General features: G+C 40.3%; 1 protein-coding gene across 4 annotated transcripts; it reads right to left on the minus strand.

Moving 5' to 3' along the window:
- Positions 1-11227: 11227 nt before the first annotated feature.
- On the minus strand, positions 11228-46871 carry opa1 (OPA1 mitochondrial dynamin like GTPase). 4 transcript variants are annotated; one of them, XM_026194566.2, is made up of 31 exons: positions 46692-46871; positions 45825-46149; positions 45625-45721; positions 45392-45499; positions 44234-44287; positions 42699-42781; positions 40920-41063; positions 39555-39608; positions 39362-39466; positions 38993-39079; positions 38507-38620; positions 38201-38281; positions 38022-38096; positions 37862-37933; positions 37531-37630; positions 37296-37426; positions 36813-36885; positions 36161-36233; positions 35958-36073; positions 34595-34659; positions 34307-34383; positions 33313-33478; positions 32157-32309; positions 31866-31974; positions 31497-31576; positions 31143-31283; positions 30923-31039; positions 30621-30714; positions 29888-29998; positions 12989-13062; positions 11228-12901 (listed from the first exon to the last, which is right to left on the minus strand). In XM_026194566.2, the coding sequence occupies exons 1-30, from the start codon at positions 46718-46720 to the stop codon at positions 12998-13000; spliced, it is 3099 nt and encodes a 1032-aa protein (XP_026050351.1). In that variant the 5' UTR covers positions 46721-46871; the 3' UTR covers positions 11228-12901; positions 12989-12997. The 4 variants fall into 4 exon arrangements, with proteins under 4 accessions (XP_026050351.1, XP_026050352.1, XP_026050353.1 ...); XM_026194567.2 differs by lacking the exon at positions 44234-44287; XM_026194568.2 differs by lacking the exon at positions 40920-41063.
- Positions 46872-55841: the final 8970 nt, after the last annotated feature.

A 55841-nucleotide genomic window follows, 5' to 3' on the forward strand; every position in this document is an offset into this window, starting at 1 on the left:
TGAACTGAAGTGAATTAGGAGTCTGGCAACATCTTTTAATCAGCTGCTAATTCAGTCCTGAGTCAACAACTGGAGGAAGTACTGTGTGTGTTTGTGTGTTTCTCTGTAATTGAATAGCCTGCTACACTCCTCCAAGACTCTTTTTTAGTCCTATTTCCAATTAGAAAAACTAGTTACACAAAAGCTCTTCTGATAAACATAACTGCAGCAACAAGCAATATTTTTTATTTAATTTTTTTTAATTGTTGTTAAACAGTAAATCAAAATGAAACTCTTGACTCTCATAATTCACTAAAGGCTATTTCTGATTCTACTGATGATTGGTAAGGAGACGAGGAGAAATTTTATATTCTTGAAAACATCCTCGTCGCCATCGTGGCAGAGCTCGTCTGTGGCTGACTGCTTGTCACGCGGTGCTGGCCAGAATGAAGGAGGGTATCGATGGCATTTGAAAAGCAGCAGAGCGCTGTGGCCAGTCTGACCCTGTCATGCCCCGTCCTTTCAGCACAAGGCCTTTCAAACGCAGCTGGACAATAACAAATGTCGTCCGGCCTCTGAGCCGATTAGGAACCGGACCAGCCACAGAGGGACAGCGACATGGTCTGACCCCAACGAAATCTAACAACACCCCTCTTACTGACCCATTTGGGGGGGGCATAGGGGCCAAGGTCAGCGGCCAAGGTGACCTCTGATCTCCCGCCATGTTTGGACACGTCCACACACAATGCGTGGCCTAAAGCTGGTGATTAGAATATGTGGCGATGAAGGCGGGCAAGAGGGCTCTGAACTGTTGCAGGCAAGTTGTTTGCATCTGTGTGTATGTTGTTGGCATGGTGACCTGGTCAGTGGACCTCAGACCACCGGACCTTCGCTGAAACCCCCTCCTTACCTCCCCCTGATGTGCAGCTCTTGTCTCAGGTCTCTTTGTTGCAGGGCCAGGAGGGAGGAATTACACCAGGGATGATCCCGTATTACTGGGCCTGCCTGCCTTTCAGGTTGGGCTTAGTTTTGTTGGCTGGCTTTGGTCTTATTCTCCTCGTAGTCTTGCCACCAGTGAGTTGATCCCTTTGATGTCCCCATACACTGACCACCAGATTGCAACAATTCCCAGTTTATCCTTGCACAAACCTGCCTGGACTGTGTGTCAGGGACACACAGCACAGAGGGTGAAACTGAATCATTATTTTGTACATGAGGTGAAACTTTGGCTTTTACTACAATGCAATTATACACAGGACATGTTGACAGGAAGTAATTCTTCAGTAATAAAAAATATTTGATCATAAATCGTGTTTATTGGGCTTCTATTTAAACTCCAGTCTATATTGTAACATATACATACATACGTATTATTGCAACAAAAACAAAAATGAGATAAAAAAAATAATGCAGTTGTTTATTTTCAAATCATCTGAACTCGTGCCAGCATCCAGTGATGATGAAACTTTCAAATGTAAAGATGGTGAGTTGTCCACTGTGTGGACAAGTTGTTGAACAATTTAAGAGCATTGTTTCTGAGCATAAAATTACACAGAATTTAGGGGCTTGATTGGTTGCAGTGCTTAGTAACTTTAAAGAATTAGAGAATCGGATAAACTCGGTACACAAGTGCCAAGGCCAGAAACTAATAACCTGAGGAATCTTCGGTTCTCAGATGACGCTGCTTTAGAAATGAAGAGACATAATTGTCAGTGAAGACACTTTGTGCCTGCATCCACAAATGCATGTAAAACTCTATCATTAAAAGAAAAGGAGAAGAACTTAAAACAGCTCCAAAAATGGTGCAACCTACTCGAAACCTCGAGCTCATTCGAGATTGACTGGTGCAAAGTGGAAAATGGTAAATGTAGTGATTCTCATGTAAAGCTTTTCTTCTCTACTTGAGCACTCAAAGCGCTTTATGCAACATGCTTCATTTACTCATTCGCACATATTCGTGCAAGCGCTTCTTTTCTATGCCTAAGTGTTGTTTATCTAACATTCACACTCTGTTGAAAGCAACTTGGGGTTCAGTATTTTGCCCAAGGATACTGTGACATGCAGGCTGGAGCACCCCGAGATTGAACCACCAACTTTCTAATTAGTAGATGACCTACCTACACAGTTTTCCCTCTTTCTCCTGAGCTAAAGACACCCCAAAAAACCTCTCCTGTGGTATGATGTTTCAAAATCTGAAGCTGTTTGTAGAAATCCTCCCTGGAAAGGAGACCCTGAACACTTGAGGAGCTGAAATTCTTTCTCAAGTAAGGAGGGGAAACACTTTAAGGTGCAAACTACAGTAACAATAATTGAAACATGTCCTTCTTTTAACTGTCACTGAATTCCATTTTTGTTGACATTTTGCTCAGCATCCAAACTTTTATGAAGACGCTGGTTTTAATTTGCCATCATATTCATGAACAATGTGGATAAAATCAAACAAGCATGTTTTTGATACTGAGGTTTACACTTCGCCAGCTTTGCTCTTCCTCGTCTTATTTCGTTTTCTCACCATTTCCTTCTATTGATCTTATGTTTTAATCAAGAATTATAAAATCCAATACCACTTTCTTTTTTGTGTCATATAAAAAATGTAAAATCTAGACTAAGCCGTTCCTGATCTCAAATCAAATCAAATCAAATCAAATCACTTTTTATTGTCACATCACATGTGCAGGCACACTGGCACAGCACATGCGAGTGAAATTCTTGTGTGCGAGCCCCACAAGCAACAGAGATGTGCAAACACAACAACACAAACGAGCAAAATACAAGAATGGCCAACCTGAAACTAATAAATATATGTACAATATATAATAGTGTATGCATTTCTGGATGTGTATACTAAATATTTTCCTACATGTGTGTGTGTGTGTGTGTGTGTGTGTGTGTGTGTGTGTGTGTGTGTGTGTGTGTGTATATACACATTTTTACAAATTAAATAGTAAAAAAATAAAATAAAATAATAATAATAATAATAATAATAATAAAATATATAAAATATACAGAGTTGAATATGTGCAGCGCCCCCTGCATCCTGTAGCTGGCCCGTCCATTTGGACTGTATTAATCTGCGACCCACAGCTAACCCCTCACCTGGCAGCGCTGTGCGCATATGTAGGAGGCAGTGTAGTGAGACGCCTTGTGTGACCAGTGGTCCATACAGGGTATGTGCGTGTTTGTATGTTATTGTGTGCATGTGTGTCGCAGTGGAGCAATAATCGCTGGGGGTCTCGCTCTAACGCCCCTGTGTGTACTCATTCAGCACAGAGGTCGTGTGTCAGGGGGTCAAAGGGTCTACTGGGGGGAGGGGGATGTAGTGGTTATCACTGGTGGTGACTTGGGGGTACGAGGGCGGCGAGTGGGGAGGGTGCAGAGGGGGTGGTCGGTGCACATGCCTCAAGGTAGATAGACTATCTTAATTGGCCTCTGGAGATTACAGTGTGTGTGTGAGTGCTCACTGTCTGGGAAGATAAAGCTGCTGTATCTCTATGGACATGAAATAAGAGGATAGGATGATGATGATGTGCACGTAAGTGTGAGGAGTTTTTGTGTTTGTTAGCAGAAATGTGTTTGGGCACAGAAAACCTACAAGTGGACATCAGCTGGATTCAGCTGGAACACTCGAGCTTATACAAAAGAAAAGAAAAACTGACTTGAAACAAATGAGCAAAACAAGAAAAAATGATCGATCCAAAAAACAAACCTACAAAGCAAATAAATGGAAACATTTCATCTTTGGCTCATCAAACCTTAGTAAGACAGACGGATCCCCAGTGTTGGTGTGCGTGGCTTTCAGTACTCTGAACACATGTAGGAGATCCTCAGATCCTTACACATAGCAAAGATGAGGCAAAGACTAACACATTTCTCCTTCACATTCTTTATATCTCGTGTTTTCTGAAAGCAGCTGGCCTGTGTGTGTGTGTGTGTGTGTGTGTGTGTGTGTGTGTGTGTGTGTGTGTGTGTGTGTGTGTGTGTGTGTGTGTGTGTGTGTGTGTGTGTGCACTGCTATGCCCGTGTTTGCTCAAGAACAGTCAGTCTTGTGCCCTGTGACCACATTATCCACCTATTAAAGTCCTTATTTACCTCCCTCCTCTTAAAAGGACAGGCCATGTCTGGCTGATAAAAGGCTGCTAAGTGTGTTTCTCTCAAGGCTGGAGAGACGACGACGACTACAGTCGCCGAGTGTTGGCAGAGCAAACATTCCTGAGAACTCAGGATTACATATACACACACACACACACAAACCCAGGCAATGGCTGATAGAAATGAAGGTTTAATCTAAAGGAAGCAGACTTGTTAACAAGCACATGCAAACACACTACATGCAAAGAACTACATGCATTGATATCATTGTATCTTTTTGCTTGTTTTAATCTATGAAATGCATTGCATTGTGGGAAAACATTAAGGACAAACATTAAGGATTTTGCTGGTCTTTTGACAGTGAGTGAGTATGCAGTCAAGATTTGGGACATTGATGTTCTTTATGTATATTAACACCAACTTAAACTGATGCACCCCACGCTTAAACTCCATGAAAAAAACCATACTCACACACACACACACACACACGGCCTGTAGTTGTCCAGCAGTATTACAGCTGCTCTCTAGCAACAGTCAAACTCAGTGGGCGCAGAAAAAACTTGACTGACTGGTTCAATATTTGCTGGTCCAGAGAGGAGGCGTGTGGAGGTTGCAGGAGGTCAGGAGTTCAGCGGGGCGAAGCGTTGACCTTTCAGCTCTGACTCGACTGACCAGCAGGTGAACAAACAGGAGGATGATCGAATGGCACAGAGGTGGGTTTTACTTTGACAGTTTAGTTTTGCAAGATGCATGGGGAAGAGGGGGCGGGGGCCAAAGAAAGGCACAAAAAGCTTAAAGTTTACATTTTGAAGACATCCCTGACAAACTGCGATCAGACAATGAGAGCTAAAAGTCGCACACACAGAAGAGTGAGGCAAGTTTATTTGAAAATACAGCAAATCAACACCACACAGTTTTGGCGTCATGTTCAATTTAAACAAACGTGCCTTTCTCTGGGCTGTTCGTCATTCGGTTCAGCATCCTGCTGAATCCCGTTTAATCTCATTTTCAGGTCTCATTTGTGCAGAGGTCATGTGAAAAAAGGTGTAAAACAAACGCGCAAAAATTCCTGACAACACTGAATACGTAACGTGGCAATTCTCTTGTCTTAATCCGGCGTCATGTCAGGCAGGTTGAAGTCCAAGTATTCTGGGAAACACTGAACCATTCACGTAACTTAAGCCTGTTTTTTACTGTTAATTCCCTGAACACATGTAAAACAGGCCGGGTTGAAAATGCAAATCTAATTAAAAGTGTAAGCTCAGTGAAAATGAGATTAGGACTCGGTGAAAAAAGACAAAAGGCGCGCAAAGTTGATTACTTTACCAAAGGTGTCGTCATTTCTGCTCGGCTTTAATGCACTAATGAAACAGAGCCTCGCCTCAAACATTCACATTCAGCCACGCTCTGTGTTTGCGTTTGGTTTTAGTGCCTGCTAAGATACTATTGATGGCCAGTCAAGTAATGTCACCAGACCGTTTTTGGTCTGCCCTCACTATGGCACTTAGACGATGAAAGCCGGTCCTCAGCGTCCCCCATCCTGCAACAAGTGCAGTCCCCTGCCACTGCCACTGTGCAGGAGGACTGATGTAAGTAGTGTGGACAGATACAATTTCAGCCTGGCAACACAGCCAGGATCTGTCAGCCCTCCCCTCTGTTTACCTAAAGGCTAAGGCTGCTGAGCCCAGGCCTCACCTGCTGGCCTCACTGGTTGCCATGAAGGCTCACATAATCCCACTAAGTCCATGCAAGCCCAGAGCCGCTTCATGTGCTAAAAGCTCCACATCCCTCCCTCTCACTAAGACCTCCACTCGATCAAGAAACAGTTTGTGGGGTGATCGGTTTTTCCATGGCAACTTTGCATATCTCTATTCTGCGGAGGGAAAGTTCCCACCCCTCTGTCACACACACACACACACACACACACACACACACACACACACACACACACACACACACACACACACACACACATACCTCTGCCCTGGGTTTCAGCATTTCAGCACTTAGCTGAGCCTAACTGCCATGAATATTTGAGGTGGGATGTTCCTGAATCCCTCCAAAAGCGTCACTCATTAAGACTGCAGTCACACTGTAAACTCAGTTCTTTATAGAATCAGCTACAAAATTAGGACAATAACTTGTAAAAATTTTACCTTCATACTGTGAAAATTGTCTTAGTTTACAGGCCCCTGAACTATATGTGGATTGGTTGAATTATATCTTAAGTTTTCTTTCCTGTATTATTAAACCTTTATAACATCACAAGTTCACAATAGAGCCACATAAAAGGGCACATTTGATCTCTTTAAAAAATGCAACTAAGTCAATTTTACTCAAAGTTCCACAATCTAAAGCTACAGTCTCATCTTTGTTCAGCAAAATGTTTCTTTAACCATCTTTAGGCATCAATCTGATAAGAAACACTGTATCATAGTTTCAATAGTAAAATAGTAAATCTATTCAATTCAATTCAATAGTAAAATCGAATTTAATTATTTAACTATGATGGCTTGGAATAACATGTTTGCTTCCTTAATTTCAAGAAGTGCATTTTGGGTAAACTTTAAAGGGTCGTATCAAGCATTCAGCACAATCACTCATCGGTGTAGCCACCTAATCACAGAGACGCCATATAAAGGCACGTGTATGAAGCAGTCTTGTTTTTAAATAAAATGCTGTTATACTAGTCTGCACACAGAGTTCAGCATCCGTTATGACTGGATTTGTCTCTTCGCATTGATTACCCAGCAACAGAAGAATTAGACACATTTTTAATACTACTAAAAAAAATAAGTGATTCAGATGTGAGATAACCCTTTGATGTGATACTTCATGTTACGGTTTGGGGTATGTTTGTTTCTCTCACACAGCTGAGCCTGCGTGTGGGTTGGTAGGAAAATACAGGTCGGCCTGTGGGGATTTATTCATGGGGACCGGTTCCCCTCGACAATGACCTGATTCATTTATGACGTCCTGCGCTGTGAGACGATGAGGTCATTTCATGGATTCTTTCGGGCGGGATGTCAGACATGAATGGTGAGAACATGCGGCGGACCTCTGCAGCGCCACTCCCGTGGACACACACACGCTCACAGATACAGGACCACCACGGGATTCACATGGTCGACCTTCGTGAGCTCAACATAAGCACAGAGCGCTGCAATAATTTATAACTGGCACAGAGCAGGAACCGGCTCTATCTATGTGTGTGAGCCTGGGTTGTGACAGGGAAGGTCAGTGACCTCTATGACTTGGCTAAAATCCCCATGGGCCTAATTCAGCTCTGGAATGGACCCCACAGAGCAATGGGAAGATGGCTTCAACATAATGAACACAAAGGCCAATTGTGACGCTATTCTCTGCAGGGCAGAAAGCAGCGGGCCCCGGGGACAGTAGAAGGTTTGTTGGTTAAATCAGAGGAGGAAGCCTGTTGCTTCAACAAGCTTCTGATAAGATTCATCAGCAGTGACTCAACAGTGGCCGTTTGTCTCCTGGGGCACAAAGTGTTAGATTTACATCCACTGTTTCCACTGAGGGGCTGATAAGTGCCTCCCATCAGCCAAATCAGTGTCTTTTATGTATTAATAGTGTCCCCTTAAATTTTACAAGTAGCCCGTCATGCAGCGAGACTAACACAGTGTTTCTTGTAGTATATTTCCTATGGTCTGTGGAATAAATTGCCATTTCTTTAAATATACTGTAATTTTAGCATTTTACTGACTGTTATTGATGTATTCAGATGTTAGGTGCTACAAAAGCAGGATTGGCCCCATTCATCATTTCTTATTTTTTTGCATATTTATCACACCCAGATGCTTCAAATCACCACATTTTTATATTTGACAAAGATAAAGAAAAAAAAATCAGACTCAGATTTATTGTCATTCAATTATTGACATTATATCAACAAATAACCGATTCTTTAGGTCTTGGCATTTTCACCAAACAAGAGGTGAAATAATTAGCATAAACACTAGAATAATCTTTAAAAACAAAGCATTAAATATGCCAATTTAAAGTAACGAATAATCCTCATCATGCCATCTGACTGGTTACAAATTCATTTTGCAACACGACTACAACAACATACCGCCAGAAACATGAAGAGCTGTCTTTACTGGGAGACTGTGACTCCACCGTTATGGATGTAATAATTGAAAGTCCTCTGACTTTGCCTTGCACAAAATCAATAGAGAACAATTCATTGAGCAAGCACAAGAGTGGATGTCTTTAACCCTCATCCACCAGAGGATGTTTTAAATCAGCAGACATGTACAATAAATTCTGAATTTCTGCCTCTCCCTCTGAGTCAACCAGCAAGCCGATAAGAGAGGAGACAGAAAGGCGAGAACAAAGTGGGTGCTGCCAACAAGAAGGCAAACAAATGCTAACACTGCTGCTACTGCCAAAAAACGCCCATCCCCACAACTTATTACCCTTTTCTTGGACTCATTCAAGGTTTTCATCATCTGCCGAGCCACCACACCCCCAGTGAAAAGGCCCTGAATGTGTCTGTATGATTAGATGGTGGATTTAAAAAAAATGAAGCAACAAGATTGGGCTTTTCTTTTTCTGCAGAAAGACTAGAAATGAAGCTTTGTGCAGGTCCACTGCTGTGGCACATTTGACAGGTCTGGCCTGACTGCTTTTGTGTCAGCAGCATAAAGGGGATTGAGAGAAAACACAAACCGCGTCACTGTGCTGTTGTGGCGCCTGGCTATTAGTCAACGTGACGGTCTTTGCAGATGCTAATGGGTTATAGTGTGTCCAGGCCGGCCTCCCTCGCTCCCTGAACATGGCTATCTGATAGCACAAAGGCCTTCTGCTGAAGGTTGACTTTTCCCCCTTTCTTTTCATGACTGCTAGAGTCATTAGGCTTTTTTCTTTTTTTTCACTTTGTTTTTAAGAAAACAGCGGGATATAATAGTAGGACAGAAAGAAGCATTTTCATGTGTAAAGCCTCAGGTGATGGTTCAGAGGCTGATGCCCTTTGAGTAATGCAAGGATGCAATAACAACCAGGCTCTTGTGAAAGAAGAGAAAATGCCCAGAAGTGGAGGACCTCTGGACTCTGACTTATTAATCAGGCAGAGCCTCTCCCTGCTGCCTCGGGCTACAGTGAGTTTCAGTCTGATCTGGGATAAGATAGCAGCCTGCAGAGTTTGTTCAAACCCGGGCCAGGGGCTTCACTCCAAACAGCAGCAGCCAGCTTTATGATAAAAGTACACAACATGATAAATCCATACATAGAACACATAGACGCTTCATCAAACAGGGAAGTAGCAAGCTTGACATCACCCCTGACTTGTTCTGTCTTCAAACTTCAGGCTGAGTATTTTTACTATTGCCACGAGTGTGCTTTTAAACCAGATGTGATGAGCGTGGGGCAGATTTGTATGTCTATATGATATTCACCTGTCAGCCACAAGTAGGCTGTTTATTCATTTCATTAAATTTTCATTCAATAATGAATGAAACTAGTGATTGAGACCACAAAATTATCAGTAAAGCATTTACTGAGAAGGTAAATAAAAAAAACATCTGTCTTTTATATACGGTTCATGTTACAGAGCAGACAAACACTGAAGGTTCAGACAGATGGAGTCTCGACTCTTAATATTTTATTACGTACACCTTGCTGGTACTGGACTAGATCCCCTTTACCTGCCTTCATTCTTCATGGTGCAACAAGATGCTGGAAACATTTCTCAGATATTTTGGCCCATGTTGACATGATAGCATCACACAGCTGCTGCTGCTTTGTTGGACATCTTTCATGAGATGCTCCTGTTGTACCTCACTCCAAACAGGCTCTACTGGTGTGTGATGGCTGCAGCTACAGCCATACAGTGGTAATATCTACCAAACATCAGGGTGTTTTTTGTCTGCTGATCAGCCACCATTTATTTCCCCTTTGTCTCTTTAGGCAGGTCTGCTTGTTTGAGTTTGTATTATTGGGTGTCATCAGCTTTTGAGTAGAGTTCTGTTACTTTGACCTCTTCTATGGGCCCAAGATTTAGATTTCTCTGCATAATTTAACCACGTTTGTGTTTGGGTTAAACAAAAAGACGGTCCATCACATGGTGACTGTGGAGGCCATCCGAGTACAGTAAACTCAGTTTTGTAACATGGTGGTTATCCTGCTTTCATGTTGTTTTTATGCTTAATTCTGCCATCTGAATGTTGCAGTAGGAAATCAGACTCAGAAGAACAGGCAGCATTTTTTCTTCTTTTCCCTGGTTTTGGTGGCTCTGTGTTAATTGTAGCCTCAGTTTCCTGTTGTTAGCTGACAGGAGCGAAGCCTGCTGTGTAGCACATCTGCATCAAGGTTTGCCATACTGTGCACTGACAGATGCCTTTCTGCATACTTTGGCTGTAACAAGTGGTTATTCCAGTTAATCATGTCTAGAGTTTCTGTCATGTGATTGGCTAAATAGATATTTTTATGAATGTGCAGTATAGGTGCACCTAAAGACTGACAAGAATGGAAGGAAACTACGTACAGTTAGTGTACTGGAGGCATTATAAGAGAATCATAAAGAATTCTGCCTTAAACTCATTGGGAAAATTTATTAAGAGCAAAACAGCCGAATGAGATGACAAGAGGTTCTAGTGATTCTAAGAATTTACTTTATTTCTCTGTGACCAAGGAAATGAATGATTATTTAAATTGGAATAGCAGTTTGTAGGACGCTGAAGTGCTGGTTAATACAATACCCCCTCCACTGCTGGATGGCCAGAACAGCTGCTCTGTGGATTAAACTGCAAGCTAATAAGCTCACAGTGATAATGTTCACATGCAAACAGGTAGACTGCACAATTTTAGTTTACCCGTTAGTCTATTAACATTAAAACAACCTATTAAAGTTTTTTTCATGTAATTCAGAAAATCATAGCAGCACAAAGCTATCACGAGTCACCCAGAAAAAGCAATCATCTTGATGATGGTACCTTAAACAAATCAGAGGGTCACGATAGTATAATTAGTCATGTTTTGGATCCTGAATATAAAACTGTTATGTCAGTGTAGACTCACCTGAGTAGCATTGTTAGAGGCCACTAGCATGAACCAGCAGGCAAAACTGCAAAAAGCTTCCAGCGCTGCAAACATCGGTTTAACGCTGACATGTCATGAAACAACCAAACAAACGAAATAATGATTTCTTTATTTGTCAATTTTATTTTCAATTTGTACTTTTAAACACAATTTAATAAATAAAGCACAGCGGATGGGATACACCATGCAAACATTATTTTCTACAACATAAAACACGTTTTTGAACCAACTCAACAACTCTGTTACACAGTTCTGCGTTCAGGTGCTGTACATGATAGTAGCTCCACGACTGCCCATTAAGTTTTATATTTTATCTTTTCCCCATGTACAGATAGGAAGGAAGGAAGAGGAACTAACACGGTCTCACCACCCCCCCCTTCAGGCAAATATAAACAGTTTTCCCAGCTTGGTACAATGAGGAGATGTCTACGTGGGTGATGGAGGTGCAAGATAAGAGGGGCTGAAGATAAGAACGAGGAAAGAGCAAAAAGACTGGAAACGAGTGGCTGATGGGAGAATCTGTGATTTGACCAAAGCATTTAAAATCTTCCCTTCCTCTTTTCTTCTTTGTGCGCGATCAAATGCTTAAGCTACAACAGCATAAGGAGGGGACAATCGTGCCTGTGCTGCATACACAAACATTACCGCGAAAGAACATGAAACCTGGTGTAGGTTGGAACCAAACCCACCCTGAGTGACTGGACACTGGACCGGGATGGACTAGGCGAGTCCACAGAAATGTGCGATAACTGACAGATGATATCAGCTCTGATCTTTCAAAGGTTATGTAACCTGTTGTGTTTGTTTACTGAAAGCGCCTCAAGCAAACTGCAGAGGTCTTTTTAGTAAGGTGTTTACATTATGCTTAAGGATTCTAAATTAATTCTTAATTAATTTAGAATACTTGTTTTTGTATTGCACAAACCAAGAAACGCCACATAGACAGATCTGCATGGACTCAGACATTTGAGCTTGGAGCTAAATCAGGTAATTGTATGCAAATACTTAATTTTTGCTAATTAAACTTCAAAAGAACCAAATAATAAGAAATAAAATCAAAGTGTTGCATTGTATATTGTATATCATATCCTCTTAATCCTGCAAAGAAGTAGTATGCAGTATTAATTGACTATGTTCTGCAGGTTGCAGAAGGAACACCTAATTTAGGGGAACATATAGCCTGCATGGAGAATCCCCTCGCAGCACAGAGAGACAACGGTAAGTGCTTTAAGTTGGAAGTGCAACCAAACTAAACCAAGACTTGTTCTGTGCCTACCAGCCTACTAACTTGGCATGTTTTAGGAGCACCAGGTGAGACAAAAGGAGCCAATGGCAATAGGGTCTCTCTGTACACAGATCAGTGAATACACACCTGCATAATTACATATACACAAAGAAAACCAGGACATAACGTAAAGTGGAAAAGAAATAAGAAAGTTGGAGATAAACATGTACACAATTTACTCATTTATTGAAAACAAGCGGTCAGACGTCTGTCAGGACTCTGCAAGCTTCTTATTAGGTTTGGGCTCCTGTACAGAAGTCCCTCTGGTCACCCCAAGAAAAAGTTACAAGAAAATCGCAGAGAAAGCCTGAAAACTGTTCCTTCATCTTATCGCTCTGTGCAGGTCCGTCTCTCCATAGGTGTCCGCGGGGTGGAGGGGTGGGTATGATGTGTGTGGTGAGTGTTTGGGGCGAAGACAGTCATTTACAGATGAGTCGTCTTTGCTCAGTGCATTTCTCTGTTGTGATCCAAACTTTATTTTCAAGAGCTCTGATAACAACAAGAATATAAGACGGGCTGCGTTTAGTGAACAGGGCATCAGTTTGGTTAGGAGCTGACAGTTACAGAGACAAATACCTGGTTCATCTATTTCTCCTTGTGAAGAGCTTCTATGAAGGCTTCAAGTTTCTCCTGGATCTCACGAACTTTCTCTGCAGAGAAGCAAACGGTGGGTTTGTTAAGAGAACAGAATCGTCAGCAAACACAAAATTAGCTGGCAATAACTTCAGTAACTTTAAAATTGTTTGTCCTCCACTAATAAAAGAAACCACAGAGGTAAAGTTAATATATTACTGGGAACACGTCATACTTTTTAATCTCCGAGGACCTGGCGTCCATGTATGTGGACATTACACTTTGGGTTGTCTAGACCAAAATAATAAATTTTGCTCTACAAGGGCCTGATATCCACTTATGAGGATGTTATACTGCCACTGTTCTATTGAAATTTGAAGCAAATGTCCTCCTACGGGGATCTTATTTTTCTCAGAAACAAAAATGAGGTGAAAAGAAAAGAAAAGAAAAAAAAATAAAATCACATCATTCTTTGTTTTTACATTCATCAGGTCCCAATCAGCCCAAATAGCAAAGAGAAATTAAAAATGCATGCCATGAAAGAGTTCAGGTCTTAGGAGGTTAATAACACAGTAAAGTAACATGTTACTGTATGAAATTGAGTAATTAAAATGACCTCCTAAGACCCGAACTCTTCCACGGCATGCATTTTTAATTTCTCTTTGATATTTGGTCACATTGGGTCCCAATGAATGTAAAAACAAAGAATTACCAGAATTTTTTTTTTACATTATTTTTAAGAAAAATAAGAGCCACATATGAGGATATTAGTTTAAAATTTTAGAGCCTTGTAGAGCAAAATTCTGTATTTTGGTCAAAATAACCCAAAATGTGATGTCCACATATGGCCTGGTCCTAGGAGGTTAAAGTTACAATTATGTTGTTACTTGTGTCGAGTAGTTCTTCAGTTATCAGCATGTCAGGCAGACAGAAAGCAAATAAATAGAATGTAAAAAACAACATGAGCTGATTTCAGTTCATGACGATGTTATAATATTTATTTATTGTGATTTGCCTGCCACAGAGAAAAAACCCCACTTAAAGTTTTGTACATTATTTTTACAAGAGCACAACAATGAAGTTCAAACTGCATCCAGGACAGAAACAACCACATTATTACTGCTAACACAAACTCAGCTCTTTGCAACCATCTGCACAGACAGCATGCTAACACAGAGTGACCCAAGAACCCAGAGTGATGCTGAAGCTGACTGTATGCTGACACCAGCCCAGCAGCCAGAGCCTGAACTTAACATAACAAAGGCAGTGATGACCAATCTGGACTTTAAGCCTCCGTTTCTACCTGTTCATGTTTCTAAGGTAGAATCACTGTGAAGATTGCTTTGAAGTCTCTCTGTGAATGTGTTCATCTTTGCGTTGTGTTACTGGCTTTGTGTTCATACTTAAATACTAAGAGAAAGTACGTACGTGTCCTCGTTAGGATGGGGATTTGTGTTGGCGTGTGGAGATGTGACCTGAGATTTATACAGTGAACTGGTAATTATGCCACTTTGGCTTTCAGATCATCGTACATGTGAGGAACATAACAGTAATTAATGAGTTGTGTGACGAGTAATTAAATAACGTACTGCATTACTGTTAAAAAAAAGTAGCAGCTAATGAATTCAGCTTTTGTTGAGTAATACAAGTTATCTGATTTGTCTTTCTCTGTTACATATACAAAAACTATAACTATGTGGACAAATACTGAGCTTTTATTTGCTTGCAGAACTTTACTGTGATTTCCTGTGCATCAGCCAATTTTCTTTAAAAACTGAGAATTTGATTTCTGCAGCTTTTGCAGTTAAGAAAACACTAAAATGTCAGTAAACAGAACCAGGATGAGGTGGAGGTTTAATAAATCTGCTCTCATTCCTGTGATATACCTCTACAGTTAGACACTTCAACACATTCTCCACCAATACACCAGATGGTCCCCTCTGACAGTGACAGCAAAACCTCAAGGCAGGCCTCCTTCGCACATCATGATGACGGCTTGCGTACCCATTCCCGGTTAGCACGGACCACATCAAAGCTCTCGCTCCCCCTCCCCTTTTAAAAAAAAAAAAAAATACTATGTACCTTCAGGGCAGACACGAAGAGAGACACCGTAACAACAACATTTCACATCAATGGGGGTCTACTGAAGAAATAGTCACTCACTTCTTTTCGTGATTAAACTCCTATTGTCCTGAGACTGCGTAAGACGAGCAATCCTTCCACCCAACGTGTACTGTCACACGAGATGAGCGAGCCGTCTAAAGCGGACTTAATCGCTGATTAAACAGTGGTGGAAGGAAGTCTGCGGGCCAGCGCGGGAGAAAAGGAAGCCGTGGCTTGCGATGCCAGCTGTACCTCCAGGCCCGGCTGGCTGGCTGCGCAGCTTCTCTGTCACCCTTGTTAATCTGTCTGGATCTCCCCCAAGCACAAACTCAAACATGAGCTCTGAAAAACAAACTAGCAGTGCACTATATTGATCAGTCAGCGGCAAAGAGATCCAGAGACGAACCATTGTCGATTGTTTTCCTACGAGGCAGGCCGCAGAAAACACGGCTTTTAAAAGACTTTTAAAGAAGATAAATCACTGAGGCTTGGACCCCGGAGCGACAGTGACCAAAGTGTCCATTTCACATCAGTACAAAAGTGATAACTGCGTGCGTGCTTTGCAGTGAAACTAAATATCACACTCAGGCGCTTGTTTGCAGCCCCCCCTTTGAAGGGAGCATGGCTGCTTAGGTATCCTTTCCTTGATTGATGGGAAGAGAAACAGTTGTTGGGAGAGATGAAGGCACGCCCACACTTATGTCCTACAAAACTGAAAACTGGCAAAGCTGAGAAGTCCTGGATTACAAAAATAACCTAAAAAAAAAAAAAAAAAAAACAGACACACACACACACACACACAGGTAGGCAGAACTGAGAAAAACTGACTGACAGCCAGAAAAGCTTGGCTGTGAGACGCACACACCACCCAAATGTCTTGAAAACCAGCAAGCGCTGCACAGTCATGTCACCTCCACCTTTTTTCACCTTCCCACACATTTACCGCTGGCAGGTGGCAGGGAAAAAAAACGAAGGAAAAAAATCCCCGGCCTTTGATACTCCGTTAACACACTCGGGCAAAATGGCAGGGCGTTAGGGGGAGATTACAACACCTAATGGAGGCATTAAAGGGGGCCTGTCGAGGTGCACGCTGACAAGTCGCTGCAGCAGGTGTGGGGCTGAATGAAACCTAAACCTCTGGTATGCCATTCGAACACGCAGCGCACAACAAGGCACGGCTCAAAGGCTGCTCGCAGAGTTTGGCTTCACAGGCTGTGTGTCCTGACCACAGGACAACATAACTCAATCCGACCCAATAAGAACGGGATTAGCAACATCTGTCCGACGTGAAGAAAGAGATGGGAGTTATGGGGTGAAGGGGGAGGTGAGGGGGTTTTGGCTGGTGTCAGGAAAGGAGGATACTGGCTGTCAGATCATCAAAAACTTGGGAAATCCCCTGGCTCAAGCTTCAAAGCTTTGCAGTGGGTTTAGATGTGGCTGATGATAAGGTGCTCTATAGAGCTTCAGCATTTCAAATATAGACTGCTTAGCACAGGTCAAACATTAAGGATCCTTTCCAGCTACCAGGCAGAGATGCTGAGCTCTGCTAGCTCACTGGAGGCAGCAGTGGTCTAGAGGTGAGATTAGGGGGTTTGCGATAAAGAAAAGACACTAGTCTAATTTCCCGAACCGCCTGAGAAAGCTTACACTGGGAGGGTGAAATCCACTCTTCTATAACACCTGCTGCTGAGGCAACTGAAAACCCATCACTCATCCAGTGGACCACAGTATTATCTAACTCCTATCAAGTTAAGTAGATGTCATTACTATTCAGGTGTATTTAGAGAATAATAGTGGTAGAGAGCTGCTGAATGCAACTCTTTTTCGCTGCCTTGGGGGCGAAACGGTAATTTGCCGGTCACCATTATATTTTGGAAATATTCGACAATGGCTTGTTACTGCATTACAAATGCTATTCAAACTTTATTTTAAGACTCTGACATCTGGGCCTGTAGGGAAGCTGTCAGAGCTGGTTTGGTTGATTATGTTGTGAAAGGGTTACAGGCTTCACGCCGACAGTTTGTTTACTCTGTTACAAATTCATTGACGGGTTTGTAAACTTAAAGCTTTTACCTGTGATTCTGCTTAATGTTTACGCAGAGACAATGTTCAGCCCGCTTACTGGTCAGGACGGGAGCAACAAAAGTAAACACAGGAAGCAGGTGCTGTGTTCTGGACTATTGGACAGCATGAAGAATTTACATTTACAGCTAGTTGCTAGCCCATAGAGATCTTTAGCTTGCCTCATCCCAGAACAAGAAGCTGTTTTTAGCTCATACTTACAATGTACACCTGGTAGTTGTTCAGATCGAGGTCGGAGCACGTTCACACCATAAACGAACCGCTCCGGAGACCCTCCGAAGGGTCTCAGTGCGGCTGTTCTGGTTAGCACCCGAGTGTGATTACTGTCTTTACCTCTACGCAAATGAACTGCACCGAAGAGGAAAACAAACCAGTTCGATTTAAGCAGACTAAACACCACAGACGTGAAAACACCTGACACATGGAATAGCAGGAAAGCACTCTGATAAAACAGGCTGGTTGCTTGTAAAGTTAGATCTGTGTAAAAAAACCAAAAGCATACATGAAGTGTAATGGCTTCAGGTAGACTGTAGCGGAGTTTGCAGTAAAGCAAAACGTTGATTTATGAAGTAACTTGCTGTAATTCATCAGTTCCACTTGCAGCCATGCTCAATTAGCTGTACATCAAATAGCCATATATATTTTATTTAGACTAGATGTAGATCAAAGGAGCAAAGCCCATTTACCATTCTCTTAAAGCAGGATGCTTAACGACTTTAAAATGAGCAGCTTTCAGGAGCCCAGGAGGACACGGGTGGATGTGAATGGCATCTTTCAGAACAGCCAATATTTTCTGTGGATAGAAACTGTGAGGAACAGATATTTATTCCCTCCTTTACCATCTGTTTGCTACCAAAGGACCGGATAAAAAAAAAAAAAAAAGGCCACAACAAGGCTTTCTTTTCACCGTCCTGTGGAAACGCAACAAAAAAAGTGGACAGAGTCACCATTGCCTGTTCCACACTGAGCAGTGGGAGTAGCGATCTAAAACTCAATTTAAGCGCCTGTTTACCTAAGAGATGAGCCTCAAAACACATTCATTCAACCGCTCACCCCTTTATCTGGTCATGAATATTCCCATAATCCTCTGGCCTCTATCCCAGAGGCCCCTTCTTTAAGATGCTTGGTGGTGTGTGGGTTACCAAGTGTGGAGGGACTGGCAGACTAAAAGAAAGACAGGGGAGCCTTTTCCGTAAATCCTCTTTTTCAAGGCCTTCCCTCGGCTGATCTCCACATGAAATGATATCTCATTCACTCTCACTCTGTAGAAACCCCTAAGCCTGCCATGGCTGAACTGCTGGCAGAAGGACTGATCCCGAAAGCCTTTAATTGACCTGTAATTAGACTGTGTGGCCCTGCTGGACAAGTAGCCACCACAGAGGAGAGAGAAAAAGACCTGGGGGAACTGCAACTTACTGTGAAGAAGGAGGGGAAAAAACCTAATCCCCTTCCTCTGGGATGTGGTCACTCTTCTTCATTCAATGTGAAAGGGAGGGAGCAGTGAAGAAAAGATGGCTGTCGTGAAAAAAGTGGCGACAGAAAGATTTCGCTGGATGAGTTTGGCGCCAAGGTTCAGGCTTCTTTCGCATGCCGCTCTGACAGGAGAGCAACAGTTTGCAGAACGGCCACTGGAGAGAGTGGCGTGGGGGCTTGGTTCCTGTCCCGGCCTGTCATCATTCACGAAGAAACTTTTTATAGCTCATGACTGCCAAGGTCATAGTGTAGGTGGGGACAGCGAATATTTAACTCTCTGGCCTTTCCTTCTCCGAAAGCTGATCTCTTAATGTAACAAACAGAAAAGCCATTTTCCTCAGCATGCTATTGCTTGATTTGTCACTAAATCTGGATAGTCACGCTATAACAGAAACTGGTCCATGGGAGACCCCGGGAGTGCCGGTATGTCAACAGCCCTAACGCCATGTCAGTGACAGAGCAATGAATCAGCCCTCGCACTAGAGTCTCTTATCTAGAAAACAGATGCCTGTGAGAACGCAGTTTAACCTGGGGAAAGACACAGAGTGGTCTGAACAGGTCAAAACGTGGGGTCAGCCAAAGGGCAGTCTAAATAAAAACAGCAAAATGCTTTGAAAAGAGCCAGGTGATGACTGCTGGTCAGACTTTTAGTGCAAAAGATTGTAAAACTGGGGACAAATTTGGAATAAATTTGCATTTTCGATGGCTTTAACTCTACGGTACATAACAGACATATTAAAAATATATCAGGAAATTCTATAAAACAAGTCTGAGACAGTAAATCTGCTCATGACTCATGGTGTAAATCACAGCTCGTCAGGAGTAGACGTTTTCCGAGACTCACCTCGTGCAGTCAAATGGAGGCCAGTTGTGAGGCTAAGTGGCAATCAATCACGAGGATCCACATGAGCCCGGGGATGTGAAGCAGAGTCTGGCTAAACTGATATCTTGTCATGATTCCTCAAAGAAACTCCCCTGCACTGAATCAGCCACAGGTGTGCGGCTAAGGTTAACTGCCAATGAACTCTGCATTAAGCACATGCAAGTAAGACGGGGCCAGCGTTCCTCATCCCTTTTCCACCCTCAGGTAAATACATGCTTCCAGCTGCTCTGGACTCCACACACCTTATATCGATATAACACCGGAAAGACAGAAAACGCCTAAAATACCTTTGAGCCACAAAAACTTGGTAACTTAGTGAACTGCAGGTGTTTTACCTGCAAAGATGGAGAAAGTAGCACCGTTTCCTCTTTTAGTTTACAAGTATTCTTGTAAAATACGCTGCTCGAGAATCCCTTTCATTTATAAAAAAACACTTATGCAAACCAGCCGGCATAATAAATTTTTTGGAAACCTAATGATTTCATATTTGCGCCTGTTTAGTTGGACCATTTCCTTGCAAGCTCTCCAATCAATCCTACATTACTTTTATAATAGTATAATGGAAACAAAATGCATCATATTGGCAACAAATCTCTCGCATTTGCACCACATTTTTATTTTGCTATACTGCAACACAGAATCCACAACAATAAAAATCCATTATAAAAAACAAAAACAGAAAACTACACCATGTGCTGTTTTAAACTGCCTACAAGAGAGAGCGTATGGTTTTCCTATTACCTCATTTTAAACAGCACCTGATGTCAGAGCTTGGTGTGTGCATGTGTGTGAGTGACACGGCGATCAGTGGGAATGGCTCCCCGGTGGCCAAACTGTGCTGGGAACATGTGAACAGAAGCCTTGCTTTTCCCTCCCATCACCACACATCTTTCTCTTTCCTATTTTCCCACACTTAACTCTCTCTTTCCCTGAGGGGAATGAGAGATGGCTTCACAATCTCCTTCATTTTTCCCCCTTTTTTTGTTTGCATCACCACTTCCATCATCACCTCTTGCCTGGTTGTCATCTAAAGCACGCAGCTTTTTTTCCTGCTTCTGTAGTCCATTTGATTTATTCACAGATCTTCTATCTAGGGAGGATATTTCCAAGCAGACAAACGGGTGTTACGACGCTGTGGTCTGAATAATGCAGTCCAAAGATTAACAACAAACTGAATAACACTGGAGCTGTTTTAATGAATGAAACTCAATTTTTTAATCTTGTACTGCTTGCGTTTCTTCCTCTTTTTCTAAATTAAACGGTGATGCAAAGGTAATTAAGTCCTCTGTCTAACCCTGTTTAAACAAATGCTCATGACTAATGATCAGCAATAACAACAGCTTGTCAATCATATGATGGGCATGCCTGTGTGTGCACAAGTGTGTGTGTGCAAAACAAAGATTCCTGGTGCTTGACATGGGAGGATGGATAGATGGATGCGCCAGAGTGCAGGAAGGAAGCGAGAAGTCAGCGAGGAATAAAGGGGAAGAGACAGATGATGGGAAAGTGGAAAGAGAAACAGGTCTTGACTTTGGTAAACGGTGGCAGCTGGCTGGTGGGAGAGCTTTGATAACAAGAAAAGAAAGAGCACAATGAAAGAGAAACCAGTAATACACAGCAGTTGGAAAAAACTGTTGATGGTATTATAGCTGGAAGTAACAGAAAGGAGACTTGAAGAAACAGTTAAGCCGAGCAAAGGTAACGAGGGAGTAACTGAAGAAGCAATCCACTTTATTGTGGTAGGAAGTTCAAGCTAGACAGTTTCAAAAATTACCTTGAAAAACAAGACAAGACGCGTTGAAAATCAGTTGGCATTTATGTAAAGATAGCTAGTCTTATTAACCACTCAAAACGCAATTGTGAACCACTATTCATTCACACACACACACACACACACACACACACACACACACACACACACACACACACACGGAGCTATTTGGAGTTCAGGAGGAGGAGAGGGGGAGCTGGGAATCAAACCAACAACCTTTTGATTGCTAGGCATCCTGAACAACGGCTGCTCTCCGTATGACAACAGCAACAATCAGCGAATATTACGGGGAAATAAAACTCCCTCTAATAAAGCAGATATTATGGAAAAACATCTTAGTCTCTCTTCACTTGTACTTTACTGAACAAGTGAACAAAGAGAGCTGTCAAAATGTGGAAAAACCAAAAAGGATTTACAGATATCTGATTGTGCCTCACAACAGAAAAGCAGTAAGTCCCACAACATTTACCAAACAACATGAAATGAAATACACAAAGTACTGCTTCATATTTGCCAGTGTTATGACAACTTCTAGATCTACTGTTGGTGTACTTGATGCTCCCAAGGAGAAAATGAATCATCTGGCAGTGACTCTGCAGTCTGAGGTTTCCTTCTTTGTGGGGGGAAGAAAAAAAAAAAACCTACTTGTAACACTAATAAGACTCCCGGTTTACAAAACCACACTTCTGACTAGTGTAGATGCATTCAGAGGCAATTAGAGTTAAGGCAGGATACCACAAACAGCTACACACGTCTGATTGGTGATCAGATATATACAAAACACAAACGTAGTACACACAGTACGTGGGAGGTGACAAGAAGCTTTATACTATGTAGTTGCCAGTGGACCAAAAAAAAAAAAAAGCTTTGTTAATAAGTGAGGACTAACATTTAAGAAAAAAATAGGAGTGCAGAAAAGTCTGTCTGCAAAATCACTGGTCACTGTAGAGCATGGGTGTCAAACATAAAGCCCTGATACCGAACTTCGTCTGACAAAGATGAATCCAGCCAATGGGAAGCTTCAGAAAAAGGTGAAAGAGGGCATACAGTTTGGACTTTTAACTTTTCACAAGTTTTACAGCTTTTCCTACTGATGACCTCCCCCAAGGCCATTCATACTGGACCAAAGTATTTAAGTAATAGAGTGAAGTAATTGATTTTTTATATATTAAGATATCTCAGGAATTAAATGTGTCGTTTAACTTATTCACACTGTCAGAAGAGGGAGTCAGATCTGGGTTGTGGAGGCAGCAGTTTAAACTCAAACATTCCTCATCCCAGCCAGCTGAGGGACATAATCTCTTCAGCCTTTCCTGGGAATGCCAGAGGGGAGAGTCCCAGTTGGACATGTTCAAACCCCTCACCACACACATTCTGACAGTTCCTAGACAGACGTCTGAACCACTGCAGCACGGTCCTTCTGATTTGCTGGAGTAACAGCTCTGAGTTCCTCTCTCTGAGCCCAGGCACCGTTTCTGCTGCTTGTATCTGTAATATTGTCTTGGTCGGCCGTAAAAAAACCCCCAAAAAAAACAAAACAATATAGTGGCAGCTCTATCTTCAAACAACTTATCAGTACAGAGGCCACATCACTGCAAACACTACACAGAACTGCCTGTAAATCTCATGTTCCACTGTACCCTTGCTTCTGAACAAGACCCTGAAACAGTTGAATTTGTCCACTTGGGGCAGCAACTCATATTTAAACCTGAAGTGGGCACTCACCCTTTTTCGGTTGAGAGCCATGGTACACGCTGCAAGAGTGTGAGCTTGTGGTTGCCATTCAATGAAGCCACCAGGCCCACATCCTCAGCAAAAAAGACAACCCGAGATCCTGAAATCTGGAAGGTGCTGGGTTTCATGAATATAGTCAGTGACAAAGGGCAGCCCTAGAGGATTCAAACACCCGCTGGGAAAGAGTGTGGAAATGCTGTGTTCTGAATGCAGTTGTACAGAGATTAAAAATTATTCATGGAAATTTCATAACTGGTGAGTGTTTTGGCCAATTCCTTGCTGGCTGTGATTTGACAACTTGCAGTATCAATAGCATAAAAAGTATGAAACCGTGGTAGAATCTGCTGAAATGGGAAACTGTCGTTCAGCTGTGGACATCGTGGCAGCTGTGTTTATTGTAAATGTTCTCATTCTGAATAAAAAGACACCTCTGACCGTGTGCCATTGTAGTTTGACATAAAAACATAGTTGAGGAAAAAGCTAGTTAAGCATCTTTAATGATTGTTTGTGTGCAGATCTGGAAATATGTCTAATTCTAAACAAGCTTCAATAGCAGCAGCATTAATTCCTAATGAATTATGACCTTAAAGTCATAAAGAAAAGCAACAGAAGCACCGCAAAGCTTTGTACAAGCAACAGCAGCAACAGCATGCCACCACCCTCTGCTCCCCTCTCTTCTGAATGAGGGAACATGTGCACACAACACCTTAAGATGATACGTCATCCCTTACAGCAGGGGAGAACAGAGGAGCACTTCTCAATGAGCCTTCCCTAATCACTCTGGAGGAAGCTGCTCAAAAGAGGACGAGGGGGAGGAGATGAAAGGAAACGAAGTGAGCGTGAGGCTGAGAGGGCATTCCGCTGAGCAAGCCCAGACAACCACAGCCTCATTGTGTTCGGCTTCCACGCGAGAAAAAGGAGAAAGTGACTGCATGTGCAAACACGCAAACACTTCACACATTAGCACTGTTTTCAGAGCACCTTCTGTTGACACCTTTCATTCCACGACCCTCAGCTAACCCTCGCGTCACAAAAGCTCAAATCCATAATTTTCCACACGCTCTTGCATTTATCAGAGCCAATGAGCCTGCTGCTGAGGAGATGAACTTAATGTAAAAGGTTATTCGGTCCCAGGTGTTCATCTGAATCGACCCCTCCCAAAATGTGTCAGCAACCAAAGTGTGAGACTGATTGATTTTGTTGTCCAAGCAGCGTGAAATGCCTAACTTCCCGTGTAGTGACAATCATGAGCTGTCAACATGGATTCAAACTTTAAAAAAGGAAAGAAAGACTAAATGTGTTTTATCATTTCTCCTCAAAACAGTCAAACACATTTGTGGTGAACACTGTAATCAATTATTCAGAAGTTTTACGTTTAAAGCAGAGATGCTCAGTCTTGTACAAAGGAATAACAGACAATAAGTTCACAAAAAAGATATCAAAGAGTGATCAAATACATTTAGAAAAATCAAAAAATCCCCCCCAAAAATCCCAAATAACAGATCCCAGAGTAGTCATGCATCGCTAGCAAAGCTGAGCAATACATTTTTTTGTGCTTAAAAACGCCACTGCAGCATGTTCATAGATAGAGTCTAGTCAGTGTTCTGTTAATGGCTTATTTAATGAGTCACAAATACACAACAGTGGCAGTACAGACTTACTGCAGTTTCATTACTGTTTACGTTCAAGTTCTGCCATGATGGCTAACACTGGATTGGTGGGTCTACTGTGACTTTTTGAGTTGGAAATCGAGTTGAGGGGGGCGTTGCAGATGAAAATACCACCTGGGAACTTGGAAATTCAACCGTAATGACCAAATCTGAAATATATTATTACAAACAACCATGATCAGGTTTTAAACTCGCCAACTAACCTATTAAAAATAAATAAATAGGGATGTAATACTGTATGTTGAAAAAACCCATCCATTTGTGGAGAAATATGAGTTTTTAATCTTGGGACTGAAAATATTTTGGGGAAAGTAGAAAGGAGGTGCAAATGTGCATTTCTATTTATATATTCAGGGACCAGTGCACTGTGTGCACGTTCTTCAACAATCTGACAAGGTAGATAAAAAGCCACCAATGTGGGAGTGACTGCTGGAATCTGCTCCTTCCTGTTCCAAAACAGCCAAACTGGCTCTAGGAAGAAATAAAAAACTGTTCCACCTTCCATTTACACACCGGATTTCGATTTGTGGACACTGCAAGCAAAGCAGTATCTATTATTGTATGATCTACTCTGCAACATAAAGCGCCTTGAGGTGACCGTTGTTGTGATTTGGCGCTATATAAATAAAATTGAATTGAACTGCAGATGTGTGGTGAAATAACGAGTCTGCATTTATACTAATAATAGTATCAGATGATTTTTTTTAAGTATAAAAACGCATGAATACACATGAAGACACATGAATACACTAAACTCAATGTTAACATAAACATTAAACACCAACTCCTTGAACAGATCTGTGTGTTACAACTGACAAATATCTCACACAAAACAAAGTGCTGACATAGAAAAATGGTGCAAACTCACGACATTAAATACGACATTCACGGCTTGATAAAATAAAAGCAATCCTTGAAACAATGTGGTACAGTGCGCTGTCTATAATCAGCCACCACAGTAGCTCTAACAAGCACAGACACATGCAAACACACTCAAACACATACACACTGCACTACGTTTCTATGAGGGTCAATGAAGCAGCCAAGCGACAGCCCAGTGGTCTCCTAAGAGGGCTCTGCCTGCACATTAGGCCTGGGCTTTGCTCCAGAGACGGCACTGTGCCATACAGCTGGTCCGGCACACGCTGACAAACACACACACACCCCCGCTTTGCAGCGTACTATTAATTAACAGAGTTTTCATGCTCTCCCTCACGCACACACCTGACCTGTATTTGTAACCTGAGTGATCGTAGGTCTGTCTGCGAGTAGGGGCAAATACGAGTTTAACAGCAGTCCACCCCTGGAAGCGCATTTCTGCTTTTAAGTGTGTTTATCTTTTCTAATGTCTCCCATCTCTCCCACTTTCTCTCCTCTCTAACCGGAGAGGCTATAAAGGTGAAGGTGAGCCCTCCTCTGAGATTTGCCCATTGTGTTTTTCTTTCCCTCTGCCAAGGGAGAAAAGTGATAGACAGGATCAGGTGGATAGATTTTAACAGAGGCAGTGAAATAGGGTCAGAATGACCCAGGGAGTTGGAGCCAGGTTAAAAAAAAAATAGCTGGATCAAGTAGCCTATGGTATCAGCTGGCTGACCTGTGGGGTCAGGCCATAGTTTGGGCCTGAGGCAATCTGACCTGTTGTTTCTAAAAGGTCTGGAGAATGAAGGAGAAACGATATTGCAAAGAAAAGATGATTTCATCATTGATGGAACTACATTGAATAAGGCTGTTTCACACAGATGCAGACAAAAAAAAAACAAACAAAAATCTTCTCCTGTCGAGAACTGCATGTTTCGGAAGGAACCATGTGTGATTCCTATCATGTGTTCTTAAATGTAGTAACCGCCTGATGTTGCTAAAGACAGATTTAGGGTCTCCTAACAGCGGAAATGTCCTTAAAAGTACAAAGTAATCACTACCTGATACTTCTAATTAAGAATGCTTAAGTTGGGTTTTATTAATTATGCTTTGCCATGTCCAGTTACTATATTTGCACGAGTGAAAAGCTTCTGCAAAGGAAACCTTTATGATGAGCCTTTCAGTTAAAAAAGGAACCAAAAAAAAAAAAAAAGAAGAAATCTTTGCCCAGAGGAAATTGAGGCATGTCACCAACTCAGCCCATAAGCCACGTGGTTCAGTCTAGACTCAAGGACCCACATACCCACACACTTAGGTCTAGGCTGTGTTACACCGAATGCCCTGCGCAAAGTGTCCGACAACTAATGACCCAGATCCTCCACTCACCTACTAACTCAACCTGACAGACTGACAAAGCTCAAACTCTGGAACATACATTTTATTAGCAGGAGGAAAAGAAAAAAATTGACATCACTGTAAAATTAGGGCTGCAAAAGGGCGGCGTGCTGTGAGGTACATTTCCAGCAGACTGCAATGTTAGGCTGGAATGTTAGTTATGAGTTACAACAAAATAAGTGGTGTTATATTTCAGTCGGCAGTAGAGATAGGAGTGAAGGGAGTGAGATATGAGGAGTAAAATGCAATAAAGAAAACTGCATCTCATGGTCAGTGGTTCATGGTGACTCACAGAGCATTTTATTCTGTTTACATTTACGTTCATTATACCTTCAAATTACAATAAACAGATTTGTTTTTCCTGATGTCAAAATTCCCATCTGACCCTCCAAATGATGGCTGCTTGTATTGATGCAGATTTAAAGAGTGAAGCAAACACTTCACTACAAATAATTCATAAAGAAACAAAATAAATGTGTGTGCATGCACAGGTGTGGTCCTACACTACATGGTTTCTTAAGAAATTCCAGACACACTCCTACATCTATTAGTGAGGACAGTCTTTCCAGATGGAAAGTGGGGATGTCATGTTTGGAAAAGTTTATGGATCCACTTGCCTTATAGAATTTGCAAGGCCAGGCAGGTCTAGACATGGCTGACGGTGTGTGGAATGGAGAGGGGGCTCTGTGACAGAAAAACCCTCAGCAAAAACCTCCGTGTGTGTTTCTGTCTTCTCTGAGTGCCTCTTAATGTAGCATGACTATGCCTACTTAAATACTGTACATGTGGTCTGCTGTTGTTTACATGGAAGGTAATAAAAGCACTAATGTGTTTTTGACAATCAGAGCTTACATGCAACATATGAAAGTCAACAAAATCTAAAAGAAGTTGACAGGAGAATGATTCCTGCAAAAACTGACTTCACTCTAATGTGTGTATTTGAGGCACGTATTGTTCTTTAAACTCTGAGATCATGCAGGCATTTGCAGTGTTTTAACACTGTGCTTTGACTTGGATTAAATGTGAGAAAATTACAACTTAAAGGCAAGTGTGTCTAAATTGTTGTGTACTTCTGTGGTGACAGGAACAGTCATTATGCATGCGCATGCTCGTGTGTGTGTCACAGATACTTCTGAAATGGCAGCAAGCCATGTGTGCCACTTTGCAAACACAAACTGCTTAGCAAGCAGAGCTTCTCTGAATAAGACCAATGCTGGAGAAGACTCATTGCACCAGCTTTTAATTAAGAGCCTTCAAAAGGCTGACAGGTAAAAATTAGCAGATATATCGGTCCACCCCCGAGAAAAGTTTCCCAAAACTCACTTACAGAGGAGATACAGCACATGTGCACTGCGTCGCTGTAGGAACAGAGTGTCTTATTTTGTAATTAACATCAGTACGAATTACTTTTGAGAACGAGTCATTTTATTTGCAAAAACATCTGTGCTTAAGCAAGAGCAGTTTCCTCAAAATTACAGAAGGAAAGGAGGAGATGGGTCAATCATTAATAATCAGTTCTTGCTAGAGTCCAAGTGAACACTTGTGCAAAATTTAAAGGAACTCCCAGTAGGCGTTGAAGAGATTATGTGCACAAGATTAAAAATTTCTTCTGGGGTTGTGTCAGGAAGGGCGTACCACGTAAAACACAGCCAAATTAAACGGGCAGAGCTAGGCGCTGTGGTTACCCCTTATCAGATTGCTGAAAACAGCTGCTTCTTTTTTTAAATAAAAAGTATAAATTTAAATACACTTCTATTATTTAGCTAATGTCTTAATTTCTTTGCTTATTTAAGCTTAATGTGAGAGCATCTATGGTGCGTGTTGTCATTTATATTAACCTACTGTTACTTGATGACGACTGATATAGATGAATTAACCTCAGCGATTTCTCCAACTCTTTTTAGTTTTAAAATGAGAAGCAGTTTTATTAAACTGAACTATTGCCTGAGCTCCTCTCCATCTCTACTCCTCAAAGACTCAGCATCTCTTTTTATATCCAATCATGTATTTGAACCTATTACTAATTCAATAAATTAGTTCTGAAATGTTCCACGTGATGCGTTTTTAAGAAACACAAAACTTTTCTGGTCTTTTCTGTTATTCTGTTTCCCCCGTTTGAACTTCTCATTGCTGTAAAAAATAAGCTTACATATAAATAAATATTCCTTTAAATAATGTTCTTCTGCTTGAACAATTCATTTGTACGTCTTTGTACATTTTTCAAATAGAAACAGCTTTAAATGCTTTACAAATATTTTCTGTCTGCTTTTACCTACTTCTTAGAGAGCATCCTATTTTCTAGGCAACTGAAAACAGGCCTTTTTAGCCGGCCTGTACTGTTAGCTTAACTTAAATGCAATAATACTGCCATACTGGACTAATCAATATAAATTCCTGAAGCATCACTGCCACCTACTGATGACTCTAGGATTTTATAGAATGGATCCACGTGCTTAATATAACGTAGTTGACCTGAGTGGTCAAAGTAAGATATGCATACAGTACGGTGCAAAGGTTTTAGGCAGGTGTGGGGAAAAAAAAAGAGAAAGTTTTCAGCCGAGTTCCTTCAAAAACTGTGTGCAAGTGTATCAAGAAGAATTGATGCTGTCTTGAAGGCAAAGGGTCGCTACACCAAATATTGATTTCATTTAGATTTCTCTTTTGTTCATTCACTGCATTTTGTTGATTGATGAAAATAAATGATTAACACTCATTCTTTGTTTACAGCATTTTTTTTTCTTACCTGGCTAAAACGTTTGCACATTACTGTATATAATATCTGATAGTGTAGTAGGTTAGCATGCAAACTACTGTGACGTTGAGTTAAGAACTGTGAAGCTTAAATAGGAACAATCAGACTCAGCAGGTGTTTCTTGATAGCCTTTGTGTATCTGCAGTGTATTTTCTGCTCTGCAAGTGTTTGTGTGTCTTACTGAGATCCTCAGCCAGCTGGACTCGGCGGCCAGTTATGAGTTGGGTCTTCTTTTCCATGTCTTCTCCAAAGTCATCCAACACTTCCTTCACGTTTTTCTCCAATCGGCGCACTGGCGAGCACGGACACAGAGACAGATACACAAGAAACAATAATAATCAATGCCTGGCCCAACAACAATGAAATGCACTTTTCTGTCGATCTTTTGTTTTGATGAATCAAGTTATGAAAACACTTTATAATAATTAAAAAGACTCGGAGAAGGACTGTCACTCTCACATTTGTCTTTACTTTATAGATAATCTGGATAACTACTGGAACCTTGCTAAAGGATATAAAAATCACTAAGCCCAACAATGAAAGTGCAGAGACGACTTCAGTCAAACATTTCTAACCAACAGTGAAATCTGATCTCAGTATCAGCTTTGGGGATGGCGTGCAACTAGATTCACTGCACTGCATTTTTCACATGTTTCACACAAAGTACCACTGATGGAACAACTTACTCCACCAGGAGGGAAAAAATCAAAAGGAGGAAGTAAAATTCCTGCCAATAACCTGTTGGTTTTACAAAAAGATACAAGAAAAACAAACCCACAGAAATGACAACTACAAGGCTGAAATCATTAAAAATAGAAGGTTTGATATTCTATAGTTTTACCTTTGTTCCATAAATAGCTACAACTGCTGTTATGGAAATAACATAGCCCCCAGCCCCAGTCCACAGTGCTCACCTTCAGTGTTGGTAAGTTGCTGTCGTAGAGTGTTGGCTGTTATAACCAGCATCCTCTGTATCCTCCAAAACAGCACCACATCATTGCACTCCAACTGCAGAAACAAACAGGGATATCACATTTTTATTTTTTATTTTTGGCCTGGGACAGACACAAATCAAGGGTGTGTACCCGCTAGGTCTTCCGCCTTCAGTACACAGGGTGCCCCAGAGTAAAGTTACATTTTTTCCAAACTAACCCTGACCTCAGGTGAAACTGCATAAATACATAAAAAAAAATAAAAGACAACTCTTTCTACTTACCTCAGAGTCAACAAAGTGTCTCTGGTAGTAGTAGAAACCCCTCTTGCAGAGGTTGCAGTGTGACAGTGCCTTCTGTAAGAAGTGTCGCCGATAAAGCTGATGCCACGTATCCTTGATCTGAGCAAGTATGGAAATATTTCACCAGTTAACAGAGGCCAAACATAAGTGCCAGGTATTGCTGTTACAAAAAAAATGTTTGGAATAATCCGTTCCATCTCACCAGCATCGGGTCAACTTCTACACTCCGTGCCTCCAGGTTCTTCCGTACTGTGGTGACTTCATCATTAGCCAGGTAAGCCGTGTGCTCATCGTGCAGCTTCAGCAGGCGGTCCAGCTCATTTTTTGTTTCATTCCGAATATGCTGCAAGGTTTAGAAAAGCAAGTCTTCACTTCAAGGAGCATTTGAATGTAAAATATTACATATTTATATGTAAGCTCTACAGTGTGGATGGAATTAGACCATTGTGTAAGGTGATAGCTTTTATTGATCTTCCACTTCACAGCTTCAAAGCTCCTTATAAAAACTACTGCACCATCACAACTATGACTTCTGAGGAAATCCTGCAATTCTGACCTGATCTGGTGTACGATTCTTCCAACTCAGCCACCTCTCCTTCCAGTCTGGGCCCACCATGTCTTTGATTACTGATTCAGCTGCAGGTCGAGAGCAAAGAGCAAAACAGAACAAAATTAAATCATACGTCAGAAAAAACAGCATGCCTCATTGTGGCAGCAAAAGCACCACAAAAGCATGATCACCTAAAACCTGGTCAGGACAGGTGTGTGACTGATGTCTGGGACAAAAGTAAGAACCTGAAACTGTGTTGATGTGATTCCAACTAAAAACCAAAACTACAAAGAACCATAAAAGTCTACAAATGTTTTTGTGTGGTTAAGACTGCGAGGAGAGTTTTAACATATGATCCTATCATAGCCAACGTACTGTCTTTGAGGCGTGACTGCAGGGTTTCCTCCATGAACTGGATTGCTGCATCCCACTGGGGCTTGTCTGTGATGGAGCGGTCTTCGAGGGCATTGTGCTGAATCACCCTCTGACACAACCACACACAGAGGTACAAAAAACACATTCCACTTGTTAGCATCAGTGCTTCTTTGCATCACGACTACATTCTCTATGCTGATGGCATCTCATCATGAAATTCTGTCTGCTCTGGGAGCTTCAATAAACAAGTGTGCACTTTCTGCTTGTGAGGGTATTTTACTGTGTGTTTACCAGGCTGTCCAGGGCCCTCTCATTCCACTTATGCCTCTTGATACTGTCATCCTTCACAGCCTCCTTCAACTTGTCAAAAATGTCATCCTGGTCTTTGCCTTTGTATTCAGCCATGAAGCGGGCAAACTCCTCCTGCAGTGTCTCCCAGGCAATCTGACAGGGGCAAAGTATGCAAAATATAAGGAGGGAAAAGGGGCTATTAGAATAAAGCCACTGCTGGATTTAATTGTTTTTACAAGTTCTACAGTCTGTGTTAATCGAGTTAGAGTCAAGATACTCATAAAAAAAACAACACACAGCAAAAAGAAAAGAAATACTAAACAATAGAATATGACAGTGAACTAGGGCTGTGCGATATGACCAAAATCTCACATCCCGATATAAGACATCTATCGTCCGATAACGATATAAATCACAAAAATGTAACATTTTTTTTGTAAATTCTGTGAATCTCTGGCGGCTCGACTTGCGTGAAATGTTTCCAGCTGGGCGTTGTGTAGCTGGAGTCGAGTTTTTTAACCGATGCATGAAACGATACATTTTTAGACATAAGTTGTAACGGCCGCCGTTTTCTTTGTGAGTATTTATTACACGGCGTGCTGCGGGGAAAAGCCTGTTCTAACGTTTGAGTCTAAGGTCTATTTTTTAGCACCCGACGGCTCTTTTTTGCTTCTCATCCATAAACTCTGCATACTCTTTCACGTGATTCAGTTTATTTTGAAAAGTCTCAACAGGATCTTGAGCTTTATTGTGAAAGGTTTATGTGGAAAATAAACAAGCGGACACGTGACGCGATGGAGTTACCGTTGTTGTTGCTAACGACAACGCATAAATACAGGCGCTTGTCTGTCCGTAGTGTGGTTATATTAAATATAAGAGAAAGAGAGAACTTTAAGAAATTAATATAGCCACTACAGTGACCATCAAAACGAAAAAATATTGCAGTAAACAGTTTATTTTTGCGACACCACGAAACAAACGATAGCGTAAAATTAAACATAGACATTTTTATATCGTCATCCGATATATATCGTTATATCAAACAGCCCTACAGTGAACTCACCAAAATGTAATAAAAAAATTCTTAAAATAACAACAATCACTTTAACTGAATGAATCATGATATGAGCTGACTAATAAAGCAAGTGTGCTGCACCTCCAGTGCTTTGTGCGGGAGCTGCTTGTCAGTCCACTGTTTGAGCTTGATGTCTACAGTGGTGTTAAAGGTACCAGAGTCCATTGTTTGGGCAGCAGGCAGGTAGATGTTCTCAATTACATGGGTGGAAACACGTTCCCACAGCTTTTTCTGTAGAATAGATTCCCTACAAGAAGGAAAAAAAACAAGTCAGTTCTGAAAGAGATGTGCGCCGACTTGTACCAAACTTTGTAGCTCAATAACTCTAACCCATGTTAAGATCTTGAAGATTTGGATTATCACTTTTAGTTACAGATAGAAGACAGACAAAAACACAAAAAGAGTGCTTTGGACCAAGGTGTCCAGCTGAGTGCAGTTAAGTCGTCAGCCGGAGCAGGAAAACAATGAGCAAAGAGGGACGCTCGACTGTAAACTCCAACATCTATACTATGACCCTGTTAAAAGCTAACAGCATCCACACTCTCCACAGCGACGCAGAACAAAACCCAGGATTCCCCCGAGTCCCAAATCCCGCTGAGACCAGGGAAGCGTTGCACTTATCTCATTTATCATAAACGCACAGCCATATTTCATTAGGTCCCCTTTTGTTCCAGCTAGCACTCCTCACTGTCAATAAGAGCCATTTCCAATAATGCTGGCTGGCTGCTGGCTGGCTAACAGGGCCACCCCTGCTCCTGTCCATGGGCCATTCATCAGATTATTGATCAGAGAAAACTGATGCCACGCACACAGGGGATTCCCACAACAGCATGCATAGATCTCATTTAAGCAAGGTTTTACTCATTGTGGTATTCACATACAGCTACATGCAGACAAAGATCTGCTTTTTAGCTCGTGGCTGGTTAAGTACTAATGCACATTTTAACACTGCTCTTTCCCCATAACATGAAATATCATTCACCTCACAAACAACTAAAACTAACAAAGTCACTGAAATGATGGTGAGACCAACTAAAGAATAATAAATCATGATGTTAGTTCAAGAGGAACTTACCAGTGTTGTGGAGTCACCTGACTCAAACTAATAACTTCATCCAAGATTTCATTTTTAGCCTTTTCAAACAGTTCATTCTGCAAAAAGATTAAATACTACATTAAAAACCTTTAATGTAATTTTAAATTACATTATGCAATTTTAACATATTAATAAACTCTTATTTCTTAAGGACATTTTTTTTAAAAACACAAATGTAATTTATAAAATATCCATCACTAATGAGCAAGCTTGCTTTTATAAAGAACTATGTGAGAGTTCAAAGAAATGGCTGTTTGTGTTTCCTACCCTGTCCAGCTCTCTTAGACGAGGGTAGTTGTTCTTCCATTCTGTCTCCAGGTTGAATCGTGAAGCTGGTTAAAGCAGGGATCATCAAAAGGAATATTTAAACAAACATTTTCAACTTCAATATGAACAAATTTCAATCTTACGTGGTTTAAAATCACTGCACACCTGAATGACCCACAGGAAATAAACAAATAATCCTGATAAGAGAACTAACTGGTAAAAACTTCCATAACGACAGTAATGCAATTGTTGGTTTAGTGATAAAACCTCTAAATAAAGAGCAACTACTGTTATCATCGATTACATCCACACAGTTCTAAAGAGGGACCATCAGCATTCAGACTGGATGGATTGTATGAAAACTGTTTTGTACCTGATGAGGGTCACTTAGTCTGAGATGTTGTGATTTAATAAAATAGTAGTAGGTGAGACAGTGTGCAGAGGCTATAATATATTTTTAAACAGTCTTACACATGAAACGTGACATTATAATTTTAATATAGACGGCAAAATCATAAAGCTCCAACAGACCCTAATCATCAAATTATCTAGTGCTCATTCTTCTGCCTGGCTGAAACTGAACACTTAAATCTTTCTTTCTTTTTCACCATGGAGATTATGCTCCATCCTTTGACAGATCTCGATCATCATCAAGCAATGAGCCTATACAGAGAGAGCCTGGCCTTTTCTCACATAGCATGATATGACGGCAGCCTTCAGTCACCAGATGGTGTTTATTCTCTAATAACAGGGGATGAGGGTTTTGCACACTTACTCTCCCTAACTGGTCTCTGGGGAGGAGGGAAGATGGGGCCAATCACACAATTTTATCAAAAGTCAGAGTTTTACCTCTCGCGTATGCACACAGAGACACACTAGCACACTGAGCTTCTTGCCCCTTTCCACAGCTCCCTATCCACAGTGGAGATTAGGCTAATTGCTGGTTTGTGGAGATGTGGTGGCGCCAAGAATGGAGGATGGAAGCTGGCTGCATGTGATTTGATGGGATATGGATCGATGCTCAACACAATGGACCTATGGGATGTGAAGTCTCATGGCCATAAATCTCTTATGCTGTTAGCAATGAGCTTGAGACTGTCTAGACTAATTGTAGTTGGAAGTCAAGACAGAGGGGGTGGAAAAGTATGGCAGAGTGGCTGAGGAAAGCCAATATAGGGAGACTGAAAAGAGTAAGATCAGCTACTCCTTTTACTGTTAATCCTAACATGCCTATTCACATTATTAACATGCACATCACTGCAAACAGATCTGACCATATAAATGTTTCATTGCAAACAACCAATCTATATGAATCAATTGGTTCTTTATAGGATAAAATTAAATGCTGAAGGTGCTGTCATACCTTTGAAGACATCAGCTTGTTGCTCTACAGACTCCCGCACCATCTTCCAGAAGCAGTCAGCGACGGCCAGACTCAAGTTCTTTGTAGTCACCTGGTGAGCTTTCAGCATGCCGTCCCTAGTTGTGCACACAAATTATTTCTCAACTCTGGAATTACTTATTTGATGAACTTTTAGAAGCTGCATATTAGATGGTATAACTTGCCTGAGTAACCTAGAGTTCTGAAAGAAGTCCTCTTCATAGTCTTTGATGGAGTCTATGCTTTCAGCACTGCTTCCTGGACACAAGCAATTAGCAATAAAAAGTATGAGCAAATAATTTAACATAAATTAGCGACTATTCTATGCAATGCTGTGTGTTACATAATGTATTTCTATCAAATAGTGGCCGAGTCTTTTATTTAGCCCAAAGGCAGAAGGCCTTTATTTGAGAGCAAGCTTGTACTAAATGTAGCCTTCATTTAGTAGAATACGTGTCATGCTCATGTAGGAAGGCTTGCTGCTCTGCTCCAGTTCGCAATTTAAAAATTACTGCATTTGCATTACTGCATTTCTCTGAATGCATCACAGAAAACAATGACTTCCTTATGGCAAAGATGAATGAGACACCTTGTGATTCCCTGCACATGTTCTTTGTTTTAACAGCAGGCATCCCTGAATGCTTTCTGCTTCCCTCACACAGGGAGGGTCATCTACCTGGCTACCTACTTCACCTGCTGTTTAGTTAAGCTAAAGTGGAGATAAAACATTTTAAAACAAATTTCTCTATGGAAATGTGACATTATTGACCTAAAAGTCATCATTAAGGGACACAAAAATAAATGTAGCATGCTGGAGTTCACAGTAGTGGACGTCACCTTTTCCTGTTACAACAGCAAAGTAGCCCAGGGCTTTCATGGGAAACAGCTTGCCTTCCACTATTTGCTGAATCTGAAAAAGAAGATGGCAAAAAAAACCAAAAGACAAATATGACTGAAATTCTCTATTCTGTTGTGTGCACACTGTTTTCTGAAACCAGGTGCTGACTTGCCAAGAAAATCTGGTTAAACTGTAAGGATTTAGCGCCCTCTTGTGGTGTAGTTGCAAATAGCTCTAATCACACTGCAATAATTGCATGACGAATCAACATGATCACTTTTAAGAAGTCATTTTAACACGATGAACAACAATGTCATGATAATGTTTTTTTCAGGTGTCAAGAATCATTAGGCAGACCTGTATTTTTGCCACTACATTAAGAAATTAAAATAAAATAAAGCTTTCGAAGCTGTTAATAGTATATCTTTTACCTATAAAGTAACTATTTTACAACATTTTCTTAGATGGCAAAGACTAGTTACTCTGCTTGGACTGGCCAGGTTCTTCTCAGCCAGGTCCACTTTGGTCAGGACAAAGATGGTCCTCTTTCCCTGAGGGTCCATCTGGCTAACCAGGTCTGTTACAATGCTCCGCTCTGCATCCACACTGCCATCTGGACAACGAGCAAGAGGGTTAGTCCACGTAGAGATCACCTCTTCTCTCACTTTGATATGTGCTGGTTTTATTACTGTAAATGGAAACATATGCATATCTTACCCTGAATACAGAGGATGATTGCATTGGGGTTTTGCATGTAGGCCTTGCTGATGCTGAAGATGGTTTCCTTAGTGTCTGTTGCCATGCCCGCAGTCACCGTCTACAAGACATTAAATAACTTTTTAAGACTGCAATTTTCACAAAAAGTGAAATAGTGACTCTAACAGCAACTTCTACACTTTAGGAAAACAAATACATTTTTGATTTTTTAAAAATTATCTATTACATATTGGTAAATCAATATAAGGTAAATTATAGAAAAAAACCCAAATGAAATCCTAATACAGCCAAAGGAATTTGAAACATTATTATACGCAGAATATAGACTTACACTGATTACACCCGGTAAGTCAACGAGTACCATCCTCTGGATGCCAGGCCCTTTAACGCTCAAGGATATTGTCTAACATACAGAATAGAAAACATCATTTCATGAAACACTGCAGGAAAAAAAACTTTATGTTTAATCTGAGTGTTAGTATATGTACAACCTCAGAGCTGACTGTCTGTCCTTCCTTCACACTTTTCCTCATCCTCAGCTCAATCTCATGCCTGAGAGCAGCCAGCTGTGGGACACAGAAAGAAAGAGCACAATAAATACTTTAATGAAACAACTAGCTTGAAGTTGTAGTTTCTATCAAATGGATGGATTGAAGACTGTGTCACTTACATCTTCCTCTTTGGTTAGGTCAAACTCTCGGCCACTGTCCTTGAACATGGCCACGTGGTGAGGGCCTTCACTTAATGTTACCTACACAACATAAGAGTTTTTATGTATTTAAAAAAATGAGTCAATGTTGGTTTAACTTCCCAGAATGCTTGTGTGACAACACTCAAAAACATCTTTGTTGTTCCTTATGTAAACCTGTTTATGATGACATTTTCTGACCATGTTGTGAAAAAATATTCAATTAAATAAGGGCCATATAAATATGAAATCTTTCACACACACGCGAACCACACTGGCCACACACACCTTGACGGGAGAGCGTGTCATCATCTCTCCTGAGCCCCTGGGAAATATCCTGGCTTGTGCTATCATCTCGAGCACGCTGGTCTTTCCAGCACTCTGATCGCCTACCACAACGACCTGAAGCACAAGTTTAGGAAGAGGGTGAGACCACACAAAGAGACAGGGAAAGGTAAACAGCTCAACCAAACAGCGTTGGGATAATGGAAAATGAAACAGAAGGCCTTCTGTGATCCAGTAACAATAAATGCAAGTTTGGCAACATATTTACAAAGTTTTGATGCACACTCAATCATCCACGTAAGGAAATCCCAAAAAGTTGATTCGTTGATTAACAGAATCAACCTTTCGGGTATTTAGGAAGTTGTTTGTTGATTTTTATGAGTCAAGCTATCAATTCTAACACACACCCACGAACACACACAAAAATGACACAAAAATGTTGTTTCTTAAAAAACACACAGATGTTCAACAAATAAAGCTCATATGTACCCTGGGTAGGTGGTCCTGGGTGTTGTAGTTGGCATCATAGTCCGACAAGACATCCAGGACTTCAGAATACATATCAATAAGGGATTTCTACACAAGGAGACAGAACAGTAATTAATTATCAGTCTTTGAGTAATTAGCTGTCACAACAAAGAAGAGCTGGAGAATAACTAAATCTATGAAAGGCAACACTTTTTTTATCATTAACAGATATTAATCATAATAAAATGTAACTGCCCAACACTCTGGGACCTATCTGGAAAATATTCCAGATATCTGCAATGCTCACATCTGAAAAAGCAATCCCAATTAAAGTAAAATCTAGACCAGGAAAAAGAGAATCTGTATGTGTTTAATATGTTCATAACCCACCTTCACTTTCCTTTGGTGAATGCCCTTATCATCTTTTTGCAGCACCACTTTCCTCAACTCTTTGTTTTCCTTCTCCAGTCTCTCCAGCATGCGCTGATATCTTAGCTAATGGACAAATAGCAGTGTCAAAACTAACAACCAGAAACATTTCAACATTTACATTTAAGCAAGGAGAAAGTCACAGCTACTGTACCTGAGTGCGCAGCAGCTCTTCTTGGAGCTGGTCTATCTTTTCTTTGTCAGATGACTAAAGATCACAGAAGAGACAAAGAAAAACAAAAAACAAAAAAAAAAACAACAACAACAAACGTTAATGCTTCCTTTCTCTTCTGAATACAAGAGCTAACCCCACGACTCTCACAGAACACCTTCAAACAACTGAACTCCCACCGGCATCATAAAGGCTCAATCCGTGCATTCTGTCTACGGAGAGAGTTGAAAGTCAAGTTAATGCAAGAGAGGAACACAAATTTCAGGCACATACTATCATTCTGGCATCGCTCAGCTTCAATCAACACACTATGATTCACAAACAGGCACAAATCACAGAGTGAACTTAATCACAAATTCACTGCCATTACAGCTTAATTTTAATGATTGGACAAACTGTATTTTATTTTGTATATTATATATATGCAACATGTTTGGAACAATGAGATGTGGGACAGGAAGCAGGAGGCACAGCAGACATGGACAAATGATAGAAGAAGAAGAAAAGGAATTTAAAGACACACCAAACTATTTCATTAAAAACCATTTCTATACTGCACAACAGGGGTAAGAAATGTTCTTCAACTTACATTCTTGCAATACATAGCAAAGATTTTTGAAAAGCTAAGAGATCGCTTCATTATTTTTAAGGAGCTTTAAGGAGCTCTTAAAGAGCTTAAGCGTGTTGATGAAGTAAATTGATAAAGAAAAGTTAGATCCACTCATGAGAGTTTAAAAAAAAAGTGTAGCTCACACCATGCGGCAGGCTTCACTCCACTCCATGCAGCGCTTCTGCACAATAATGCAGTACTGCTGATGATTATCCAGCCACTTGCGTGGGAGAATGACGCTGGCTATAGTCACCATTTCTAGCAAACCCAGCTGTTGTGGTCCATGCAAGCCCTTTCAACAGCACACTGGCAAAACAAACTCAAACTACACAGTCAAAGAAGACGACTGCTTTTTAATACTGTAGAGGGTGGAATAAAATCTGCTGACAGGCCAATTTATGTGGACTACAAGTTTAACAAAAACAAATATATATACACCAACTTTACACCAGCTGAAAATCTTATGAGGTCACCGCTACAGTAACTGTTTAGTATACTCATGTGTGGTTATTTTCACACTTTTAATTGTGCCCATCAGCACCGCTGAGGTAAAGAGGCTTGAACCTTTCAGAGAGGAAACACTGATTTTCACTGGGTGTGAAGTTACTCTAGTGTTTTTTTTTAAGGTAGCGCTGGCTGACATTACTTAGTCCAACGATTTAAATCTGTGCTGTAGCTATAAAGCTTTAGGAGTCTCTTGTATGATAGAGCAGATCTAAGCGGGACTGGACCTTCACCTTGCGTGACTGTTGAGGGGGGCTGGGGTTCGGAGCAGGCTCTGACGGTTGGGGGCGTGCACTACTGGCTGCAGCGGCCCGTCGGACCTCCTCCTCGTGCCGCTGGATCTGCTGCTGAATAAGAATGAGCTCGCCAAGCAGACCCTGCTGAGGTATGTCATAGTGAGAAAAAGGCAGGAGGCGCAACAAAAACATCTGCAGGCCACGGGGCAGGCCAGCATTACAGGCCACTGCAGTAACCCAACACAGGGCTACAGCAGAGGGCGTCTGTCTTTGTCTCTGGGATTTATTTTGTTTTTGAGTCAAAATTAAACTGTATTAATTAAGGGTTGTCATTAAAACGAATCACAGTCTTTGGCTGTGTTAATCTTGCCACCATCATCAGTGTAACTGAGCAAAGTCAGCCTCTCCTAAATCCAAAACACAGAGATGCTGAACTTTGTCAGACTGAAGGCAGAAGAGGCAACTAATACGACAACCAGTGCCTCTCAGCGAGTGGCAGCAACTGTGATACTGTTGCATCTGCTCATTATTATGCTCCACTGAGGATTTTTGGCTATCTGCTCATCATGAGTGGAACAACACTTTGCCTGAAGTTCATAATTCCTCAATAACACAACTTCTGTAAAACAAGTTTCAAGTTTTGACCAAAATGTTTAGATGTGCTGCAAAACAACATTAAATGGACCTGAAAACAACTGGTCGGAAGTTGATGATTAACCAAGCGAAGCAGGCACTGAGATATCGGTCAGGGTGAAGCACAAAGCATACTAAATAGCAGGAAAAATAGTTCAAGAGTCCCCACCATGACGTATGTCAAATTGTGTGCATCCTTTTGCTTTTTCACTCTGTGAAATGTGCAAATAATATAATAAAAAGTGGTGTTTTGTTCATGTTGGAGACCATGATCATAGAAAAAATAGGGAATAGGAAAGTTTTGTTTTGTAAAAGCACCTCCTAATACTCCAAGTCGCTGTCACTTTCCTTTAAACTTTAGAGACTGTTAAACAAGCACACTTATACACAATCACATACACCACACATATGCACGCAGACACAAACAAGGTAAAAATAGATAAATAAATAATAGGACATGGATGCGCTGAAACAGAAAACAAAACAAACATACATACAAAGTACAAAACATACAAAACAGCACAAGGACAACAGAAATGAAATAACTGTGTAAATAAGGAAATAAAGTTAAAAGAAGCAACTATCCACCGACGTGAGACAACAGTCAATAAACTTCGCACATGTTCAGCAGTGTGTGTAAGAACTTGCAGTTAACACTTTGATTTGGTGCTGTACAGTTTGCAGGTACAGGTTTAAAACTTTGATGAAGATCAAACTACTCTAGCAGCACTTACAGACAGCTTTTTGGTAATTTACCATCTTTAATTAACACTGTTCTTGTACAAACTTTGTTCTCACTATTACACCTTTATATATCTGTGTATCGGCTGGTAAGATTGTGTTTAACTCACATTTCACATTCAGAAGAACTCACTGAATCAAAACGAACCCCAAGTAGTACACTGCTAAAGACTATGGACCTCAATCGCTGCCAGGTCTTCAAAGCACATTACATTTAAAAATGTACAATTTTTTCGAGTAATACAAACTAACATTTAAGTTTCTTGGGGGGCATTTTGATTTAAATGATCATAGTTCTTTTCCTTGAAGCGAAAAGTAGCAGACAGGAGCTGAGCGAGACCAAGCTGTGTCAGAGTAAAGAGAAGAAAAACTAGGAAGTGTGAGCAGATTCTATCTACTTGCCTTTTTGTACTGCTTGTCACCAGCTTCATGTGCGACTGCAGCAGAGGAATCTGTGGCATTTAGTGGAGGATCACCTGAAGTTTCTATCAGAGGAGACATAACAACCCAGGATAAGATTACTAATGCAAATACATAAATATTATTACATGCAGCTCAAACTAGGAGAGTTGTGACTATGGCTAAAAGACCCCCGATAGAAAAATAGAAGAGCAGAATGACTAAAATTCAAATGTCTGGAAAATGTAGCACTACATAAGTTTTTCAAGCTATTCAGGAACGTATAACAGTCTGATAATCATCAGAAAACTTAGCACAGCTAGGACTAGATGTTGAAGCACTGAAATACTGTAAATGGTTCCATCCGTTTGACGCTGACGTCTTTGACTCTGATTAACTTCCATACCTTGTTAGGAACACAGTTTTAGATGGACAAAAAGCAATTCAAGAATTGACTTCTTTAAGATCTTTACATTTAATTTTCTAATATTCCTTTGGCACCTAATCAAAACTGGTGAAATTAAGTTTTCCAGACATGTTATGACAATGCACAAGGAAAACTCTACTAAGCAACAGAATGAACATGTACAGAGAAAAATGTAGTAGCATTGGGAATAAGTATATTGATTATATCAATGGACAAATATTTTTCCTGAAGCCATTACAGGTACATTAAGTGTTAATAGTGCGTGAGTAAGAGCCAGAGACACTCCCTGCTGTTATTATGACTCCTTGCAAAGGCGTGGTCACATCTGTGTGGGAATCCCTTCAGGTAAATATTTCACATACTGTTGTGCAATGAACTACCTTTATTAATCTTAACCCATTTAAGGGTTACATTATTGTTATTTAATTAATTTCAGCTAATTGTTTGGATTGATTATTAGAATTCATTTACATCTTAATCAGCTTTGTGTTCATTTTCCAACCATTTGAATAACAATAAGTTTGAGCAAAACAAACCTGCCCCAACGATTAGTGATGAAAGAATGACAGAAGCAAAAAACCCTGGTGAGAAAAAAGGGTGGAAGTCAAAGGAGGCAAAGAATACACAACACAGTAGGACAAAGCACAGCCGAGGACAGTCCGGTTTAAAGAAAGGAAAACGGAAAAGGGGAGATACTACAGGTAAAAACAATGATCTGCATTTATGAGCTCTCCAGACCCTTTCTGTAGATTTTTCTTAAAAATAAAAAAATAAAAATTTATGCTCTAAATTAACTATGGAAAGGTAAACTTCAAGGTTTCTATGAATTTGGGGTGACTTCAAGATGCAGTAGAGAAATCTTCTACCAATTCAAGCAAAGCTTAGTCCAAGATTAGACCTTTTAACCCTCATAGTTACACTTACTGAACTCGGTAAATAGTCTGAACAATGACAGCAGCATTTAACTGCATATCCCAGGAAGATGCTCTGCTACTGCCTTCAGAGCCAAAATCATGGCCACCATGCCAGTGCTGTGGCGAGACAATTGTCAGATAGCCACAGAAAGAAAAGAGGGGAGTGGGCAGCACTACTGAGAGCTGGGTTTACACACCTAACAACAGATGCAGACCAGAAGCTCCTTTGACTTCACTACCCAAACTCACACCTGTGAAGAACGTGGAGGACAACAGGAGGGTAGGGGGGGAGGAGAAAGGAAGAACAACACAAGATAAAAATCATAAAAGACAGAAGCAAAGGGATGATGGTCAAAGCAGGGACACAGCTAGCTAGATGATGTATATTAATACAAAGATACTGCTGTGCCAGAGCTTTAAGTGACCTAGCTAATTAATAGAAAACTGTTAAAATTGATAAGAACACCCTCAAATGGGCGTCATCTTGAAAAAAGCCATAAATGTTACAGTTATCATTAGTGCCTTTTCATTATGAAAGCATAACCGATCCTTCATCATTTGTAGGCAGAATATAATATTTAGTATTTATTTAAACATTAATGCTGATGTACGATGACAAAAAACATGATCAAATCCTCATCCAGTCAAAATGCCTCCTACACAATACTCAGTGAGGCTCATTAGTACAAAGTGTGTGAATGTGTGTGTGAATGGGTGGATGACTGGATATGTAAAGCGCTTTGGGGTCCTTAGGGACTAGTAAAGCGCTATATAAATACAGGCCATTTACCATTTTATTTAAATCTAAGCTTTCATGTTCCCAGGAACAAACTTGTACTGTAGTGAAATTCCTTATCACAGGAAACGTCATACAGTTTACACAATCAGTTTGTACAGATAATGTTTTTAAATGAAAGTCATGAAATAACAGACATGTATACATTTATATTGGTATAATACCACACATAAATGCTGCACATGGACCCATCTAAATGGTGACACCATGAAACCAAAGTCAGCAATAAAACAAAATCGCAATTACTGGACGGTTCAGTTAATAAGGAATCATTTAATAACCACAACCAGAGGTAGAAAGGGTGTAGCAGAAAAATCAGCAAGTAACAGGATACAGAAGTCTACTTGCTCATTCTGCTCAGGTCCCTTAGAGGTCGGAGACCAAAAATGCAACCCTTGGAGTATGTTACAGGTAAGAAGGTAGAAGAGGAAAGCAGGTTTGCTTCAGTGAAGCTACTGTAACCTTCATTCTAAATCCTGACACTCAGATGTCTGCACATGCTATTTTTTACAATAATATGTAATTGCATTAAGTGAATGCTGATGCTTTGTTTACTCACCAGAGGTGAGGAGGCTTTTGAGGAACGTGAAGTTCTCCCCAATTTTGTCAAAGTCGGGTAGTAGTTTGGCTATTTCTTCCATCTCTGGTAGAGCTTTGGCCAGTTTATCTGCAGGTGAAAATGGATAACACAGTCAGGTGGAAAAGACAGAGCTGCAGCTCATGATACAGCTGGTGGAAAACAATGTGAGGGATTTAATCATTATTGTTTGTAAAAAAAAAAAAAAAAATTACCAAGATCTATTTGTTCGCTCAGTTCCCAAACAAAATCAGGAATCACCCAGTTGTATTCACTAAAATCAGGCAGCATTTCCTTCCACTCATCATAGGTCTGGTAGAAAACATAAACAAACAAAAAAACATCACCGCTTCAGTATGTTTAACAGTTTTCCTGCATCTCACATGACAAGCAAAGCACAACACTCCACACTGACCTTCTTAGCTGTATACCCTCCTCCCACTGCACTCCCCAGCAGAATATATCTGAGCTTCAGCAACCGAGCAGCAAGGCGAGCCACCCAGAAGTTGCGCTGCTGCTGGTACCCGTGGCCCCCAGAGCCCGGGTGAGGCTTCGGCGGCCGCATGGGCAACCGAGACATGGAGGTGAAATAGCGGGCTGCTGTGCGATGAGGAGGGCGCTGAGGGTTGCCGTTTCCAGAGTAACGGTGATGGATAGCACGGGAGAGAGGGTGCAGCTTCTGCAAGGGTATCCGAAATCTCACCCCCATGTTGTTGGCCACCAGGTTCCTGCAGGCCACGCTGAGATGAGGTGTGGATGAAAAAAATAAAGACACCTCATTTCCACAGAACAGTTACAAAAGCAGTCATTTTTGTTCAAGGTAGCCCCAATAGACTGCAGCAACACGCAGGAAAGCAGATGGCACACGTTTTCAGGTTTGACATTGAACGTTATAAACAACCCAGTTTATTACAATAAATCACTTAACTAAGTGTACAGACACAGTTAACAGGGGTCTGTCAATCTATCGTTTTTGTTTTTAAATAACGCAGCTGCTGTACACACTCAGCGACCGAGCTAGACTTTTAGCCGGTTTATGCTAGGGTAACGTTTATGCTGCAGTAGCACCGGCAACATAAACCAAACGCACTCCACACGTAGACAGCCGTGATAACTCCTATAATATGTGTCCTTTATCTTTCTTACTATGACATGGGGCTGCTGTCATCTACACAGAACCAGGTCGGCCGTCCTGAGCTGTCAGAGGAAGCAGCTTCATATGTGCTCTCCTCACACCGTAGCTAACCCTGGCTTCTGTTACCTTCATTAAATACAAACTCACCAGGCAGCTCTGCTCCCTACACGCAGCATGATGCTGTTAAAGCAGCTTCACGGAGATGTCGTTCAGATTCACTATTTAGGTACAGTTTAATTCATCTTCCCAAACAACACACATTTGCTTGCCCGTTGTGGCGGCTAACTAGCTAACAAGGACACAATCGGAATGACAGTCCACTTCCGGTGAGTGGTTCCACCGCCTAAAGAGCACTGACAAAATAAACGATGTAGGGAATTGGTTCCTATACGTACCTCCGCTATAATATCTCTTTTCGGTTTGACTGCAGAGTTTTATAAATCATTTTCTAATCTCCTGGCTCCGTTTTTACTGCAGATTTTTACAGAAAGTATAGAGAATAACACCCTCCCTCCTCTTACTCAAGGTCTCATAACACTTATTCCAAAACCAAACAAAGACTTACTCTTTATTGATAATTGGAGACCCATCTCCCTGCTCAATAATGACTATAAGATTATGGCTTTAATACTTGCTAACAGAATTAAAGAGGTCTTGGAAACAATTACTGATGAGACACAATCAGGCTTTATGAGAAACAGACACATTTCTAATAACATTAGACTGGTTTTGGATTTACTTGATTACTCTGATCTGGTACCTGACAATAGCTTCATTCTCTTCCTGGATTTTTATAAGGCTTTTGATACAATTGAACATCAATTTATTTTCCACTCTTTGGAAAAATTTGGCTTTGGCAAGTTTTTCTGTAAAGCTGTCAAAACCTTATACACAAATGGCAATGGTTCTATTAAAATGATTAACGGCTCCACCCCGAGATTTGACCTGAAACGTGGTATTCGCCAAGGATGTCCTATTTCACCATATTTATTTTTACTTTGTACACAAATTCTTGCAACTAATATTTCAAACAGTGTTGTACAAGGAATCACCATAGCTGATAAGGAGCTCGTCATCAGCCAGTTAGCCGATGACACCACACTCTTCTCGAAGAATGCAAACCAAATCCCTCCAGCTCTTACTGTGATTAGTGATTTCTCTGAGGCCTCTGGTTTATGCCTAAATCTAAAAAAAGTGTGAGTTACTAGCAATTAAAGACTGCCCTGCAAATACTATCTGTAATATCGCTGTTAAATAAGAAGTCACATACTTGGGACTGTTAATATCCAAAGACTAAAAATCAAGATGCTCTTCAAACTTCACTCCAATTGTACAGAAAACCCTAAAAAAGTTCAACCAGTGGCTGCAAAGGGACTTGTCTTTGAAAGGTAGAGTGTTAATTACTAAAGCTGAAGGGATATCCCGATTAACATATGCTGCTCTCTCCTTACATCTGGATAAGAAAATTAGTAAAGATATTGACCGTATGCTCTTTAATTTTATATGGAAAAACCGTACGCATTATATTAGAAAAACTGTTGTGATGAATAAATATGAATCAGGTGGGCTTAACGTCTTAGACTTTTCTACTTTAAATAACACTTTCAAAATTAATTGGGCTAAACATTTTCTTAAAAACCCTACCTCTATCTGGAACTTTATACCATATTATATTTTCTCTCGTTTTGGTGGCTTTAATTTTACTTTAAATTGTAATTACAATGTTGAGAAACTCCCTGTAAAGCTTTCATCCTTCCATAAGCAGGTCCTCTTAAGATAAGATAAGATAAGATAAGATAACCTTTATTAGTCCCACACGTGGGAAATTTGTTTTGTCACAGCAGGAAGTGGACAGTGCAAAAGTTATGACGCAAAAATTAGAATACAATAAGAATAAATACAGTACACAACTGTACAGAATAGAATAAAATAAAATACTATATACAGTAGAATAAAATAGAATAAAAATATACAATAAGATAAAAATAGAATACGAATGCTATATACAACTGAGTAAAAATACAACGATGCCAGAAAAGATTATTGCACTTAGTGTTATTGCACATGTGTGGGTGTGTGTGCTTGATCAGTTAAAGTCTTTGTTGTGGAGTCTGACAGCAGTGGGGAGGAAAGACCTGCGAAATCTCTCCGTCCCACACCGTGGGTGCCGCAGTCTCCCACTGAAGGAGCTGCTCAGTGCTGTCACAGTCTGCTGCATGGGGTGGGAGATGTTGTCCATCAGGGATGACAGCTTAGCCGCCGTTCTCCTGTCACTCACCACCTCCACTGGGTCCAGAGGGCATCCTAGAACAGAGCTGGCCCTTCGGATCACCCTGTTCAGTCTCTTCTTCTTCTTCTTAGCGTGGACCCTCATTTATAAACACAACTTCTCACCTCACAAATACCTTATCTGGAACAACAGAGATATTTTATATAAAAATAAATCACTTTTCCTGGAAACTTGGGTCCAAAATGGGATCCTATTGGTGGCTCAGCTGGTTAATAAAGAGGGACAACTACTTACTTACAACGACTTTATTGCACTATATAATTTTCCAATCAGTGTTCAGGAATTCTCAATGGTGCTTGGTGCCATACCCTCAGGGACTTTAATGTTATATAAAAACACTGACAGCTCAATCTCTACCTCAGTCACTCTCCCTGATCCAGCTGAGTCACCAATAGGAAAAATCTGCTTTTCACAGGAACTTGGTAACAGTAATAAGAAAATACGTCGTTTATTCCAAGAAGATATCGTCTCTCTCCCATATATAATATCTTATTGGAACCGATATGTTCCAGATATCAAGTGGAAGACAGTCTGGATGGTCCCCCATAAATATTTGATTGTAAATAAGGTGAAAGAAGTCTCATTTAAAATTCTACATAAATGTTATCCAGCCAGTCACTACATGGTAAAATTTAAAAGGTAAATTAATACTAATTGTACTTTCTGTGGGGATCATCCAGAAACTGTGAGACATCTTTTTTGGTACTGTTCTTTTACACAGAGATTCTGGAAGAATTTAGCAGCTTTGTTATTGTCCATATTTTAAGGGAGTTTTCTTTACGATGGGAAAATGTTTTATTCTGTTTCTTTAAGTTCCCCAAGAAGTATGATAAATGTTTACTAACAAAACACCATATTTCTGTCATTATTTTAAGGATGTGGAAATGTACATACAATCAATATCAGACTGCACCAACAAAAAGGCTCTCAAAACAATATATGTATGTGAATTTTTGCGTGTATCCTTATAATTGTTACCTTTTTCTTTTACCCTTGGCTTTTTGTGTTAATGTTCTGTTGTTTTGTATACTTCATCTGTTCGTATGTTGTATACTCATTGTTTGTTAAATAAAGTTAAAAAAAAAAAATAATAATAATAATAATATCTCTTTTCAAATGACACCCCCGTCATCTGTGTCGGGGTTTTTAGGGATAACCATAACAATGTGCACTACATATGTTTAGGAAATAAAGCTGCCATTATTTCTTCTTTTTATACTGTGTTTTTTCGATTTTTAAATGTCTCTATAGTTCAATATAATTCAATGTTATTTATGTAATGTCAATTGACAACAACAGGTGCCCCGGAGGCTACTAGAGCATGCACCTATAGTATAAGTTTGACCATCCTAGATGACTTCCTTCTTTAGTCATTACATTCACAAGATGCAGAGAAAGCGTAACTTTTCAAATACCTCAGGCTTTCGTCTCCATTTCCCTTCCTTAAGGATGGCTTCTTGATAACCAGCCTTTGCTCATTTCAGATGAAGCTTCAATGAACAGTGGCTCACACGGATCTCAGGTTTTTGTTGGATTTTTCCCTATTTTTAAAAAAAATGCATACGGTCTATGTGATGTAGATAGGACAAGTCGAGGAAAAAAGAAGTAACAGGCCTGAAACTCTTTCCAACACTGCACTTTACGCTGAGATATTTTCTGGAGAAATTGCCTGTTAATGCAAAAGTACGGTTTCATGCCTCGCAAATTATTATCTCCGGCATTTTACGTAGATTCAACTAAAAAGAAGGTAGAAAAATGCGATGGGCTGCTTGCACCTTGCCTAAAACGACCATTTTAATTTGGTTCTTTACCAAGTTGTCTGTTACAAGCAGACAGCATTGCTTTACCCTTTGAGTTAAGTGTCTTTTTATGCTTTAATCAGTCATAGCCCATTATAAAGAAAGTCTGGCTCCTTGGAAACATAATATAGGTTATGAGAGGTGACTCAAGACTTTCACACAACACTAACAAAAGTAATATATTTTAAAATGTTTTAATTTTACATGCAAATAACCCATATCCCAGTTTGGGGGTTCAATTCTGTAAATAGGCAAGCTAATGTATTTTCTGCTCAGGTTGATTCTTGTTAAATCTTCTTCCACTTCATTTTCTGTAGCATTTCAACCCTCACATTATCCTATTCACGAAAATTACTATTATCATCAAGGTTGCTTTAAAAAACATTTATTGAAAAGAAAGAAATCAAGATAAATTTGAAATACAATCCTCAGGGAAAAAGAACTTAACATAAATAAGAAATAAATTATAAAGTACAAAATTCTTTAAAAACAATTTACATCTCTGCTAAAAAGTAAATACATATACCCTCTTGCTGAGGTAAGGGACCTGCAAATAATAAGCACAGCAAATAAATTGCCCTGAAAGAAAAAACAAAAACAAAAAACCCAGATTGGCTGTGATAAAGTTATTAAATCAACTGGGTTTTTTCCCCCCATTCAGTTTGGGTTTCAACTTTTATTTCTTAATTCGTAACAAATACATGATCAAATAGACCCAGTTCCCTGAGGAAACGACATCCACGAGTGTTCATTCACTCAGATTTAATTCAGATTAAATTTAGATTTAATCTAAATGCCATTCGGTGGTGTGTTTTAAATACATGGTTTAAATAAGAGGCCAATGCTAACTGAACAGTTGGTGTCCTGTACCTGTTTAAGAGCATAGAGGTTTCAGCATAAGATCCACTGCTTCTATACAGTTGTTACAGTAAAAGGCAAAACCCGAGTACAGGGAAAAGCAATAGTAGTACTCACACTTTGCACATCTATAGGTGGAACTGTTTGTGTTGAAGTGCACAGTGATGATGCAGCTGAGACTGAAACATTTTGCTCCTAAGCAGCTATGTATGTATGACAACAGGCCTCTGATGTTGAACAACAATGCACATTCTGCTAAATTACATTTACACTTTACATGGAAGTGTTTAAAAAACTCTAGACAAAAAGAAAAAAGAAAAAAGTAAAATACATACACATGACGATCAGGACAAAGATTGTCAGATGATGCTCATATTCTGAATGAGCTAAGCAGAGATGCCTAACCTACTGCAGCTGAATTCCCTTTTTGTGACAGAATTTAATTCATAGTTTACACACAAGAGAAACCAAAGAAAAAGTGAAAAACAAAACAGAAACCGATCTTTTTTTTCTTCTTCTTCTTCTTTTTTTTTTTTTAAAGAGAAATCTTTGAAATTACGATGGTGAACATTTCACTTCATCCAAACTCTAAAGGTTTGGATGAAGTTTATAACACGTTTTTGCCCAAATGATATTAATCCAAGTGCCCTAATCATACTTTGCAAAACTCGATTCAAACTATGAAATAAATGCCCAGGATTTATGCCCCCAAAACAAAGATAATGCAACTCCATAACAAAAGTGAAAGTACAGATTAATCCATAATCCAAAAATAGACAAATGATTGTAACACAGTACCAAAAAAAGTAGAAAAAGACACACCAGCCCTTTGATAATTCAAAAACCATAATTGTTTTTATAACTTTCGACTCTTCTGCACACACTAGAAATGTACATCTCATATATGATCCAACCTCTAACATTATTAACATTATCACCACTAAAAACCGTCTTTTGCTTTGTTGAAACTGACACAGGACAGATGAAACCTCTCTCTTTCACTCAGTCTTTTTTTGGAAAGAAAAAAGTGTGATGAAAAGTCTTTGGAAATATCAATAATTGTAATATTGCATTGGATTAAATTTTGTAGGTTTTTTTGCATTACATTCATTCTTAACCTCACAGGTCACCTAGAAAAAAATATATATAATTAATATAGAAAAGCGAGAAAGTCGTGTGACGGATGTGACCAGTGTCAGAGCACACATGCCAAATCGCTTTCAGTCAACATGACGACACACTTTAACCATTCTGCTAATGAGTACAAAAATGCCAATGTGAGCCATGCTTTGAATTCGCATGAATACAAATCATCACATCTGCATCCCATCTATAGAGCCTTCTTTACGCACAAAGTAATAATGAACAATGCATCCAAGGAAAGGTTTATGCAACATGGAGCCCAACTTTCACATGAATGCATCTGAATAGACACTGCTGAAATGGCTTTTAGCACTGGAGCAACCTTACATTATTATTACTAATATGACAATTTCCACTGTATAGAAAAACAATCAGTGAACCAGATAAATACTTGAAGAAGAGTCAGACAATAACAGCGCTGTTAGGATGTCTGAGAATTCATTTGCTCCATTTTCCCCTGGAGGAATCAAGTTTCTTTTTAATCGTTTTTCTTTCTGTACGGCGTCACATAATCTCTAATGAGCACTCTGAAGAAACCGAACCACTACAATTCATGAAAGGCAACCTGCTGTGCTTTACACTTACACTGATACAGTTAACCTGATTTGTGCAAGTTGGTTTAAAGTGATACTACAGTCTTCCTATACTGGTTTTTAATCTGCCTGTAAAGAAGTTTGCCCATTTCTCCACGTCCATGGCTATAAATGCACAATGTAAAAAAAATCTTCATACTCTTTCATATGAGAATGCTCATCTTTCTCATCCATCTGTTTGGTCAGTAATGACTGAAACCCATTTTAAAAGACTGAACTTTCCCCATTAGATTTTATTAGGGAGAGCCTTCAATCATTTACAGCTCCTTCAAAATCTAGTGGGGTGAGTCTGAAAGACATTTCATGGAGTATTACTGTAAATGCCAAATAAAGAGGAGTGAGCATAAATACAGCTCTTGACTCTTTGCGATCAGGCTACGTGTAATATAGAAATTTGGCTGCGTAAACATCCATCTTGTACAGGTTTTGTCATTTCATGATTGCTTTAAAACAGCGAGTGGATCAGTTGCACAGCTGCTATAATGTAGTACAGTATTGTAATCAGTCTTCCATAGGAAGAAATCGCCTTTTAAAACTGAAAATGTAAGCATGTACTTCTGCCTTTTTGGAGCCAATCTAAAAAGGCTTTGAATATGCAGATGCTTAGATTCATATGGTATCATGCATGTGGTTAGCTGTCCACAATAATCAGACAGATTCATGCCGTTTCTGATGTAGATTCTTTCCTTTTTTGTAATACATAAATGTAATGTTAATCTTTCTTAATTCTATAGTTAAGCTTTGTAACTGAAGTGCTATTTCTAGCATTGCAACCATCAACTATCTTCAGAGCGTGGCCATAGAGAGCTGGTTTCATGCATGTTTTTCCATGTTTTCTGCAGACAGGACATGGCTCATACAGTAGATGCAAACAAAATATTTATGATTTAAAGTTCCACTAGCAGCCCATAATTCTATAAAGCTTATTACACACTAGAAAACAATTTGAAAGAGTAGAGAGAAGCACAGTAAGTAGAGGCGACTTTGCTAGATTTTCAGCACTAGAAGGCCAAAGCAGTATAGATCAGCGGTCCCCAACCCGGGCCGCGAGAGTTGAGGCTCAGGTGTGAAATTTATGGTTTTCAGGGGTTTTATCGGTTTTCAGTGTTATTTTGTTATCGTTTTTATCATTAACTCTGTTTTCCTGGGTCTTTTCACGTGTGTTATGAATAAATCTTCTTTTTTTTCAGTACCGGTACTAGTTTAAATTTGTTGTATTTATCCGCGACACCTTAACGGCCGGTCCGTGAAAATATTGTCGGGCATAAACCGGTCCGTGGCGCAAAAAAGGTTGGGGACCGCTGGTATAGATGGATAGGGAGGTGCCAAACGGAGGCATTGCTGTTCCCAGTCAGCGTTAACAGCATATGATCCTGACAATTATTATAAAGATGCAATATTCTATGTAAATTCTATTAGTATGATATATTAACATTAATGCCAGTACTGTTAAGATAGATGAGAATTCAGTCATTTGTTTTAGAGGTAGCATGTTTGGACAAAACAAACAAAAAAACCCATAATGGAAGTACATCAAATATTCACTGTTTTTTGTTTGTTTTTTTAAACATAATCATATCCTTCTGCAGCATCAAGGTTCCCCCCCTATTATTTACCAAGCCATAATGGCCTGACTGAAAGTTGACTGAAACTTGGCATAAATTACACTTAATTTCAATCAATTTGTAAAAAAACACTCTCCCTAACCTTCCTAACCATGGAAATGAGAAGTTCCCGAGAACAGACTGATTTTGAAACAGGTCACATCTAATTATAGCAGGTCAACAAATCATGGAACAAATTTATCTGATGGTAGATTTAAAAAATAATTCTGTATTCTTCAGATGTTTAACATGATCTCCGATAGCCAATTAGATATGAGTGTGTCTTTACTTCAAAGCAGGAATATAAAGGTACTTCCCCTTATGGGTGTGTAACTGCACCAAGCACTAAATGCAGCCAGTATACAATTGCAAACCTCCCCACAGCTGACTGAAATTCTATGTATCTACATTAGCTGCAAAAGAGCACTACACAGTAGCAATTAGAGCTTGCAATATTCACATCAGCTAAGATATGTGCAAATGTCTGTTGAGAAACACATCCTATCCAACGCCGTACTTCTCCATTCTCTGAAACACCGACACATCCCATTCCACTCTTAATCAAAACTCTAGTATTGTGGTCAATATTGTAATCTGCAGACCTTGTTATTTATGACAATCATATAAAAGGAATAACTTAATTAGGATTAAACACCTTAACTGAGATTTCTGACAGAACACGTATGTGAGAGACTAGCTCTGGAGTGTAGTGGGCCCCGGCCTCTCTTTTCCACCCCCTTGCACACACACAAAGCGAGGTTATGCTGAACCTGTGTTGAACGTTGATTTGAAGGGGCCAATGCACCATTTTGATGGCTTTTCAATGGTTCTTCTAGACTGAGTTGAATGCTGCTTAGTTTCAGTAAAGACACTGTAATAAAGGAGGATTTCAATTTGTGACATTTAAAGGTGAAACATACAAGACTGGTAGCTTAAAACTGCTTAAAAATTTACAAATTATCAGAAGATTGTATGACAGCTACTGAAGTAAGGATGATAACGAGGTAGCG

This window comes from Astatotilapia calliptera, chromosome 15, assembly GCF_964374335.1.
Source record: "Astatotilapia calliptera chromosome 15, fAstCal68.1, whole genome shotgun sequence".
Lineage (NCBI taxonomy): Eukaryota > Metazoa > Chordata > Actinopteri > Cichliformes > Cichlidae > Astatotilapia > Astatotilapia calliptera.

Coding starts and splice junctions, on each gene's coding strand:
- opa1 (XM_026194566.2), bottom strand. CDS start 46,720: ATGCTGCGTGTAGGGAGCAGAGCTGCCTG. Junction 46,150..46,691: donor GTAGGGAGCAGAGCTGCCTG/GTGAGTTTGTAT, acceptor ACCTCATCTCAG/CGTGGCCTGCAGGAACCTGG. Junction 42,782..44,233: donor TGGTCTGCATCTGTTGTTAG/GTGTGTAAACCC, acceptor CTCCTCTGATAG/AAACTTCAGGTGATCCTCCA.